The sequence below is a fragment of the Furipterus horrens genome, unplaced genomic scaffold, assembly GCF_987537825.1.
Source record: "Furipterus horrens unplaced genomic scaffold, mFurHor1.1.pri manual_scaffold_3, whole genome shotgun sequence".
In the NCBI taxonomy this organism is placed as follows: Eukaryota; Metazoa; Chordata; class Mammalia; order Chiroptera; family Furipteridae; genus Furipterus; species Furipterus horrens.
The window spans coordinates 36,739,165-36,797,842 of record NW_028327173.1 but is presented as its reverse complement, the minus strand read 5'-3'; the positions used below and the strand labels follow the sequence as shown (position 1 = coordinate 36,797,842).

The following is a 58,678-nucleotide window of genomic DNA, read 5'->3' as shown; positions in this document are numbered from 1 at the left end:
TTAAAATCCAATTCCCTTGGGATTTAGCCCAAACTAATTAATATGTCTTGTAAAGTCTTTAATGATTTAGTTGCTGTTACTTCTCCAACTTCATTACTATAGTCACAACTTCATTCTCTATTCCAACCACACAGTTCTGAACTCTCTCTCTCTCTGGAATATTTCTTCAGAAGACTCCCCTTTAGCCCCTAGACTGGATTAGGAGACCCTCCATGTACTTGCACAGTATTCTGTGCTTCCCTTACTTGACCTTTATCCCTCTATTTTAAAGGCTTGTGTGCTCCTTAATTGCCTCCTCTGCAAGCTCTATAGAGTCTTGTTCACTGCTGTAGTCCCAGCACATGACATACAGTAGCTGCTCAGTATATTAAGCAGGATTCAGGGACATCAGCCACACGGACAATGCTCTTTCACCTATACCATGTTGTCTCATACCCCCAAACCTGGGTCACTTTACAGCCTGCTTGGAGTCAGGTGCCCATTAAATTTTCTCAGCACTTTTGCTATTGCCCACATCTGCAGATACCCAGATTCACCAGTTACATTATAATTTTTATAATTCCATTCTTGAAAAATAACCTGTGGTCAATTGTGCGATGTCTCTATATACTTAATTCCAGTTACCACCTGTTGTGAGAATTCAAAGACCTAGCACTTGTAAATGAACTCAGCCTTTGGAGCTGACATTTAATAGGTGCTTAATACCTGGTGGTTCTCTTTCTTTATACAATTAATTCACTTGTTACCATCCATATTCAGTGCTTTATTTTTAAATAAAATGTCTTATGGTTTTATAATTTGCAGTTTGCAAAGTATTTTCCAATTTCCAAGACATTTTTATCCTTAAAACAGTTCAGTCAAATGTATGACATTATTATGCCCACTTTAAAGATAAGAAACCTGAGGTCCAAAAAGTTCATTCACTTCACCTCTGATCACAGTGAATCACTGTCACACAAAGGATTATCTTAATACATGTCTCCAGTGATTCCCCCCCCCCCCCCCGCTCTCCCGCCCCCCCCCCCCCCGCCCCCCCCCCCCGCCCCCCGCCATCACATCCACTCTACACTCTGTTGCCAGTGCTTTTTCAGGGAGAAAAGGAGTAATGGCAAGATGGGGAATGAGAAGCACAGACCACCGGTCTGAATGCAGAATGGTATACAGTTATAGTCACCAGGACCCAGGAATGATGCCATCTCAATACTGTTTCTAGAATCAATTCCATTTCACCACTGGCTGGAACTTAGATGAGCTAAAGCAGTCTTCTAATAATTAGGATTTTGATTGCCTTTGGCCTAATAAAGGGGGGATTTTTTTTCCCCACAGCCAGAAAGCCTTCACAGAGATCACTTTGGCCTGAAAAGACAACAGCCTCTTGGGTACTTCTCAACCCAACCCTGACTCATCTGGGGAGCTTTGCAAAATAACAACAAACACCGATGCCCAGATCCACTGTGAGAGGTTTTGATTTAATTGGTTTGGGGTGGGGCCCAGGCAGCAGTATTTTTTAGACACTCCGAAGTGATTCCATTGTGCAGCGACGGCTGAGAAATCACTGGGTAAGTAGCGCAAAGATGGCTGGGGAGTGGGAGGTCAAATATTCATCTTAACCTCTACTCCCGGCAACTACTCCAGAAACCAGTGAAGGAGAAAATAAAAGATAGAAACGTAAGGTAGAGAGAAAATGGGGGACTAATACGGACAAGTTGATTTCAGGGAAATGGTAGTCTCCACTGTGGATTCGGAAAAACATCTCCGTGAACGATTTTTTCGAATTTATCCTTTACTAGCAAAGTTAGGTCGCAGCCAACTTCTGACACGTCCACTATCAGGCGCTGAGTTCTTCTGTGAGGTCTGGTCATTTAACCCCATTTTACTGTTGAGACAACCTAGGTCCAGAGACAAGTGGGGTGCCCTTTAAATGGAGGTTGAGTCTGGAGGGACGTAGAACTCGGGGTGTTCAACCCGAAGTCTTAAAGCTAGGTCTGCAGACCGCTCTCCTTGGGTGAATTCCAGCCTCACCACCGGGTAAACCTCTGCCACCTTCCGGCCTCCGACTGAGGGGGCCTGGCTGCACTACCCCCGCCTCCGCGTGAAAGGATCCTAGTTTCCGCCGAAAGGGGCGGTGCAGCCTGACCTCCAGCTCCGGAAGGGGGCGCGAAAGAAGTCCCTTCGCCACGGGCGACCGCGTTGTCTTTACGTCACTTCCGCGCGCCATCAAACGTCACATTCAGGCGCGTACAGCGGCAATACGGATCGGCGTTGAAGTTCTGTTTCGGTGGCTTTTCGCGAGCCATGGAGAGTGACTTCTATCTGCGGTACTACGTGGGTCACAAGGGCAAGTTCGGCCACGAATTCCTGGAATTTGAGTTCCGACCCGATGGTGAGAGCGGTCTCCCGCCCCCCCGGGAGCGGGGACTAGGCCTGGGGACGGGCGCGGGGAGGCCGGGGGTCCGAATGTGCGGGGAATTAGAGGAGGAAGGAACAGTTCCGGAAGGAAGACTCCTGTGTCCGCCCCGCTGGTTCTTTTTGTCCGGGTGCAGGGTCTTCTGTTTAGTGACATTTTTGACCAGAAGGCTTCAACAAACATTCATTGAACACCCACTTTGTACCAAGCTCTGTTCCACAATCTGAGATTCAGGAGTTCTAGGGCTGGGAGATAAATCGTTTAAAAAGAAAAGAGATTCCGGGTAATGATGCGTTGTCAGAAAATAAAACGAAATGATGGAATACTTGCTGGTGTGCTGGTTTTAAATAGGGTAGCCATTGGAGAGCTCCCTGAAAGGGGGATATTTGAACTGAACCTTGGTTGGCAAGAAGGAGCCAGCCTTGTGAAGCTCAAGAGCATTCTAATCAGTGGAAGTAACAAGTGTCAGGGCCGTAGGGCTGGGCATATTTCAGGTGGCCAGTGTGGCTGAATAGTAGATAATGTGGGATAAGTAGGCAGTGGTCACAACATGTAGGTCCTTATAGGCCGTGCTAAAGAGTTTGGGTTTGATTCTAAGTGCTGCAGGAAGCAGTTGAAAATTTTGAAGCAGAGAAGAGATGTGATCTGTTCTTGAAAGAATATTATAATTATTGGGTACAGAGTGAGCAAAAGTGGAAACAGGGCTACTTATCAGGAGACAGTTAACAATTGTACAGACAAAGGGGATGTTGGTTGGGATTAGGGTGATAGTAAAAGTGGAGAGAAGGATTTAGGATACTGTTGGAGTCAGAACCAATATGACTTTGTCTGTTTCAAGATTTATGGAGGGGGCACAGTGGTGAAGGAAAGGGAATCAAAGATGACAGAAAACTCCCACTAAATGGGGGCACAAAGATGAATCTGAGAAGCTGCATTTGTGAAGGGAACAGATTTGTAAACAGTGACAAGACAGTATATTAGGTGCTGTGGTGGAAAGATAAAAGGGAATCTGGGAGTAGAAGGAAGGCACCTAATCTATGCTGAGGGTTTAGAGGCGGCTTCCTGCATAAAATGAGGGAAGGGGGAATGTGAGTGTTTAGTAACCGTAGCAGTTGTTTAGGAAGACGAGAATTACGAAGGCATTTTGGACAGCATTAACAGCAAAGAGGCTGAAAACCAAAAAGTACACGGGATGTTTCGGACAGAAACCAAGTAGTCTGATTGACTCCAGCAGTGTGAGAGAGGGATGTTACAAGAGTGAGCCTGGCAAGGCAGGCAGGGGGTCAGCTTAGCAGTTGGCCATGTTGAATTAGCATTTTATCAAGAAGGCAGTGGGAAGCTATTGTCAGTATCAGTGTTAAGAGTAACCTAATCAGATCCATCTGTTACTATATCACTGTGCCCACTATGTGGAAAATGAACTGAAAGGAAAGAGACTTGAGGCACAGAGTGCAGTGAGGCATCACTTAATTTGGCTCCTTTATCTTCTTTTACCCACCATATGCCCAGATTAGCCTGTTGAATGCACTTATATACAAAGGGCCTGTGTATACCAAATGTGCTAAATGTTAAAACCACTACTTTTTCATCACAGGAATAGATCAGAATGTTGCACAGTCACATGGTAATATATGTAAACAGCATTTTATAGTTTTCAAAAGGATTTCACAATTCACCTGAGCCTCAGGAGGCTCTGTGTGCAGGTATGTTAACAATTACTATCCTTTTTTCAGCTGAAGAGGTAGATTTTACAGTCACAAAAGAATCTTCCTGTGTTCTTTTATTATGCCTGAGCTACCTTTTGCAAGCACTGTAATGTAGCATCAGCTGTATTTTTGGCTGTGAGGCTATTTAATAGCCTAAAGTGAAGAACTAAAGAAAAATGTATTGTTAAAAACCAAAGGTGTAAATATTAAATATGTTAGACACTTGAGGGGAAAGTTAGGATACATTTTAAGCCACAGCTGATGACCTTAGTAGATTAATGATGGTTTATGCATATGTTTTTATTATATTGAATTTGTTTTTTGCCCCTCACAGGGAAATTGAGATATGCCAACAACAGCAATTATAAAAATGATGTCATGATCAGAAAAGAGGTAATGAGTCTTCTGAGAGCCTTTCATTCGCTACAGTTTAGCCTTTTGTCTTTTTGTTCTTTCTGGGAGTAGTATTGAAAGATAAAAGAGTAGGAAAGTATACACATGTCTTTAGAAAGCCTCCAAAGTTTTTCTCAAACTTTTAGTTTATATTTTCTTTCACAACACTGACTCAATTACAAGTAATCATTTGAAGTCTTGCAAGTCTTGATTTGAACCCTGAATCTGCTGCTTACTAACCATGTGACCTTGGGCAAATTCCTGGCTGAACTTGATAAATTCAGTTTCTACATTTGCAAAAACAAATTAATATAAGAGCAGCTAGCCCCGATTCAAAGTGGTTGGTATATTCCCTGGTACATAGGACTCAACAGGGCTCTTTAATTTGCATTTGAATGGGAAAACGGTTAACGTTAAATGCATGTTAGATGCCAGGCATGGCACTAGATATTTTATATACATGATGTTATTTAACCCTGATTTTAAGCCTGCATGATGAGTGGTATTAGATACCCCTTACAGATAAGACCATAAAGACCCAGATATTAATTATGGGACTTGTTCAAAGTCACCCCTGCTAATAGGTGATAGAGCAGGAATTCAAACCTGTGCCTGCCTCTGTCAAGTTAATGTGCTCCATTTTAGTGCAACTTCTACCACGTTATTAAATCTTCATCAGAATTACTCTTTTAATCTCTTGGTTACTTTAGAAAATATCTTAAGTCAATATATTTTCATACTATTGTATTTAATTAGCAGTCAGTTTTATGCTTACCCACACATCAGTATTCTCATATATATATATATATTTTTAAGTAAATGAATATGTAAAGTATATTTGAAAGACATGTCTCTGCTCTTCAGAATCATGTCATCTAGTTAATAACCAGGGTTACTCACATGTCTTTTGTTTTGGGTTTAGGTGTGAGTTGGGTGTGTATGTAGGCAAGGAGAGGGTCCATGTGAACAGGATGTGCCCAGAAATAGAAACAACTAATGGGGGAGTGAGGTGTAGTCATTGGGCACTTTCGACCCTCAGCATGAAGTTCTTACATTTGCACAGGTGTCCAAAATCAGTTTTCAGGAGCAGTCTTTTTTTATCTTTAATCTCTATCTGAGGCAGAACACTGCTTAGGAATACAATTTAAATGTCTTATTTTTTAACTTGCTTTTAGGCTTATGTACATAAAAGTGTGATGGAGGAACTGAAGAGAATAATTGATGACAGTGAAATTACCAAAGAGGATGATGCTTTGTGGCCTCCTCCTGACCGAGTGGGCCGGCAGGTGAGTGTTTTAGCAATTATCTACAGTGCAGAAGTCTTACAAATAGGGTAAGCTGACTGCTCTACATGACATGGAATCCTACACTTGCGGTGCACATGCTCTCATGCATTATGTAGCCCTACGCAAGGCAAGTTACTTCTCGGTCTAAGGAAGTAGTAATCCCAGAGGAAGGAACAGAGATAGCAGTAAGTGCTGCTGACCACCTAGAACCTGGCCTGAATTTCTTGTGACCCCTTCCCCTCCCCCTTTTCTCAGAGTTTTTGCTGTCTACCTTACTGATTGCATAACTACTACAGACGAAGCATTGTGAGGATACAAAAATAAATAGAATATAGTTACTTCAAGTCTGATGGAAGGAAAATCATGCAAACAACTAAGTATATGAGAGAAAATTTCTCTTAACCTCACTTGCTTCTTTCCTAGTCCAGATTCTAATTGATTTCCTTGTTTCTCTTGTCATGTACAACCCATTTTTTCCATCCTGAAGCCAGAGTAATCTCAAAATGTATATTCGTTTATGTACAGCAGGTCCTCAAATAACAAACATTGTTCAGTGTGGTTCCTTATAATGTTGATGAGATGCCATAGGAACTTCACTGTTGTTTCTATCAATTAGCCTGTGATAAAATTGGTTTTGTTATACCACATTGTTTTGTTTAAAGTCGCAGAACCTATCAATGTTAAGTAAAGACTTACTGTATTCCGCTGATTTTAAGCTCCAGGAGCATCTCACTGCATTTAAAATAAAACTCAAAACTCCCACCTTACATGCTGCCACTCTCACAATCTCGGGCTGTGTTCAAACCTCACTGGCCTTATTTCTGTCCTTCAGGCATACCTGTTGTTCTTAGTGTAGGACCTTTGTATTTGTTACGTGCTGCCTGGAGTATTGCACCTAAGGACTGCCTTTATTATTGAGGTCTTAATATGTCACTTCTTCAGAGATATAATGTCTGTCCATCAAATCTAAAACACCCATCTCCTCATTAAAAAATAAAAAGATCAAGATGGAAGCCTAGATTGACATGCTCCATCTCCCCCCACAACTAAGAAGGACTACAACTACTGCAAAACCAGAAATAACCAGCAGTTCCAGAAAATAAAGCTACATGGAAGTCCAATGTATGAAGTTATAAACAAGTGGTGCTCATTGGGATGGGTAGGAGAGGCAAAGCCGGGGAGGGAGGTCAAGCTCTGCTGGCAGCAGGAGCTGCGGCGAAGGGCGGCGGGACTGCAGTAAGCACAGACACCCATATTTAAGGGGAGGTGAGAATCACCAGGGGAGCACCCCCGGCTGCAGTCCTGACCCGTCAGCTTACAATTCCAAAGTTGGGGAAGGCAGACCCCTATTGCCTCGGACTGTGAGGCCCAGAGGGCGTGGGGACAGAGGAGGAGGCTCCTGGTCTCTCAGCAGAGAGTGAACAACAGGAATCCATCCTGGACCCCCGCCCCCACACAAAGCACCACAATGTGGTGAGAAGGGTTGCCCAGTGGTGATGAGTCCACGGGGCTCCACCCCTATAGCATAGGAGGTGTGACAGCCCCGCCCAAGAAAGGAAAGGTAAATAAACCTGTCAGGATGGCAGGGATAATGATAGAGATCCCAATCACACAGCTGACCAGAAAGCAAATATACAAATTAGCGGAAAAACAGATAGATAATTTTTCTGAGGCTCAGTTCAGAGCTATAGTTATAAGAGAGCTTACAGAAATAATAGCGGGACTTAATCAAGACGGGGAAGGAATGAAGGCTAGTCCTGCTGAAATGAATGAAAACACATATGAAGCTAGTGGTGAGGGAAGGAAAACCAGGGACCAAATCAACAAATTGGAACACAGGGAAGGAACAAACAGTCAACCAGTACAGAAAGAGGAAATGAAAAGTGAGGAAAATGAGGAGAGGCTCAGAAACCTCTGGGACAGCTATAAGTGGGCCAACATCCAAATCATAGGGTTGCCAGAAGGTGAAGAAGAAGAACTAGAAATTGAAAAATTATGTGAAAAAATAATGAAGCAGAACTTCCCTAACTTGGGGAAGGAAGTAGACTTACAGGTCCAGGAAGCACAGAGAGTTCCAAAAAAACTGGACCCAGGGAGAAGCACACCAAGTCACATTATAATCAAAATGTCAACAATTAAGGATAAAGAGAGAATCTTAAAAGCTGCAAGAGAGAAGAGAATTACGTACACAGGGGTCCCAATAAGACTGTCAGCTGATTTCTCATGCAGGCAAGAAGGGACTGGCAAGAAATATTCAAAGTAATGAAAAGCAAAAACCTACAGCCATGATTACTCTATCCAGCGAAGCTGTCACTCAGAATAGAAGTGCAGAGAAAGTGCTTCCAGGACAAAGTAAAACTGAAGGAGTTTATCAGATCCAAACCACTGTTATATGAAATGTTAAAGGGACTTGTTTAGAAGAAGGAGGATCAAAACTATGAACATTAAAGTGAAAACTATTACAACAACCAACAGCAGAAGCTAGGGAATCAGGCAAACTAGGCAACAAGAGTGGAAAAAAATTATAGGTATGGGGAACATATTGGGGGAATGTCAGCAGGAAGGGGGAAGTGGGGAGATGATGCAGGCATTAAGCATAGTAGGAAGGAGAACAGGAAGATGTTGAGAAGAACTATATGCACAACCAGTGGTCACGGACTAAGCGGGGGGGACAACTGGAGGGAGGGGGTCACTGGGTGGAGGGGAGAAGAGGGAAAAGAAATTGGGACAACTGTAGTAGCATAATCAATAAAATTTAAAAATTAAAAATATATGTTTGTCTTCATAGCATTTATCATTGTCCAAAATTGTCTCATGTTGCCCAGAAAGGTTAGATTCTTGGTATTAATAAAACATAGATTCATACATTTTACTCCACACTGTTTGCAATGAAAACTCATATACAAAACAATTATGTAATTTCTTCCAAATCCCAGCCAGTTGAGCCTATGGACACAACTTCCTCTTAAGAGTATGAGCTACTCAAGGTCTACACCAGTATTTATCTCTGTTTCTAGCAACTGGCACAGTTCATTGCTCAGGGTGAACTGTTCTTGCTTATGTGTAGTATAGTTTGTGTGATTTGGCAGATGATGGACCCTCCTCCTATGTGATTAATGAAAATTAGATTCGCTGGACTTAGTTGTTTTTTTTAATGTTTCTAGGAGCTTGAAATTGTCATTGGAGATGAACACATTTCTTTCACAACATCAAAAATTGGTTCCCTTATTGATGTCAATCAATCCAAGTAAGTGTACATGACCCTTATATCCAGATGTGTCTGTTTCACAGATTGATCTGAAACTCTTAACCAAATTGGGACCATTATGGTAAGATCTGGTACGTACACAAAGCAGAAGGGGTCAGCTTTGTCCCTCTCTTTGGAGAGAGACTCAGTTATTTTCAGGGGCTTGCTTCTGTTGCTTTTGGTGTTTTATCCAATTATTACTAATAAGAGCTTCTCAATGACACAACAGAGTAATGCCATAGAAAGAGCCAAAGTGAGTTACATCTGTCCAGAAGAGAAAAATGAAATATGGCAATACAAGTGCTTGATACATACTGCAGAGTCACTGAATCTAAACACCGTCCTCAGTGTTAGTCTTAAGACTAGCACATCTCTGTCTGACTTGGGTGAAACTTGAAATTATTTGTAATACAAATTTAAAAATTCATGTTATCAGTAGGGCAAATTATATAGAGTTCAAACTATTATAAAGATGCTCAAGGAACTTAGTGAAGACATGAATCTGTATGCTGCAGAGTCCTGAGAATTTGACAACCACTTTTGCTCTTATGTTTCGAGGATATGAGATTAGATATGGCTTATTTTTAGTACATGGTAGGAATAATTGTCTTCCTTTGGACAATTTCTTTGTTCTTAGCCGGTTATGCCATAGTAATCTTCAGCCTCTTGGTACTGACTAGTACTACTTCTTTAAAAGTTTTTCGAGTACCCCTGCCGCCCCTTTCTCTCCCGTGCTCTCTCCTGCTTTTTCCCTCTTTCACATCCTCTGTGCACACACTAGGAAAGGCCATGTGCACACATGGTAAGTTGGTAGCTGTCTACAAGCCAGGAAGAGGGCCCTCACCAGAACCCAGCCATTCTGGCACCCCGATCTCTTAACTTCAGGCTCCAGAATTGTGAGAAAATAAATTTATGTTGTTTAAGCCAGCCAGTCTTTGGTATTTTGTTCTGGCAGCCTGGGCAGAGTAGAAGTACAAAAAAATATATCAACAATATTTTAATGATTTTTTTCACTTAATATAAGAATTTCCCCATTTTAAAAAACCTTAACATTTTAAATAACCTCATAATATTCCATTTTAATATATAGCATATAGCCTTGTCCTTTTGGACATTTCATTGTTTTCAGAGTTTTAATTCTGTAAATACCTTTATGAGTAATATCTTGGTACATAATCTGAGTTATTAAATGGTATTATATTACCAGTTTTTCTCAGCTTTTTAAATTTTTTTTTTTCCTTTGCATTTTAGGGATCCAGAAGGCTTACGAGTATTTTATTATCTTGTCCAGGACCTGAAGTGTTTGGTCTTCAGTCTTATTGGATTACACTTCAAGATTAAACCAATCTAGATTGAATATTGGTGTGGACACAAGGAGGGTGGGAGTAGCTGTTTTTAAGTACCATTATCAGGAAATTTTTGTGTATATTAGACCAATATTTTTTTTAATGAACTATAAATGATTGTCTTTAATAAATCTATAACAAAAAGCAATTTTGTTTTATAAAGATCTGAATGTGTGAACTCTTCTCAATTACTTTTTAAAACTATCATCCTATGTGAAGTACTGCCCCAAAATCTAATTGAATCAACTCTGTAGATAAAACTATTCACAGGAAATAAAACAGAGAAACATGTTAAAAAGTACAGTGGAAGTCCAATCAGCAACATCCAGAGAAAACTCCAGAGCAAGGGACCTGGTTTCTTCAATAAACATATTGCAAATATAAAATATAGATGGAGCAGGAACCTATAGTTTAAAGGACATTTAAGACATGAATTATAATGTTCGGATCCCACTTGGATCGTTATTCAAAAATTTCAAATTGACATCATTATGGAAATCTGAACGCTGGATATTTTATATTAATGAAATAATTAAGTTTTTTAGGTGTAAAATGGTATTAAGGCTGGTTTTTTCCCTTCCAGCTTTATTGAGATATAGTTAAGGTTGGGTTTCTTAAATCACCTATAGATATATTTATAGCTATTTCAATATGGGAGAAAATAATATATTAAAAGGGATAAAATGCCTAGTGTCAGTGAAGTTGTTACGGCTACATAAGCGAGATTGAACACTCTGGAGCAGTGGATTAAAGCAAGCAAAGTTTTATTAAGCCGGCTGTCGGGCGGAGACCCTGTCTCAATAGTGCACCGACAAGGACTGGGGTTTCGGGTCAGGGTTTATATAGGATTTGGCTTTCTTTCTTTAGTGAGATGCAGCTCATTGGGGAGGGGGTGTGGCAGGACAGGGCTGCAAGAGTGTTAAACAGAAACAAAGTTCTCAAGGCCATAGGTTCCGCAGGGCTAAAAGTTCGCAGGGCCATAAAGTTATCTCCGGCAGCATAACTCTTCAGCCAGGGAGTGATTCTCTGTGAAGCAACTTATCTTCAAAGGGCTGGTTATTCTGTAAAATATAACTTTTCACAACAGTTACAAACAAGACACAAGCAAATGGAAGGTGATAGAGGCTGTGGTGCTTTTAGCTTGTAAATCACCAATTGCTACTCCTCCCCACATTCCTCTCTCTAAGGCTTTTTAGCAAGTCCCTGTTACATCTTACAAAGAATATCTGAAGCCCCTACATATTTACATATTTAGCAAACCTCTGCAACTTTCTACAAGGAATAGCTGATGCCTCTACAAAGTTTTCCAATACATTTTAAAATCAGAATACCAACAGCCAGAAAGAACTAAGACCTGGTGGGTACAGATAGTGTGGGAATTTGTTAAGCAAGTAGATCTGCAGAAAATTTTTCTTGCTAAATTCTTTAATGGGGCAAGTTGCTGGTTGAAGAGATTGTGGGCATTGAAAGAACCGGGCCTGAGGTCACCGGCCAACTTCCGACAAGATCCCAGGTGTTCTGACTCCTAGACCAGTGCTCTCACCACTCCCAACACACTTAACACCCTACTCTGCCTTCTTCAAAGATACCAGGGCAGCGGGTTAGGTGCAGACCTGGGACCTGAGATGTCAGGGTTCCTGACACCACAGAAGAGTACTTAGGGCAATGAGGCAAGTTGGCAGTAGATAGCAAAAATAGTCATTACAAATTTTAAAGAAATGACAGTATGCTCAGAAGGCTGTAAGTCTTAAATGGACAGTTCCTTGCAATGTTCGCAGCGCCTGTAAGGTCTCAAGTGTGCTTTGGACAATAGGGCAGGTAAAAAGGTTTGGTAGATGTATAAGGATGCCAAGACGGGAGCCCAGAGAAGAGCCAGGTGAAGGGGAGTGTCCAGTCTGGGGGACCACAATAAGGACGAGTGCACCGGGCAACCCTCTGAAAGAGGTCCCGAGGGGGAAAGAGGAGGGGGCAGTTTCGAGAAGAAAAAGACCCCATCCCCCAAATATGTAAAGCTGGCCCTGAACAGGGGAAACTGACGTGATCTAAGAAGCCTCAGAGGGCAGTTGGGTAGGGGAAGGCGCAGCAGTTAAGGGACAGGATGACTGAAGTTCGCTGAGGTACCCCTAGACCAGCTTAGAGCTGGCACGACACCTGAGTTCAGTAGACACCTTGAATTACTCGTTACTGCAGGCTGGCTAACTGTGAACCAGGTTACCTCCGTTTTCTCCACCTGCCACAAAGGGTAACAAAACCCTTCGTGCGCCGGAAGGACCTACGCGCGGAGACCCGCCCCTCTGCCCCTCCAGACGCAAGCCGGAGGCCCGCAGGAGGGGGTGCCGGCCGTTTACGACAGGCCGCAAAGTAGCAACCGCAGCCAGAGCCGGACTGAGCTGGGCCACTATGGGGGTGAGACGGAGGTGAACCGCTGCCGCGGCGGTGGCGGGGCGGTGGGGGGGCTCTGGGATGCGTGCGCTCACGCCTGGAGAGACTGAGGGGAGGAGGCCCGCGCTGAAAGGATCAGAAAGGCAGCGCTCCTGCCGGGCTGGGGGTGGTAAGCGGGGAGCTACGCAAGCGCGTTTAATGCAGTCGCTCTTACCCTCCCTCTTTCAGAAAATCGCACTGCAATTCAAAGCCACGCTGGAAAACGTCACTAACCTCCGGCCTGTGGGGGAGGACTTCCGGTGGTACCTAAAGGTGCGACTACAGGGGCGGGGCACCGAGAGGCCTTGGGCACTTCGAGGTTCCGAGAAGGGACGCCAGGGGCTGGACTGAGGAACCGGATCAGTGTTGAACAGAAGCTTTCTCGCCAGCAAGATTAGAAGTGTCTAACCATTAAATTTTTTTTTCTAGGTAGAATTTTATGTTTGCTTTTTAAAGTGTATTGGTTCCTTAATTGGCAGTGCCTTGGAATTCCTTTTGTAATTTTCTTCTCCATTAAATATTTTGTGGTATGTAAACAGATGTTAAACGAAAGGTTTCTCTAAGGTATATTGTGGTTATTTAGTAAGGAGACTAATTCACCTGTTTCATTTGTTGATTGGTTGTATGGTGAAATCGTTTAATTTAGTGCATGGCTCCACACTCGCCTCCCCACCCCATACTGGTAAATTGGGTGACATGGTCTACAGAGGCCCCCCTCCTACCCAAGCAGATCGAGGCCTTTCATGCTCCCAAATCCCAGAGCTTTTGCTGTTTCCTCCTAGTCTAAATCCCAGCAAAAGTCCTTCCTCTTTCAGGAAGCCTCTGCCCACCTTGAATTCCATATATTTTGAAGCCCAAGTGCCGGGGCTTACTTGGAGAATTGATGTCTTTTAGTTTCAAAAAGTATAGAGTCTAGGGAAGGACAAAGAAATTAAGTAACAGCAGAGTGATAAATACAGGGACCTACAGGGAGGGCCTACAAGAACACAGAGGAAGCTCCTAACCTAGCAGAGTGGGTGGGGGGGCTCCTTGAGACCATTTCTGTGCCACATGAGTCTTGAATTCCCAGCTAGACTGGGCACCTTTGTTTTTTTTTTTTTCCCTTCACTTTTTATTTTATTTTTAAGTATATTTTATTATGTTGTTACATTAAGTCCCAATTTTTTCCCCTTTGCTCCCCTCTGCCTAGTACCCCCCCTTCCCTCCAGCAATTCTGCTCCCCTTAGTTCATGTCCATGGGTCATGCATATAAGTTCTTTGGCTTCACCTTTTCCTATATTACTTTTAATGTCCCCCTATTTTTTACCAACCATTTATGTTTCTTAATCTCTGCACCATTTCCCCATTTCTCCCCCTTCCCCTTCCCATGATCCCCATACCTATGGTTCTGTTCCTATTCTGGTTTGCTTAGTTGTATTTTGGTTTTTTTTTTTTTTTTTTTTTTTGATTCAGTTGTTGATAGTTGTGAGTTTGTTGTCATTTTAGTGTTCATACTTTTGACCTTCTTTTTCTTAAATAAGTCCCTTTAACATTTCATATAATAATGGCTTGGTAATGATGAACTCTTTTAGCTTTGCTATGTCTGGGAAGCACTTTATCTGCCTTTCCATTCTAAATGATAGCTTTGCTGGATAGAGTAATCTTGGTTGTAGGTCCTTGCTTTCCATCGCATTGAATACTTCTTGCCAGTCCCTTCTTGCCTGCAAAGTTTCTTTTGAGAAATCAGCTGATAGTCTTATAGGCACCCCTTTGTAGGTAACTTTCTTGCTTTTCTCTTGCTGCTTTTAAGATTCTTTATCTTGAACCTTTGGCATTTAAATTATGATGTGTCTTGGTGTGGTCCTCTTTGGGTCTAGCTTGTTTGGGACTCTCTGTGCTTCCTGGATTTGTATGTCTATTTCCTTCATCAAATTTGGGGAGTTTTCCTTCATTATTTTTTCACATAGGCTTTCAGTTTCTTGCTCTTTCTCTTCTCCTGCGGGCATCCCTATGATTCAGATGTTGGCACGTTTAAAGTTGTCCCAGAGGTTCCTAAGCCTCTCCTTATTTTTTTCAATTCTTGTTTCCTCATTCTGTACTGGTTGTTTATTTCTTCCTTATGTTCCAAATCATTCATTTGAACCCCAGTTTCCTTCCTTTCACCATTGGTTTTGTGTGGATTTTCCTTTGTTTCATTTAGCATAGCCTTCACTTTTTCCCTTATGTGTTAGCCATACTCAAGCATATCTGTCAGGCCTGTGAGCATCTTTATCACCAGTATTTTGAATTGTGTGTCTGTTAGGTTGGCTATCTGCTCGTTGCTTAGTTCTGCCACTGGAACCTTGATCCATTCCCTCTTTCAGGCCATACTTCTCTGTCTCTTCATCTTGACAGGCTCCTGTGTTTGTTTGCCTCTGTGTCTTAAGTAGAGCTGTTGCTCCTGTTACAGTGTAAGGGGTGGAGCCTTAGGTATTCATCAGTACAGGCGACCTGTTTCACCACATTGTGGCGCTGTATGTGGGGGAGGGGTCTGAGAGGGAGCAATGCCACTTGCTCAGCACTTCTTCCTTTTCCAGGTACTTCTCCCACTTCTGTATGGGACTGGTGCCTCTAGGTGTTGCCCTGGCAGTCGTTCCCAGAATGGGTGGGTCTGAGGATGTTCTGGGACCCTGGGGGCCCTTTAAACAAGTGGAGTCAGCTGAGAGACTGGCAGTTTCTTCCTTCGCCCCAATCCCCACTGGTTTGCACAGTCAGAAGCAGTGAGGCTTTATTTCCCTGGCACTGGAACCGTGAGCTGTGCTGTCTGGTCTCGTGCCGGGAGCGCTCCCAAGTGTCCCTCCCTACTTCTTAAAACGTGCGACTGTGCTTTCCACTGGCCTGCCGCTGCTACTGACACCACACCGTGTCCTCTCTGCCCCGGCTCAGCCCCTCCTACCTGTCTGGATGAGTATGTATTTCTTCTTTATATCTTTGTTGGACTTCCATGCAGCTCGATTTTCTGGAACTTTTGATTGTCTCTAGTTTTGAGGTAGTTGTATTCCTTCTTAGTTGTGGAGGGAGATGCAATGTGTCTGTCTAGGCCTCCATCTTGGCCATAGACTGGGCACTTCTTAGAAGAGGTTGGGGACCCTACAGAAGAATCACTTGGCCTGTTCCTTGCCCAGAGGTAAGTCTAGTTGTGTCCTTTAGTGGAGATGGTTGTAAGGATGAGGTGTGATTGCTGACAGGAAAGTAGGTTATGAGCCTGTCTTCCCTCAGTGTCTTTCGAACTGAACTAACTACTAATACTTTTTTCCCTACCAAGATGAAATGTGGCAGCTGTGGTGAGATTTCAGAGAAGTGGCAATACATTCGGCTGATGGTAACTGATCCCCCCACCCCACCCCACCCCCAGCTATACCCACACACAAACACACATACATCTCTAAGCAGGGATTTGGGGAATCTATGACCTTAATCTCTCTGGTCTTTGGACCTTGGTTTCTGTGGTGGGGGTTGGGGGGGGCAGGCATTAATGTGATCACCAGTGGGAACAACAGGCTTCTTTGGGATGTGAGGCGGAGTTCAAAATCAAGGGGAAGCCCTTTCTTTGCTCTCAAGCCACCACAGGATCCTTGTCCTAGCAAGTCACTCACTCTCTTTGGGTCTTGGTCTCTTCAGTTGGATAAGTGGTGGGACTGGATCTCTTCAGGACCCTACATCTCACTGATATGTGACTGGAGGTTCTGTTTACTCCTTGCTAGGACAGTGTGGCACTGAAGGGAGGCCGTGGCAGCGCCTCCATGGTCCAGAAGTGCAAGCTGTGTGCGAGGGAAAACTCCATTGGTAGGTCAGGCCATGAATACTGAGTTCTGCCAGGCTAGCCCCTAGCTTCCTGATACCAGACCAAAAGCAGGCTTATGTTACCTGAGGTACCCAAGCTTCTGCAGCAGACTTTCCCAGAGCCACACCTGGGGACCAGGGGTAGGGCCAAGGTGTGGACTCAAGTCAACTTTGTCCTGTATTTTTTGTTTCAGAGATTTTGAGCAGCACCATCAAATCTTATAATGTAAGTTACCTGCTGCAGCGGCAGGCATGGTGGGAGTAAATCCAAGCTGGGAGCTAGGAGGCCTGGGTTCTAGAGTTGTAAGTGCTGGGCTGTGAGATGCAGGAGCTCAGGGAACCTTTGACCCAGTCTGGCCACTCAGTTTCCATCATTGGGAGCACTTGCCTTATCTACATCTTAAGAGGGTCTAGTGAGCCTTCTCTGAAACCATGGGTGGGACAGTCCTTTGAATGGTCCCATATTGTCCATGTTATTAGGTAGCTATACCTTACTGAATAGCAGATTAGTCCAAAGGTGAGGGAGGGTGTGTGTACTTGAGTTTGTGTTTTTAAAGAAGGGCATTTAACATGTATTTATCCATTCCTTATTTGTCTAATTTATGCAAAATTCTCAGTTTTGTCCTTAAGTTAGAGAAAGCAAATGAGGACTTGCCCTCAAGTAAATCATGATCTACTGGAAGATAGACTAGCAAATAAAAACAAACCAGGGCCAACAGAGAAGTGCCAGGCACATGGTTGGTGTGCAGGATATGATTTTACAGTGAAGGATGGTGAAGGTGTAGGTTTGGAGTGTGGGGCCTCTGAGCCCATGGGTCAGGTAGGCATGAATTTCCTGGCTCTGCCACCCCACTCATAGGTGTCCCCTCTACAAGCAAATCTCATTCAAAGGCTTTAAGCCAGCCCCCTACCTTCACAGCATGGCAGATGGTTAGCAAAAGGCTGCAGCCAAGTGTATTGGGGCCTTTTGGATGATCTAGAGATTTTGTAGCTTAACATCTTGTTCATATTTGGGATGCTAGTAATTTTATCTCCCATTTACTGAGAATAGTGTGAGTACTCTGCTGGGCATTTGACACATATTTCAAGTTCTCACAATAAACCCATAGTGGTTTCCTCAGCTCTGTTTGGTAATCTCAGGCCCAGAGGGGAAGAAAGGCAAAGTTCTGCCTCACATCTAGGGAGGCTGACCCCAGAGTCCATACTCTGTTCTGTAGCGTCCATGTCCACGATCTCATGGGGAGCAGGTGGCTAAGGCAGGCTTCTTCCAGAAGGGGATGAGTTGGTCTCAAGTCCCATTCTGGGCTCACAGGAACAGTAAGGACCTGCTTGGCAGGAAGGGTAGGGGCAACGGAGTTATCCCGAGGGCCCAGTTGAGCCTACCTCCTCAACATACTTCCTTTCCAGGCTGAAGACAATGAGAAGTTTAAGACAATCGTGGAATTTGAGTGCAGGGGCCTTGAACCAGTTGATTTCCAGCCCCAGGTATGTGTGGCTTCCTCGGGAGCCTGTGTCTTTGGAGAGAGCATCTAAGAAGTGACAGAACTTTGCTTCCTACAGAGACCATGAACTAGGAATTCCCCTTTCTAATAATAGTAATTGCTTAAGTGCCTGCTATATATGGGGCACCATGCCAGTCATTTATGTTATTTAACCTTCACAGTGACCCTATGAAGTTATTCATACTTCAAAGACTTTGCAACTTGCCCAGGGTGATACAGTAAGCAATGGAGCTGTAATTTGAACCCAGGTCTATCTAACCCCTGGGCCAGTGCTCATCCCACCTTATTGGTGCAGCATTTTCAGCTCATAGCAAATCTGTGAGATAGGCAGAGAGCTGGTATTGTCGTCCCCGTTTCATAAATAAGAAAACTAAGGTCTGGAGAAGGAAGTGACAAGCCCAGATGGCAAATGCTTAGCAAAAGACTTAAGCTATGTGTACTGGGACCCCTTGGATGATGTAGAGGCTTTTTAGCTTAGATTCTTTCAATCAGGTGAAGTGGAAGGGTTTACCCACATCTCCTGCCATCTGTTCCAGTGCTCTAATTGGAGGATCCATTCTAGTCCTGGGCAGCTGCCACACCCTGGGAGCTTAGTAGTTATTCCAGAACAGTTGCCAACACTGCATCTCTGTCCTCCCTTCCCAAAGGTGTTGTGAGAAATTCCTTGGCCAGGCTCACATACCAGACCAGTGCCTCCTTTCCCTCAGACTAACTGCTGCCTTCCTATCCTTGCAGGCTGGGTTTGCTGCTGAGGGTGTGGAATCGGGGACAATTTTCAGTGACATTAATCTGCAGGAGAAGGTATGGAACTTGGGGGCCTTGCGGGGTATTGTAGGGCACTTGGTGGAAATTGCCTTTTTTGATGAACGAGGCTCATCAATGGAAAGCTGACGGCACATCTCTACATTTTATTGATGATTTTGGTGTTTACGGTGGTCCCAAGTGTGACATTGAAGTTCTATCAAGTGTTCCACATGCAAGAACGCTGGGATGTGCTTGCTGGAGAAAATAGATATTAGATAAGCTTTGTTTAGGCATAAGTTATAACAAACACTTGCTGTGAGTTCAATTTGATGAGTTGACAATATATTAAAAATGTGTTTTTAAATAGAATCATACATAAAACAAGATTATGTATTGACTGGTTGAAGAACATGCTGTGATCAAATGCTCCTGGGAACCTAATCCTGTATTTTTCCTGGGAGCATTTGCTCATTATTCACTAATTCAGTGTTTGTGGTGACTTTGTAAAATATAACTGCCATAAATAATAAGAATCAACTGTATTACTGGGTGTGGTACTGCCTCACAGACAAGGAAACCTTGTGTTTGGGCTTTAAAAGGACAAAAACTTCATTCATTTTGCATAGCACATAATAACAGTAACTGGAATTTATTGAGCCCTTACATGTGCCTGGCACTATGCTAAGTACTTTTACATGTGTTACCCCTTTTGATTCTTTCAACATTCAATATGAAGTCTTTGGTTGTCCCTTTTTTAAAAAATAGAGAACAGCATTGAAGCTCAGAATGGGTAAGCGATTTGCCCCAAATCACAAAGCTAGAAGAGCTAGAATTCAGGCCTGAGCAGTGTGGCTCTGCTCTAGGTCATACATATTCATGAATATCTGAGTCGAAACCTGAACTGGGCCTTTTGAGACCCAGTTCTCTGTCCACACTTTCCTGGGCTGCCTTGTGAGGCTAATGCTGCTGTTTTTTCCTCTATAGGACTGGACTGACTATGATGAAAAGGCTCAGGAGTCTGTGGGAATTTACGAGGTCACCCACCAGTTTGTGAAGTGCTGACCCCTCTTCCTGCACACCTGCCTAAGAACTGAGAAGGGACAGTGTGCCCCAAGCAGCAGAACCCACTGAGGCTGGTACCCTCACCCCTTGTCTCCTGGCAGCTGCCGAGGCCCTCACAGTCTGCACGCTGGGCCCCATCACAGCTTCCCAAGCCCCCCAATAAAGCCCCTATTTGTGCTGTACTTATGCATGAAGGTAAGAGTCGGGGAGCAGCCACTCTCTCCACAAATAAGAATTCATATTGGAGGTCTTTTACTGCTTCCTGACACCTTCCACAGTGTAGACTCTTATATGTGATCCAGTTTGCAAAATATGCAGGAGTCCACAGCTTCTAAGGGCTCTCCAACTCATGGCAAACGGGCAGGTCAACCCAGAGAACTAAAGGTGTCAAGGCCAGTGGTACAAAGTGCAGCTGAGCCTGTGGAATGATGCCATGAGCCCAACAGTCCTGAACCAAAACACTGCATTGATTAGCCTGGCCCTTAAGTAAATGCAGGCATCTCTGTAAGCTGGTGTCACTTTATGTTCCAGGGCCAGAAGGGACTGCAGAGGTCAGTAATCCAGTCCTGGCATGAAACTGCTCTATAAAATTCTAGCCAGGTAGTCATTAGATCTTTGTTCACTTGCTGTGATTGGTCCATCTCCTCCCAAGGTGGAGGTCAGTATGAAAGTTCTTATGCTAAGTCAGCCTCTATGCTCCTGGTAGCTCCTGGTCCTGATTTGTCTTGTTTGTGGTTACACTTCTGTGTGCTACCCCTAGACAGCCCTGTGGAGGTATGGAGACAACAGTCATGGGCCTGGTTCCCGAGGTGTGAAGACCTCCTACACAGTAGACAGAGTTGTTTAAAGCACAGTAAGGCCATGAGGGCACGCTCCTGCCTCCCCACTAGTGAATTCACCATTTGGAAAACCTGTTATAAAAGACCTTATTTTTCCAGTAGCCTGAAATTCTTTGGAAGCAAAATTAATATTTTCATTCTCTGAATGGCCCAGGGTGCTTGTGGGGCACTAGGAAGGGGATCCTCCAATTTCAGGTAAAGGTGGCCATGTCTTAAGAGGGATGAAGAGGTGTGAAGAGGTGCTTACCTTGTCCCCTCTCCAGTCTGGCAGCTACCTCTTGTTTCCTCTAGGTCTTGTGTTCCTGATTCCCTGTGGGCCTGCTCTTTTCTGTACTTGACAACGGCACTCATTCAGCCCTTCCTCAGCCAGCAGGCCTTCCAACCCCCTACCCACTTGGTCCAGTTCACTGCCTAACCTGTAAGCAAATAGATGGAAGCAACTGGCTGGGTTTCTATACCAGCTGGTGTGTGTTAAGCTCATAAAGACAAACACTAAAAGGATCTCAAGGTTTTGTTTATATTTTAAATTACCTTCAAAATATCATTAATTTTAAAAAGAAAAAATAAAGTGGATTATGTCAATAGATGCAGAAAAAGTATTCAGTAAAATACAGTACCCATTCAAAAAGCACACCATAGAAACCCTTTGCAAACTAGAAATAAAAAGGAACTACCCTCACCTCATACAGGGTATCTACACAAAACCTAGAGCAGATGAGGAGTCTTAAGTACTCCATTTGAGAGTTCTGCTATGCATTGTGCTTGAGAGTCCCACCCAGTGTGGTAAGACAATAAAAAGATGAAAAGATTGAAAAGGAAAAAACAACTCACTTTTCACAAATTAATATTTTTCTACTTAAAAAACCCAAAGCATGAACAAGTTCTGGATTTAAGATCAATATAAAGAAATCAAATGTATTTCAGTGCACTGGAAACATGTAAAATATAATTCAAAAAACTACCATTTAAAATGGCAACAAAATTTCTAATTGGAGTGGCTCCGTGGGTTGGGTGTTGTCCTGAAAAAGCAAGAGGTTGCCAGTTCCATTTCCAGTCAAGGTGCACACCTGGGTTGTGGGCCAGATCCCTGGATGGGGCATGCCAGGGCAGCCCATCAATGTTCCTCTCCCTCTCTCCTTTCCCCTCTCTAAAAATAAATAAAATCCTAAAAAAAAAGAAAATAGCAACAAAAAATGCCTCAAAAAGTAGGAATTAAATATATCAAAGAGGTTGATGTCCTCAAAAGAAAATTATTAAACTTTATTGAAAGGCATTAAAGAAAGCCTAAATAAATGGACACCTACACTATTAGTAATGGGCAGGAAGACTTGATATTATAAAGATAATTTTCAACAAATGTATTTATAAATTCCTGTCAGAAATTTTTTTTTTTTAAACAAAACTTGATTCTGAAATCTATGCTACAACACAGATGGGAGATTTCCTCTACCAGATATGATGTATTCATAAAGCAATTGCAATTCAGTCAGCAGGGTTTTGGCATTTGGATACAAATAGACCAATGGAACAGTATAGACAAACAGATCCATGTACATAGGAAAACTGGTCAATGACAGGTGGTGTTGCAGATCAATGGGGAAATTAACTCATCCAAAAAGTGCTGGGGCAACTGTTTTAACTTTATGCAGTAGAATAAAATTGGGCCCAACTTCACGTTCAAAAGTATTCCAAGGTCAGCTATCTTGACTGCTTTGGTATAGCAGTGTGTTTGTTAGAAGAGCCATGGGCTTAGTGTCTGACTTACTATAAACCCCTGGGCAAGTACTTTTCCTCTCAGGACCCCATTTTCTCCACATAAAATGAGCGCAATTTAGCTCTGACATTGTTCCTCAATGAGATTAGTCAAAATGGTGGTGGCATGTCTTCTGAGCCCTGCCCCTCATCACCAGGAAATTTAGTTCCCTGCCCCGCCACTTGAGGACAGCAATCTCCTGTCTGGTAGTAAAGTTATAGCTACTGGAAGTGGGGACAGTGCAAGATGAGAGTGGGTGAACATGCTTTACCTATATTGCTACAGCCAAACTTCATTACATCCCCATATTACAGGAATTACCCTCATTTTACAGAACTCACAGACTAGAGAGGCAGAATAACTTGTCTGTGGTCATAAAGTGGGGACATGGTGGAACAAGGCCACCAGAAATTCAGGTACTCCTGATCATGGTTCATGAGTGAGAGCAACATTATGTTTCTGTGTGTACTGGTAGTCATCTCACATCTCTGATCAAACCACAGAATACAGAGGACCTGGTACCTGCTGGGTGTTCATTAAATAATTACTGAGTCAGCTCAGAAGACGTGCAGGCACGTTTACACAAACTGTAAGGAGGATTAAATGAGATAGTGCGTTGGAAATTCCTGGCAATTGGCTCATGCTACAATTCATATCCCAGCTGTCAGGTAATGCTGGGCAAGCCATTGGGAATGCAGATAAAATTAAACAAAAACACCTTTCCTTTTCAAAAAAATAACAGAACGCCCTTCCTTGCATGTTACAGCAGTGTTCTAACAGTAAATTGTTAAAATTTTTTGTTCACGTCACTCAATGGAGAAGTTTTGAGTGCAAAATATACAGAGTGATTGCTTCTACATTAGCCCCTAATTAGCACATAAGATTCAACTGGTTAAAAGAAATACACACCAATTAAAATCTTGATTTGACTGGAAGAACAGTAAGATAGAAATCCCTAAGTCCATGGGAATAACTTGCTACTGCAGGAATATCAGAATCAAGCATCAGCAATTCACTTAGAAAAATAAAGGGGGTTTTTAAAGAGAGGATGTTCCAGGAGAAAGGCAAGTTTATAGGGAGGATGAAACAGTGTTTCCCACCATCACCAGAAGAGCCAGGAGCCAATGGGAACTTACCTCACTTTATTGGATTTACTGCTGGGAAGTTCTTTACAGAGATTGGAAAGTTAGGTTAAAAAAAAATTCAAAGGAACCATCTCCGAACAACAAATAAATTATATTTGTGCTTCAACAATAAATAGACCTGAGTCATTTTTCCAAATCCTACTTCCTGATCAAATGCCCTTAAAATTGAATCTCACATTATTTTTAATCGTGATCAAATTCCACTTGGAAATTACACATTAAGCTTTAAAACCACGTGTCTTTAAAACTCAGGCTTTACAGCACTAGCTGCGCAGGCACCTCATGACTAGTTCCATTAGTCACAAAATAGCACCTATTGGCTACACAGGCCTTAATTTTCATGTTGATGAAGTGATGGAGGCTTTTCACCCGCCCAGAAGCTAAGTTTTGATGGGTTTACCTTCCATGGCATCAAACATGTCTTCTAAGGCCTTGTGCACACATTGGAGAAACTCCCGGGCATTGCGGTCTGGGTAGGAGGAGACATTGCAGCCTATCCAGTTATCATGGACAGCATACCCAACACCAAAGCCATCAGGGACCACGGGGGCAAAGCCACCAATGTTCACTGCTGGGCTGCTCAGCGTGCTTGTGGACAGGATGTTGTGGTTTATCTGCCCATACGCAGGATCCAGATACAGCTCGGGCAGGGCAATCCCTTTGGCTGCTGCCAGGTACCGCAGAGCAAATAAGTGTCGGTCAAAGCCCTGGCCTGTCAGAGACAAAACAAAAAACCAGAGTCTCAGTATCACTGGACCAAAAGGAACCTTAGTAAAGCCTCCACCCATGTAGGAGTCCCCTTCACAACATCCTTGAGAGTGGAAGAAGGGTCTGTCTACCTCTGCATACACACCTCCAGTTCACTAACCTCTGAAACAGTTCATTCTAGAATATTTCCTTAAGAAAAAGCTGTCAACAGCTGAGTTAAAAATGAGCCTAAAATGATTTTAAAAATCTGAAACTAAATGAAGTTAGTCAAACAGTCAAGAAAAGTACATGAAGAGAGCTCCAGAGTCAAAACCTAAGATAAAACCCGAGCCCTGGCTGCTGTGGCTCAGTGGATTGAGCGTCGGCCTGCAAGCCAAGTGTTGCTGGTTTGATTCCCAGTCAGGGCACATGACTAGGTTGCACGTCAGGTCCCCAGTTGGGGGCACAAGTGAGAGGCAACCACACAGTGATGTTTCTCTCTCTCTCTTTCTCCTTTCCCCTTCTCTAAAAAATAAACAAACAAACAAAAAAGATAAAACCCAAAGTTCAAGTCAAGTATAAAAGATAAGTCAGTGGGACAAATTGGAAAGGGTTCTGATTTCATCTTTACTGCTAATTTTCTATGTAACCCTGTGCTGGTGGCCTCCGCTGCTGACATAAAATGGGGAGGGAGACCGGAATGTCTTGGAGGTCTCTTTTAGTTCCAGGACATTTGGCTACATGAAAGGATTGGACTATGTGATCCTCCAGGTCCTTTCCAGGTCTCAGATTTTGGCACAAAGAGGCAAAGAAGGATGACACTTAGATTTGGGATAAGCTTCTGAGATGACCTATTTACAGGGAGTCAACACACTACATCTGAAATGAAGTAAGAGGGGCTGCAGGATTAGAAATCCTAAATTGTCAAAACTGAGTCTAATAGCCAACAAATAATAGAAAGAGAACCATGTGTCACAGCTGGAAGTGACCTTCAATGAGGACAGTTAGATGCATTTCCTCATCCCTGCTAAGAAAGAGAGAACATTTTGATCCCTAGCGTCTCCCCTGGCTGTTCAGACTCTTAGGGTAGAAAAAAAAATCATCTGGGAGCTGGCAGATGTCTTAAACCTAGTACAGCAGTGGAAACCAGACGTGGGGTAGACCATTACTGAGGCCTACCCCAGTGCTGAGGGCAACAAGAGCCCTGGGCAGGCTCCCCACCCCGTCTCACCCATGGCCGCTTCTTTGGTCAGCTGGCCGTGGTATTTGGAGCACTCAGTCATCATCTGCTGAAGCTCTCCAATGCTGTGCTTGGAGGGCTCCCTGACAAAGGCCTCAGAGCACCGCTTTGTGAAGATGGAGGCGGGGCGGATGGTCTCAGTGCGACCGTGCTTGAATGCTGCAGTGCTGCAGGACTCATAGGTGGCCACTGTCTTGCCGTACTGCCGCAGAAAGGCCATCTGAAAGGCCAGCTGGGCCACTGAGTCAGGGCTTAGCTTCTGCTTCTTCAAGAATTCTTTGCCTCCTCTCTGAAACTGGATGCAGTCAATGGTGAGGGTTTTCATGGTGGAATCAAACTTTTCCTTAGCAGCACTGATGCCAGCCTTTAAGGCATCGTTCAGCTTGAAGTTGAGTTTCTGCACAGCAATAGAAGAGTCCGTGCTGGCCGGCTGGCTCTGTGGAGTGATGGCAGGGGCCTGAATGCTGTCTTTAAACACTTCGTTTAAAAACCTGAGCACTGCTACACCATCACCCCAAGCATGCTCAAAGTGGACAGCGGCAGTGCCATCCTTGGCTATAATGAGGTTAAAGGATTTATCAAACCAGCGGTTTGTGCCATCGCCGTGCAGCATGTTGTGGGACAAGTGGACAAGGTCCTTAATGGGGAAGTCATCTAGGCAGAGACAGAACACAGCAGAGTCCACTTTCCTCAGGGTCTCCTCGTTGCCACCACTCACCAGCTTCTGCCTGAGCTCTGCCCAGACATCTCGGTTCTCACTGGTCAGATATGCCAGTGGAAACTCAGGGGCAGGACTATTGTCTGAGAGAATGTACTTCAGATGAGCCTGGATTTCAGAGGCACTCACGATGTTCCCATCTTGATCCAGGACATCAAAGACATAGAAATTTCCTTTTCTTAGGACCAGGAGGTGTCTGGCCTTGTCATCAGTGACAAGTTCATCCCGACTGGGTCTGGGTAAACGAGTTGAATTGAAAAGCCGAAAATACTGGGACATATCCAGTGGATATGCATTGACCAAGTAGGCACCATACCAAGACAGAGAGGAAGGCACAAAGCGTATGAGACTCTTGAAGGTATCTGTGTCACTTTTGGCAGGGTTCAAGTGAAACACTTCTGGCTCCAGAAGGCCAGCCCGGAGTGTCTTCATAAATCGGACGGCAGAAACAGTCATGTTGGTCGCTCGGGTGAGCTGGTCATTATACTCAGGCTTTGGGTCAGGGTTGAACGCCACAAATGGATTAAAATTCAGGACAATGGAGTCTCGAGCAGCTAAGTACATATCAAACCAGGGGCCTAAAATATAACAACATAAAACATAAAAAGAACAACATAAAAAGTTAGTGCAGTCCCTAAAATAAAATTTAGGGAAAAAAAAGTATATGCAAGAGATGACAACCTCCAGTGGGAAGAATTTCCTGATTATTTTTTTGCTCTGCAATAATTCATGTTATATAAACAGGATCATATACTATGTGGTATTTTACATCTGGCTTCTATCACATAATAATGTTTTTGAGTTTCATCCATGTTGTAGTATGTATCAGTTCTTCATTTCTTTTCATTGCTGAATAATGTTCCACTATATAAATATAGCACATTTTGTTTATCCATTCATCAGTTGATGGATATTTGGGTTGTTAGATTTTTTGGTTATTACAAATGATGCTGGTACGTACAAATTCTGTGCGGATATATGTTCCCAATTCTTTTGGGGATATATTAATAGCTAGGAGTGGAACTGATAGGTCATGTAGTAGGTCTATGTTTAACTTTCTGAGGAACTGCTAGGGTATCTTCCAAAGTGGCTGCACCATTACCACCAGCAGTGAATGAGGGTTCCAGTTTCTCCACATTCTTGGCAACATTTGTTATTGTTTGTCTTTTTGACTGGAGCCAATCTGGTAGGTAACCATCACTGTGGTTTTGATTTGCATTTCTCTAATGTTTGTTAATTGCATTTTCTTCCTCATTCTGTTTTCTTTCGTGACTCTTAAAAGAATAAAATACAATAACCCCTCACTTGCATTCATTCTAGAAGAGAACAGTTAATTCCCATCCCATCTCCTTAGTTTTCCCTTGCTTTGTCTCCCTTCGGGGACAACATCCACACTTGACCATCTCCCAGATATGGGGGAAAAGTCTTCACCATTATCCTGTGCACCATGTACATTCGTGCACTACCTCTTTTAGGAAATGCTCAAAAAGCAATTAGAAATAATTATGAGTGTGTGTGTGGACCACTCTAACTAGCTCTCTGCATTCCGGTGGATGTTTTGCTTGTAAAAATACCAGAAACAGTACAGTATTCCCTCACTTATCGCGGGTATTACATTCTAGATGCCCCCGTGAAGTAGGAACCTTATATTTATTCTACACTCTTAAACCTACATGACTTTAACAACATACATATACAGTACCGCAAAATCTCACGTTATAGCGAAAAATCCACGATAATTAAATATAATATTTTTAAAAATCCCGTCATATAGTGAGGCCGCAATAAGTGAACCACGATATAGAGACGGACTACTGCATTTTATCAGAAAATGTGTCTTTAAGGGAAGTCCCTGCCAACATTAGAAAACATGAATGAACTCTACTATTAAACACCATTTTCCATTGGAGTAAATAATTTTCACATGGAAAGTACTAGGGAAAGGATTAATAAAAACAAATTTGCCCTGGCTGGTGTGGCTCAATGGATTGAGCACCAGCCTGTGAACTGCAAGGTCGCCAGTTTGATTCCCAGTCAGGGCACATGCCTGGGTTGAAGTGCACGGCTGAGGACATCCAAGAAGTAACTGAGCAATGTTTCTCTTACACATTGATGTTTCTCTCACTCTCTGCCCCCTTCTTCCCTCCTAAAAATAAATAAATAAAATTTAAAAAAAAATACAAATCTATTATTCATTTGCCAGTCCATTTATTCCATTTCATTCCTTGAGAATCAGTGCTAAGAATCAGGCCCTGGTCCACAGTGTATAGAGAAGAACAGGACATGGACTTTGATTTGGAAGAACGATGGTGCAGAAGACAAACAAAATTAAAACATAATGCAATGCACTAAAATGGTTGGAGAAAAGACATACTAAGGGGGGGGGGCGCAAAATATATTTGATGGAAAAGACATGAATTCATGCCTCTGATCCCTTCAGTAAAATAATTTTAAAGAGACATAAACCAATAAGGAAAGAGAATGAAAGAAGAGAAAAGAGCAAATATTAGAAGTTGAAAAGCATTTAGGCAAGTTGGTAATGACTAAAGCAGACTCAAGAAAGCCAACCCTAAGCCGAGAGTGGAGAAAGCCAAGAAATAATATGATTTACAAAGCAGAAATTGGCAGCCTAAACACATCTGGTTGAAAAGTTATTTAATTAGACCCTCACTCCTACCTCCCAGATACTTTCCCCGCTCCAGTAGAAGACTTAAGTTTTACTCTCTGGAGAAAGTAAAATTGTAGGACTTAAATCTCAGATGAGATCTCAAGCCTTATCCCACTTCTACAGCACTGGTGACCAGGAAAATAACTTTTGGCAGTTTTCTGGAAAAGCCTTCCCTGGGAGCCTAAGCCATAGACACTAACATTAGGGACACCCAAGGAACTGGCTGAGCCAGATCACTTTACGGTGAAGCTGTGACTGACAACCCCTCATCCACAAAGCTTCCAACTGCTTTTTAATATCTTATTCATATCCAAGACAACAGAAAAGGATTATAAGGTGTCTGGAAAAAGAGGGCAAACAGGAAAAAGCAACTACAGACTACAAAAAAAGATGAAAACGTAAAAAAGAAAAAGATTCCCAGATAAACTATTCAAGATATAGAAAGCTAAACATAAAAAAGTATAAAATAACCACTAACTTCAGGGGAAAAAAAAAAACAAAAAGTTCATATGGGAAAGAAAAACACAATCCCAATGTGCTACACAACTTGGCTGACAATAGCATTTACATGATCATGATAGTGTAAATGCTAAATACTAAGCCAACCAAAGTTACAAATAATTATACTGTGGAAATGAGGGGATAGGAAATGGGCATGTACACTCATAAATGAGGTGGGTATATAAGGACTGCTAAATTCTAATCTTCCACAGTGAGATGTCAATACATAATGCCTAAAACAAAAGAAGTTAAAATGAAGTAATATGGGTACATAATTTAGAGAATGAAGTTACATATCAAAGGAATCAGATAGCAGCTGAAAGTAAGAAGTGGGAAATTAGGGGAGAGTCAGGAAACTGCTGTTTTTCCTAACAAGCCTGAGAGAACTACTTGATTTTTTTTTTTAAGATTTTTTAAATTTATTTTTAGAGAGAGGAAAAGGGAGGGAGACAGAAATGGAAAGAAACATCAATGTGTGGTTGCCTCTTGCACACCCCGAACCGGGGACCTGACCTGCAAACCAGGCATGTGCCCTGACTGGGAATTGAACCACCGACCGACCTTTCAGTTCTCAGGCTGACGCTCAATCCACTGAGCCAGGGCTATTTGATTCTTTAAACTATGTGTGTATATAACTATGTGTATGTATAACCTTAGAAAAAATATAAACTAAATTAAACGAAGTGTTGTGGAAACAGAGGTGGAAGCAACCAACTCTGAATAGAGAGGGAGAAAGACATAAAGGTTTCATACAAAAAATCATCCTACCTGGGTTTTTTTCTTTTGTTTTTTTTTTGTTTTCATTAATCATATAATTGGCATAAAACATTATACTAGTTGCAGGTGTACAATATGATTCCATATTGTATTTACTGTGATACTGTGAAATGATCACAATAAGTCTAGTTAACATCCGTTAGCATACAGTTACAAAACTTATTTTTCTTATGATGAGGATTTTTAAGATCTACACTCTTAGCAACTTTACAATCCAGTTATTATTAACTATAGTGACCATGTTGTACCTTACATCCCATGACTTACTTATTTTATAACTGGGAGTTTGTACCTTTTGACACCCTTCACCCATTTCACCCACCCTCACAACCCCCAACTCAGGCAGTCACCCTACCTAAGTCTTAAAGGAAGAATTTTCTAAGTAAAAAAATGGCAGTGGAAGCAACATAGCTAAAGACACAGAAGAATTAGTGGGTTGAGGGAACAAGATGTTCAGTTTTGTTGCAGCATGAAGTGTGTCAGAGAGAATGGGAAGAGAAAAGGCTGGAGAGGGTAGTTAGGCCAGACCATGAAGGATCTAGAATGATATACATAGGGACTTAATCCTACATCCTTTTCAGACAGAGCCAGTGATTAAGTTCTGTCTTGTCCCTACCTACAGCGGAAGCAAGCCATTGTCTACCTGAGGAAGAGAGAATGACACATTACTTCAGTGCTGTCCCACCCAAGATATTTTTGAGACCAAAACAGGAGAGAGCCGCCCTGCTTTCAATTACGGAAGGCTCTGGGAAAAATTATGCCCACAGCCCGGCCTACCTACCTGAAATGTAGCTCGTATGTTTATTCTGCTTGTCCTGAGCAACCAGCTGCTCATGCAGTTCTTTTCCAATCCCATTTTCAAAACTCTTGCAAAATGCTTCTGTTTTCCTGAAATGTTCAGGAAAAGATAGAATCAAATAATGGCAGAAAATATATGATTTTTAGATTCATGGCCAAAAAATCATACACGGAGCTTTGAGTCCCTAATAGTATATCCCAAGAACCTAGGACTGAGATCAGTCAGATAATACTCTGATCAGAAGAACAAGAGTAAATCCAAAATGAAAAATCCAGAATATCTTTTTTTTAATCCTCATCTGAGGACATGCTTATTGATTTTAGAGAAGGAATCAGAGGCAGAGAGGGAGGAAAAGAAGGAGGGAGGGAGGGGGAGAGAGAAGGCGGGGGTGGATATCAGCCACCTCTCATTTGGAGGAAGGCACTCCAACCAGCTGAGCTACACAGGCCAAGGCTAGCATACCTTTTTTAAATGATTGGGAAAATCAATCAACATCTCATAAAACTATCTGTAATCTAGGAGGCAGGCAGGTTGGCATAGAGAAAAGGATATAAGCTTTGGGGTCCAAGACAGCTAACTTTGAATTCTAGCTCTGTCACTTTCAAACTGCGGTAACTTAGAAAAGTTACTTGACTGAGTTTCAGTTTCTCCATGTGTAAAAGAGATTATATACTGCCTTATAAGATGAAAAAAATATAAAGCTAAGGATTTAGGGTAGTTTGAAACATAATATTTAATAACTGATAGCTGTTAAACTATCAAGAGAAGCTTCAAGTGACTAATAAGGAATACTTAAAAGTAGAGGACTAGATTATGAGCAGTTCATCTATGTTTTTCCATCACTGTCCAGTGAAGGATTCTGTGGTTTTAATGACAATGCCAGTTATGTGCACGAAAAATTCCCATCACAGAAAAAAAGAGTACTACATTAGCATGTAAGAGCTTAATGCAATCCACTTTTTGACAATACACAGTATTATTTTCCAATTCCATGCTGTATTAGTTTCCTAGGACTACCATAACGAAGTACCACAAACTGGATATATTAAAACAACAGGAATTTATTCTCTCGTAGTTCTGGAGGCTAGAAGTACAAAATCAAGGTATTGACAGTATCATATTCTCTCTGAAGACCCTAGAGGAGAATCTGTTCATGCCTTTCTCTTAGCTTCTGTTATTTACCAGATATCCTTGGCATTCCTTGGTTTACTGACATACCCCAATCTCTGCCTCCATCATCACATGGCTGTCTCTATTTCTCCTCTTCTTATAAGGACACCAGTCACGTTGGATTAAGGACCCGCCCTATTCTGGTATGATCTCATCTTAACTAATTACACCTGTAACAACCTTACTTCTAAATAAGGTTATGTACTGGGGTTCTGAAAAGAGCATGAACTTTGGGAGCACACTATCCAACCCAGTACACATGCTCACCAAGCACACTTCTGGTCTGCCATGTGCTCTCCTCAATGGATCTCCTACCAGTAGCACATAACTTCTGCAAATGACCAGTGCCAGCAAGCCTCCCAGGTTACGTACGCCTGCCAAGACACAGTACAAGTCTGGCATTCTGGCTTATAAGCCATCACTGGTTGAGTCTGGTTAGAGACTTGGTCAGCCCTTCATGAGTAAAAAATCTATTTCCTGAATTTACAAATATAGAGTAGGTCCCAGGATCCTGGAGACCCAAACTGCAGGTACTTCCTGAAGCTCATTATCATTACTTGTCAGCTTCTCTTGAACCACCCAACTATGGTCATTCAGGGTTCTCAGTATTTACCTGAACTGCCCATCATCCAAGAGAGGCTTCTGTGCACTGAGGTATCTCCTGATGGTGTCTTCAAGTTTGGGAATAGGCAGCCTGAGGAGAAAGTAAGGTAGATGTAAGGGTGACAATATGTGAAACAGGTCAATAGCTTCACAACCTAAACTAATAAACTATTTGCTGGATAATTTCCTTCCAAAAAAAAAAAAAATCAACAAGGGGAAGCCACAGACAAATAAGAATTGATGAGTTTACTAATATAAATATCAACGGTAACTATATTTTTAAGTAAATTAATTTTTAATGTATTAATGGTGAATTTCATAAGCTAAATTAGTATATACAAGGTCTATCCAGAAAAAAGTCCAGCCATTGCAAATTTAACGAGAATGGGTTGCGTGACATCAACGTAACCTGGCAGCCAAGAAGAGTGGACTGGAATGCGCATGCATGAACAATGATGACTTCACTATAGTAGTTTAGTTACTTGATCTGAGTTTCAGTTTCTTTACCACTGAGACATCATTGAGTGAGCATGTGTACTATGAGGCCATCACATCAAAATGACTGAATGAGCAGAGCAACAAATCTACATCAAATTTTGTATTAAGCTGAACATTCCTCTGCAGAAACTATTCAGGAGATTCAGAAGGCTTTCGGGGGCAATGTAATGAATGCATCGCAAATAAAAGTGTGGCACAAACACTTCAAAGATGGTCGAGAATCTGCTGTGATTCACATTGTTGAAGGCCTGTAACAAGCAGAACACCTGAGAATGTTGAATGTGTATGGACTGCAATCAATAAAGATCAGTGACTGACAGTCCAAGAACTAGGAGCTAATCTGGGGACTTCAAAAACTGTGTCTGACACAGGATCTTGCCATGAAACATATCGTGGCAAAATTCGTTCCACAGTTGCTACTACCAGAGCAGAAGGAACAGCCTGGTGCAGTTGCTAATGACATCATTCAAACCTCTAATGAACCAGATTTCCTCAAGAAGGTCATAACCAGAAATGAATTGTGGGTCTACGTCTATGATCTGGAAATGAAGGCCTAGTCATTCCAATGGAAGTCACCTGGTTCTCCACACCCAAAGAAGGCGTGGCAGTCACAGCAAGGTCAAGACTACGTTAACTGTATTTTTTTATTGGGAAGGTGTATGGCGTCCCAGGCCAAACAATTAATAAGGAGTACTACCTCAATCTACTTCATCAGTTGAGAGACACAATATGAAAAAAATGGCCACAGTTGTGGGCAACTGGTGATTGGCAGCTTCATCATGACAACACGCCCATTCGTGCATCACGTCTTGTGAAGTTTTTTAATAAAACATCAAATGACGCAGGTGCCTCAGCCTCCCTACAGACCAGATTTGATGCCCTGTGAGTTCTGGCTTTTCCCAAAACTAAAATCACCTTTGAAAGGGAAGAGATTTCAGACCATCTATGCAATTCAGGAAAATACAACGGGGCAGATGAGGGCGATTCCAACAAAGGATTTTGCAGTGTTTTGTACAGTAGAAGAGATGCTGGGAGAACTGTGTGAGGTCCCGAGGTGCCTACTTTGAAGGGGACTGAGGCGTCATTGTCCTATGTACAATGTTTCTTGTATCTTCTTCAATAAATGTCTCTATTTTTCATATTACATGGCTGGATAGTTTCTGGACAGACCTCGTATACTAATAGATTCAAAATGCAGAAGCAGAAGTTACCCAAAGTCTTCCTGTTTCCTGGTCACAACTATAATACCTGTACTAGACCTGTATTGGCTCTGATTTGAATTCCACCCTTATTTGAACAACTGCATTTTTCTACCCCAAGGGGGAAAAAAAAAAAGAGTTCTATTTTTAAATTTTCTTGTGCATTGTACAACGATTCATACAAAAGTGAAACACAGGTCTGTCCAAAGGCCAGCCAAATATGGAGTTGACCATCAAGCCATGCCCAGCCACCAGGAGTCCTATGAGGAAGAACCAGATCTTCCTATGTGCTTATTTATTCACCATTCTCTGCCAGCTATGGTGATGAAGCTACTGGCCCACATTGAAATTAAAACACATGGACAGTATGATAAGCTGTACTTTCTTTTTCATGTCAATAATTTTATTGAGGCTCTCTTGCTTGGTTCAGGGCTCTCTCTCTCCCTTTGGAGCTTGATGCAAGCTCTCTCTCTCTCTAAGCTTTTGGCATTTGGACACTCTGGGTCTCTGGCCTTTGCAGCCTGCACAGACAGGAGCGCTCGTGAGACCGGGCAGATGCCAGGCCCACCAGGGGTTTAGGCCCTGCATGGTTGGAAACCCACTCCTGGAGGCAGGGTCCCACGCTGGGATGTGTGCCTCTCTGGGCTCCAGCCTCTGGGACACTATGATCCAGTGCAGCATGGCACATGATTTCCTGAACTGCTACATGGAGACTGAGAGCAATGCACACCATGTCCTGAAAGAGACAGCTGCTGCAAGAAGATGGTGACTCTGAAACCCACGAGTGCACATTCCAGAGAGGATGGAGATCCGTTTGCATGGCAGGTTTAAGGACGGATAAGGAAATGGTCTTGTGCATGGGTTAGGCCTGCAGTCTTTTGGAGAGCAAGAGAAGTTTTGGGTCTTGTGGGAAAGAAGGGCCCTGAGCAGAAGTGCTCTCAGCCCCTCCAAAACTGGAACCCTGTTCATAAAAACCTGTTTCCTTAATAATAATAATAATTTTATTGAAAGATATATCCCTTAGTACCAAAACTTAACCAGAATTTGTTGTTACCTCTGCCAACTCAAATTAACACTGATACTTTAAAATTATCTAAATGTAGCAGCCATTTAGGAAAAGTGGAAAGTTATCCATAAAATGCAGTTTAAAATCTTACTATAGGATATACTATGGTTCTTCAGTGTATTTTCAATGCATTTTTATCCAAAAAATGATATAAAAAGTAAATCTGAATTATTTACAGCCATTATGAACTGAGACTGGACTAAGTAACCATTCACTGCACTTTACCACTGTAGATCCCCTTATGTTCATAGACGTACACAGTAAATCCCAAATACTACTTCAACTACTTCATAATTACAAAGTTGCCCACTTACTTTTTCCCAAGACTTTGTTTTAACACAGTAGGAACATCAATGGAAATTTACCTTCTTTTAAAACAAAATTCTAAATTAGAGGTAATGGCAGTTTTGTAAAAACAGTGCTTATTAAAAAGCTTCTGGAATGTTAACGCTACCCTGAACTTACGTTAGTGTGGTAAAGCCAGTTTTCAGAGTGATGATTTATATTTTAGTTATTGATAAAACAGAAACTGAATTTTCTCAATGGAATCACATTGAGATAGTATAGATTCTGTATAAAAATTTTTATCATTGGATAGAAAAACCACCTGCTTCCTATAAAAAAAAAAATTAAAAATAACATGACTATACCAAACTTACCACATCTGTATTTTTGCCTTATATAAAATGCCCTCAATGTAAATGCCAAAGAGCAATACAGTCCACATCATCATATTGTCTAATATTTGAAAGACAATGCCTGCGATTAATAAGTTACAGGTTCACAACAGGAGGAAAAAAACAAACAAAAAAAAAAAACAGGAACAGAACTGTGAGCTTTTCACAGAGCTAAATTTAATCAATTTAGAAGTCTGTCCTTAAGGCAGACATTGCCCCCCTCCCTTTTTTTTTTGGTGGGGAATGAGAGTCATTAAAGGTCCTTTCTTGTAAGAAATAATGTTAATGACTATTTTTCCCCATAATTTTAATGATCTGTGAAGTCTAAAAGTGTAAGAACTACTACTGATATAGTAGGAAGAGAACGAGATTTAGAATCAGACCTAGGCTGAGTCCCAGTTCTGCCACGTAATTTCTAGTTATATGGTTATAGGTAGAAAATTACTGATGTTCCTCAGACTCCATTTCTAATCTATGAAGTGGAGAGAAGAACTGCATCACAGAGAGATCTGAAATCCTAGCTGTTAAATCCCAACTCCACTTAGCACAAGTTTCTCTCTAACACACCTACTATATGGAGAGGTTACGTTCACAGCCTTTGTAATCTGATGGATTTGGGTTTGCAGCCTGGATTCTGCCACTTACTATCCATGTGATCCTGGGCAAATTTCTCACCTCTCTGGTCCCCCTTTCTCCATTCGTTAAACAATAACTCACTGAGCTATTTTGAGAATTAAATGAAATTATATATATATTAAATTAGGATGACATCTGACATACAGTAAACATCAAAAACACTGAATGTGTATTTAGACATCCAAGTATCTATAAATAGCTCATTCTATCTCCTTTCCATTTCCCTCCTAGTTTCCTGCTTCCCTATTTCAACACCTTCCACCTTAGGCACAAAGTCTATCTGCTACTATTTCCTTCCATCTGCTCAGCAACACCCGCTTTGGCCCCATGTAACTCTTCCTATACCTTTAGAGCCCATTCTGTTCTGAAAGTTATATTCTATAACTTCTCCAGTACTTTGCCTACCTCCTCACCTCTCTTAAAATCTGACTACAGTCAGCCCTCTGACTGTGGGTTCCACATCTATATATTCAACCAACCGCAGAACAAAAATATTTTGGGGGAAAAAAGTCACACTGCTGACATGTACTATGTAGTTAGGCCTATGATGATTGTATCTGTAACTAAACATATGCACTTTTTTTCTTGTTATTATTCCCTAAACGATAATAGTATAAGAACTATTAACATATCACGTACATTGTATTAGGTATTGTAACTAATGTAGAAATGATTTTGATTTAAAGTGTGGGAGGATGTGTATAGGTTATATGCAAATACTATGCCATTTTATATAAAGGGCTTGTGTATCTGTGGATTTTGGTATTCGTGAGGGGTCCTGGAACCAATCCCCTGCGGATACCGGGAGACGAACTGTATTCTGAAAATAATACTGGCTTTCAAATTTCTCTTCAAAGAAAGGCACTCCCCAACTTCTAGCAAGGACTAGCACCCTCCTTATCCCTGCCACCTGCCATCAACATTAAACAAGTTTCTTTTCTCTCCAAGTCAATTGTACCACCTTCTCTGCATCCTCATTCCCTCCAAGGGATGGTAGGTTAGTAAACTAGCTCTCTGGTGGGTAGGAGGTGAAGCCCTTATTTGCAGCATTTATCAATTTCTGTAAATCTCCCACCAGGCCAATTTTAAACTACAAACATGATATCACTGAAGGTGGAGCTAAGAAGAAATGCAGAGTTGGCTCTCATGATTATGGTAACGAGAGAGGGGAGTTCAGCACTCATTAATCTTCCTCTGAAACCTCTTCTCTGACCTCTACTGGCACACAGGCCAGCACAAAACAGGTACTTAATAAATGTCTGTCAAATGAATTAGTTGAGTGCTCCTTCTTTTAACCCACTACCCATCCCAGGACCCTGCATTCTTCTCTGTCGCATGTAGTGGAATTTATATATTTATATCTCTTTTCCCCATCAGACTGCAATCTGATATCCTTGAAGGATACCGTTAGAAATTCTCTCCTCTCACCCTGTTGGTTTTGACACCATTTTCTGAGTCACTTTTATGTCCTCTTGCCCTAAAAGTGCATACTTTCTCAAGACTGGGTCCTCTACCCTAGTCTGACTAATCACTTTATATCAGCAATTTTCAATCAGTTTGCCACAGGAATTTTTAAAATATGCAATACCTGACTGTTTAGTCAGGGATACTATTTAGTCAGGGGCACTGACCTCTTTTCCCTTAGACTGTCAAATTTAAAAAATTATAACAGCCAACATAATAGCCATCTGGTGTGAGTGAATAAAAATTATACCTATTTTTTTAATCAGATCAGCAAAAAATATAATTTTTAGTGTGCTACAGAACATTAGTCATTAGTTTACATGGTCCCTCTGCTTTATGTAACTTGTGTTCCAGATATAATGGGCAGGTTCTCTAGAATTCAAAGGTGAGGTCAGAGTTAACAAGGTGTGGAGGATAATGAGTAAAAACAGTAATGTTCTGGGCCCCAAAGGAATGCCCTTCAGATGGATTGTCTTGACATCTAGGATGGCTTTATCCCAATGATAACTATATTGTGTAAAAATACAAAAGGCTTTTTAGCTGTGCTCTAGCAGGAAGAGTTTTTATCTATTTAGTGTGTCAGACTTTGTACTAGGTGTTTTATATCAGTGTATTTAATTCTTGCAATCCTGAGACAAAAATAATATTATCAATCCCAATTTTCAGGTTAAATGGCTTGCTCATAGTCATGCAGGTAGTTAGAAGTGAAGCTGGATTAAAAATCAAATCTGTGTGATTCCTGTCTCATGATCTTAACCGCAAAATGCTGCTTTCCCCTTATACCTTATATCTGAATTATCTGTTTACCTGTCAGATCTTCCCCACTACATGGTAAGTTCCTCACCATGACTGATTGGTCTCCAAATCCATATCAATATTTATCAAATTAATAATCTGAATGATTAGGTCAGGCTGATCTACCCTTTGTCTTCTCAGAACTTCCAGTTTTATATTCTGAAATTAACTTTTCAGTATATATAAACACAGCCCTTTAAAAAAAGCCTACCTGGATTATACACCTAAAAATGGTTAAAATGGTAAATTTTATATGGTTTATTTTAAACTAAAAAAAAAAAAATCTAAAAAAAAAGCAAATGATAAAGGTTCCTAGAAAAAAGTGAGTCCTAGGCCACTTGGTCAATAGGCAGCAGTGATGTTACAGGACTAAGAAGAGGGAGGGGGATCCAGCTGGACCACCTAATACAAAGGGACCACCCATGCCAACTAATTAGGATAGTTCCCCATTTTAGGCACATTGCCTTACTCTTTCCCACAATACCCCAATGAAGTGTGTGTTCCATTCCTACCTTATAGATAAGAGCTGTGGCTCAAAGACAGTGACTGAATTGCCTTAAGTTACAGAGTATAAGATCCAGACTCTGAAACCAGTTCTACCAGACTTCAAAGCCAGGGCTTTTCATCCCGTGTAACATTAAATGAGTGTCAAAAGTAACACATTTTACCAGTCTAGAATCTCAGAGATAAAAGGAATTTCATTTCATCTAAACCCCACTTTATAGCTGAGGTAACGGAGGCCTGGAGAAGATCCTTGTTTAAGGCTACACATTGGTGACAGCTTCAAATTCCTACAGATTTTCGTACTGTGGGTTGGGGAAAATGATCTTGAATATTCATTCTTCCCAGCTTTCCAGTTCTAAAATGCAAGAAAATCCCTCTGATGTTAAACCTGGGTGAAGTCTAGATGAGTCGGAGAGTCCAGGGCCATTTGCAGCTAGGCTTGGCAAATACAGACAGGTTTTGTCATTCCTCACCTTTCCCCCACATACAGGCTGTCACACACAGGCTGTGAAGGAGGAGACACGCCCCAGGTTTATCCCACAGGCCAAAAGACTCTTTCCTCCTCTACCCCTACCTCTTGCCAAATTTAAATGATGAGACTGGGGCTACATAATCTCATTTTAATTTGTTTTAGATGTCTGCACCCTGTAATTTCACAAGAATCACCTTAGGTGATTTTCTGGGGGGCAGGAGCTAGTGATGACAATGGGTTCAGGGGTTCCTGGATGTGAAGAAAACAGCAACATAGTAGTTGGGGGTGATGCCTGTTATATAATCTTTGTTCTATTCATGGGGTGGGGAGCACTGGCCTCCAGCCCCTGGACTGGGAGATTCCTGATGGCAGTTTGGAGAGAAAGAGCAAAGAACCTTTGAGACAAATTTAGAATATGGCACCAGGAACTAACTGGTGAGTAGAGAAGGTAAAGTCTGATTTTAGAGGGTGCAGGAATTTGGGGAAATTTCTATTATTGGAGGAGATTTGGCAGCTCAGATGAAGGCTGGGAGTTTTAAGGCTGAGAAAATGGGAAACTGAATTAAAGAAAATACCGGGTGAAGGAAAGGGTAAAGCAAAGAGAAAGATTTATTGGGACTGTTTTCATAGGGGAAGTAGATTCTAGGCGGCATTTTAGAAAGCAGGGTAGCCTAGGGTGAGAAGGGAGAGAATTTGGGTGGGTTTCGGATCTAATCTGAAGAAGTTTGGGAGGGGTATCTCTGGGGGGTGTGCCTAGAATTCTGTGCAGCTGGGCTTAAGTTGCAGGGGGTTATGTGGGTTAGGGAGAGTATTTTAGGGGGCATGCTGAGGGAGGTTTGATAGTGGTGCAAGGTTTTCGGGTGAAGGCTGTACCTAGAATGCTGAGGACTTGGGGGACAGTAAGATAAATACTTGAGTGCTTGGGGGACTGATGGAGTGCTAAAAGAGCAGAGTATTGTTGGCATGAGGAGTGGGCTGAGGGTTCTGAGTAACAGTGATGAAGAAGACCGGGTGTTGGGAGAAGTTGAGGGAGTATAACTATTATGTTTCACGAATCGGCCTGTCCATATTCTGGGCAGGAATGTGGGGCAGTCACGAAAGTACTTCGGGGAACATCCCTGTGGAGGGATTCGAGTGGTGTTAGAGATATGTAGGTTGGCTATTTTGCAGGGAAAAATGCGAGGAACTCCTAGGGTACCTGGTTGGAAGCTGGGTTATTGGCGAGAGAGTCTGAGAAGGGTTCAGGTGGGAGAACGTGAGCGAGCTATGGGGCGTTCTAGAATAGAACTTGCACCTTCTTAAGTTCCCGTGTCAAGCGATTTGGAAAGTCACAGGATTTCCATATTGGGGTATGTGGCAGCGTCCCAGGTGGGGGCCTGGGGGCAGAAACAGGTTCAGTAGAAGAGTCGTGAGTGACTGGAGTGAGAGTGGGCCGATTCTGGGCGGGCAGTGGGCGGCGGGGACCCGCAGGCCGGGCTCACCTGGGCAGGCTGTCCTGGTAGTGCATAGTGGGCACGATGCTGCGCTGCAGGTACTGGCCCGGCCCGGAGTCGGCGCTCAGGGGCCGACGGGGGGCTCCCGCGCCGACGGCAGGGCCCCGGGGCCAGGCGCGCAGCAGCAGCAGGCGGGCCACCATCGTCCGGGGAGGCTGCGGCGGCGGAGCGCGGGGGATGGGGAGTTTTGTTGCACAGAGAGAAGCCCCGCCACTTCAGCGCCCAGAAACGCCGCGTCAGAGACTCCGGCCCAGTTCGCGTCGGGCCGCAGAGCCACTTCCGCCCCCCGGCCCCGCCCACGGAAGGCTCCGCCCACAGCCGGGGCCGGCTCCCGGCGCTCAACACCCTAAGGGTCCAGCCCACTGCCATGCGGGCGGGCAGCCACCTTCGAGTTTTGGGTTCTGCTCTCCGGGCGGCGGAAGACAAAGCTCCGAAACCACTCCCTTCTCCTTTATTGGAGGAAGATAGGAACTAGAACTGAAAAAAAAAAGAAAAGCAGGAAAAAGCTTTTGGAATCTGATAAATTTGATCCAGGCTCTGTCCCTGGGACATCGTGGACAAAATTTTAAACCTCTATTTCCTCATCTAAGAAATAGAGATCATGATAGTTCAGAGTACTTCCCACGATCCTAGATATGAAATGAGTTAATGTGGTATGTACAGTGCCTGGCTGTATTGACTCCGTCTTTCCCTTGGACCCTTCAGCTGCGAAGAGAGGGGGGGTCTGCTGCATGGGCAACAGCAGACCCTCCATATCACCCCGCCCAGGCTCTGTAGCTTCAGCTTCACTGGAGAGGACACTCCAGCGTCATCGCAAGATGTCGATTCAACACGGGAGGAGACAGATACCGTGTCACTCCCGAGTCGGACTGCACAACCATTCTCGGCGGTGCAGATAGACTCTTAAGAAGCTACACCATCATCTCTCGAGACGGACGGCTGCCGACGACAGTGCCTGGCGCTGTAGGCAATAAATGGGTGGCGGTTGTTGTTAGCAACCGGTTACCTTTACCCTGCAGGTGTCTGACATGATGAACGCCTCACAGCTGCCCTGCGAGCTCACCTGAGCCGCTATTAAAGCAATTTGTGTGCAGAAACCAGAAACCATGGAATCCAGCTACCTCTTCTGTGCAGAAAAACCCTTTAGAGCACGATTCCCTTGACTGAACACTTCTCAGCTTAAACATTTCCTAAGGTGGGAAGTTCTGCCTCTGGCTGTAGGGAGTCTTCCATGCTCAGTGGACCCCGGAAGCTGCTTGTCAGCACCACACTTCACCTCCAAGTTTCCTTCCAACTCTGACTTAAAGATTATACAATTTGAACAAAGATGCATCATCCTTCATCCATCACAAAACAAACAACCCCACCACACACTAATCTGTTGACTGCAGCTGAAGGATTAAATAAACTGTTCCCATTTTACAGAAGAGGAAAGGAAGGTATCAAAAGACAAAATCATGCTGTCTGGCTTGAGGTACAGAATCCCATTCTGGAAACAGCCTTCTCTTAGTTCAAGCTCTCTATCATGGCCCTGTGGATTTGAGGTACCAAGTACATTTAGTCTGACCCAAAATTGGCTAAGCAGTGCCAGAAGCTGAAGCACACTGGAAAAAGCACTGAACTGGGAGAGTCACAGCTCTGTCCTTAACTAATTGGGTAACCCCTGATTCTACAGGAAGATCACTAGCCAGCTCTGACATTCATTCCGTAGTGACTACAAACCCTTAAGACCTCAAAAATACTGAATATCTAATCTTCCCTTGAGAGGAAAACAGCTGACCCAAGTCTGTAGCCTCAATGTCAATTGCCTGAAGTGCATAAGGCCAAAGAGAGACTATCAAATATTTTCTGAATAAAAGATTACTTCACCAAATCCAGGCAATTTCAAAGCCTTGAAACCTGAGGCAAACATCAGGAGCTGTGTAGAACTAAGGAGATCAGAAGACCTGGAAGTGGCCCCGGAGAAGAGCAGTGGCACAATTCGAGAAATAAAGGGCCAAGGAATAGTGCCCACCCAATATAACAGCTAAAAGAGGGGGCTCAGCCTTGGCTGGTGTGGCTCAGTGGATTGAGTGCCAGCCTGAGAACAAAAGGGTTGCAAGTTCAATTCCCAGTCAGGGCACATGCCTGGGTTGCAGGCTAGATCCCCAGTTGAGGGTGTACGAAAGGCAACCACACATTGATGTTTTTCTCCCTCTCTTTCTCCCTCTCTCTAAAAATAAATTTTTTTAATATTTTTAAAAAATAAATTAATTAAATTAAATTCAAAAGGGGCTCAAAAGCCTGGTGCATTGCTGATAAGAACAAATCTAACCCCTCAGGCTGGTGTTCAAGGTCTTCTAATTCTGACCACCACCTGCTTCTCCACTTCCTATCATGTCACCCCCCGCCCCAGTAACCTATGCCACAGTAACACTTGAACTACTTGAAGTTTCCAGAACCTGTCTTTATTCCATGCCACTTTTTAGCTCTGCCTCTGTATGGAATGTTTTTTTCAAGCATCTCTGCCTAGTTACACTCTGACATTCTGTTTTGTTTTGTTTTGTTTTTTATTTTTTTATTGATTGATTAATTGTAGAGAGACAGAGAGGAAGGGACAGAGAGAGAAAGAGAGAGGGAAATGTCGATTTGTTGTTCCCCTTTTTTGTGCATTCATTGTTGCTTCCTGTATGTGCCCTGACCAGGGATTGAATGTGCAGTCTTGGTGTATCCGAATGATGCATGCTCTGACATTCTTCAAACCCCATTTCAAACTCGCAGCCTCAACAAAGTCTTCCTTAATGCTTATCCTTTCTCCTTCCCACAAGAAAGAATTCCTCTCTCTGTGATTCCATGGCACTTTTCACATCACTGTTATAAATATAACTGTGTTATGATTTATTTAATTATCAGTTCATCTCTCACAATAAACTTTGAGGCCCTCCAAGACAGGAATCTTGTTTTCATTTATGTACCCAGGTGTCTAGCACAGGGCCCATCGCAGGTAGGTGTTTTCGTTCTTTTTCCTTGGGATGGCCCTGGTGCCTATATCACGTTGAGGATAACCATTGCTGGAAGACCAGAAACAGCATATTTTGCTGTGAAAGTATCAAGAATGTTCCTCTTCAGAGAAAAATTCTGAAGAATACATTGTCTGCCTTGAAGTAATCCCAGAGTTCTGCTCTGTTTCTAATTAACTCTGAAAAAGAAGAACATAGTGGTCAGATTAAAGTAATATCCTTATTCAAAACCAAAGTTATTAAAAACAATAAACCTTAAATAGATAGCAGAAGAGTTCCATTTCAATGAGAAAGAGATCCAGTGGTTAAGAATGAACAAAGGCAATAAATGTGACCACCTAAATCTTCAGAGAAATGAAAGGAACTAATACCGAGAGTTGGCCTGTAAGTTTCAAGTTGTCTGTTTCTACTAGATCTTACCTGGACCAAATATAACTTGAAATAAGGAAACATATGGGCCAGGCCTTAAAAAGTGCTGACTGATTTAATGCGATTTGTTGTAATGAACTCCAAACTTTTAAAGAGAAACTGAGTATGTGAGAAAATATTTAAATAAAATGCAGTGAAACCAAAGTGTAAAAAATGTTCTCTCCCTGCCCCATTGTGATGGTTGATTTCATGTGTCATCTTGACTGGGCTAAGGGATGTTCAGACAGCTGATAAAACATTTTTCTGGACGTGTTTGTGAAGGTGTTCCTGGAAGAGCTTAGCATTTGAATCAGTGGACTGAACAAAGAAGATTGTTCTCATTAGTACAAGTGAGCATCATCCAATCCATGAAGGTCTGAAAAGAACAAAAAATGGGGAGGAAGTGAGTTAGCTTTCTGCTTGAGCTGGGACATCCATCTTCTCCTGCCCAAGGACATCAGCATTCCTGGTTCACAGACCTTTGAATTTGGACCGGAGCTTTCTGAGTCTCCAGCTTTGTCCTTGTTTATTTAGGTAACCCCTGGTTGAACAGGAAGACCACTAGCCAGCTGTGACTCTCATTCAGTGGTGACTACAAATCCTTAAGACCTGAACATGAAGCTCAAGGCTTTCCTGGGCATCCAGCCTACAGATAGACTTCTCAGACTCTACAATCTTATGAGCCAGTTCCTCATAATAAATTTCTATCTATCTACCATCTGTCTATCTCCTATTGGTTCTGTTTTTCTAGAGAACCTTGACTAATACATAAAAACACTTTTACAACTCACTTATGAATACACTAGATGTTTGATTGAATCAGTCGATGAGGAGTTCACAGTAGGTTAAAATATATCTTTTTCTTTTAACTTAGAGCTAACCTGAATTCACTTTTTGAAACATTACTCAAAACTATTGGAGGAAAAGAACTGGTGGTCAGAGCATAGAGAGCTTACTGCATAAAAGTCTACAGATGTAGAAGGTGTACCTTTCAAGGGGTCCAAATGACGAAGTTCATGCATCTCAACCATGGGTCTGGTCATCTGAGCTGCCATGCCTCTGGATCCCTGGTTACAATGATGCAGTGGAGAACGGGGCTGTAAAGGAAGAGGGGAGGTACAGACTTCACCCACAGCTCAGAATACCTCCTGTGGGAGGCACTGGCCCCTCTCCCTGTAGCAGTAGATTCTTGACTTCTGCTGTACTCCACTGTGTCCTCACCTCTTCCAGGTGATCAAGGTTAACCTCAACTTCAGCACCCTCCAACTGTCACCGTTTTCACTGGTGGACTTCCATGGTGGGGACAGGCCTTTCCACCCACAGCGTCAAGTCAACACTGGGCAGACAGAGGGAGGGTAACTCTCAAGACACAAAAATGATGGCCTGGTCCAGCATCCAAGGTGTGATCGTCGGCAGCCGTCCGTCTCGAGAGACGATGGTGTAGCTTCTTAAGAGTCTATCTGCACTGCCGAGAATGGCTGTGCAGTCCGACTCGGGAGTGACACGGTATCTGTCTCCTCCCGTGTTGAATCGACATCTTGCGATGACGCTGGAGTGTCCTCTCCAGTGAAGCTGAAGCTACAGAGCCTGGGCGGGGTGATATGGAGGGTCTGCTGTTGCCCATGCAGCAGACCCCCCCCCTCTCTTCGCAGCTGAGGGATCCAAGGGAAAGACGGAGTCAATACAGCTTGGGTTCAGGTGCGCCGCAGGAGTTGCCGGTGTTGACTACAACGTCAAACCGCCTTAGGGACTCCGGCTCCGGATTTTCTGTCGGGGTTTACTCCCTTAGCCTTTCCCCTGAAGAGGTATGCCTCAAGGCAGCGGAGGTTTTTTGGAGTCAGAGTTTTCCTTCTCTGATGTGCCCAAGGTGTGATAGATTATTATAAAAGACCATTTTCCAATGGAAACATTTGTTTCCTCAATGGGTCCTCAGGCTCCAGTTCTCTTTGTGCCTCTTTGCCAATGTCAGTGGGCAAAGAACAAAGGAATATGTGTGTGAGTGTGTGTGTGTGTGTGTGTGTGTGTGTATACACACACACACACACACACACACATACATGCGCATGCGCTCTGGGTTAGTAAAAACCTCACGGAATTCAACCGCACAGAAACCTCAGTCAGACTTTTTAAAGATTATACAAGAAAAGAACAAATCATGTCAAAAGGAAATGATGTCAAAAATTTGGTAGTATGATATTTTAAAAATCACACACAACTTCCAACTCTGTAGTGAGATCAGTGCTTCTGAATGGTGACCCAGTGGCAATGCAAAGATCCCCATTAAAGATCATGAACATTATCATCTTTGGTCTGTAGAGCAAAATATGTTATCATATTTTTGAGGAATTGCTAGATGGGGTGTAAACAAGGCCCCTCTGTGATACCTAATCTCATGTTGCCAGAATTTCTATCTACCTCACATAGCTTCTTTGATCAACCGAAGTTGGCTTTAGAGGTTCCCTGACAATTTGAAATAGTGTAATATTAAATTATAATAAATCCTGACTTTATGTGTATAACTTTAAAATAATGCAACTCTCCCTTATTTAAAAAAAAAATCTGGACACAGAATTTCAAAGCTCGTTATTCAATGGTGGACGATGTTTACATTCTTGCCACACGGTGGCGCCACTGTAGGCGATAAACGGAAATCCGTGCCGAGTTTTGTTCGTGTTGTCTGAACCAGGCTCTGGCGATTTATACAAACCAGAATTTCTTTGAATATTGTGGTGACTTTTGTTTACTTTTTGTGTTTTAAAATCTCTTTAAATATGTCATAATAATGTTACCCAAACATTCCATTAGCGGTGTTGCTACTGAGAGTGCTGAAAAACACTGCTGAAATAAAACCCCATGATATGTTCTGTTGTTTAGCAGAGAGCACACCATAAAGTATTAGGGAGAATATAAAAAGTAAAAGTATGCTACAAAGGCTGTAGATTGATGTCTTCCTAGAATGCATTTCTCTAAGAAATATTCCTAGGGGAAAACGAGCACTGAATGATGGGTGCTTAAATCCCTGTCCCAAATGGAAAACATGTGTTTATCTTGCGTAATCAGCCACATGCTGGGAGATTCCTAAACACCAGACTGAGGCTTAGCTGCTGTTTTGTTTAGCAGTTAGGTCCACAGACTATGGATGGAGACAATCTGGATTTAAACTCCCCTGCCCCCACCACTTCCCAGAAGTGTGATCTTGGGAAAGTCATTAACTCTGTCTTAGTTCCTCATGTGTAAAATAGGCACATAACAGCACCCAGCTTATAGGTTACTGTGTGAGAGCTAAATGGAGACTATCTAGCAGGGGACAAAGTAAGTGCTCAGTAAATGTCAGCCATGCTCTTCTCAGCATTGCCATCATCCCAGCTCAGGGCTGTGCCGAGGCCCCAGGAGACGAGTTCCAGTCACTGAGAGAATTCTTTTCCCTTCATCTCTCTTCATATCTGACATATAACTGACTGGGCTCATCCTGGAAAATCACTATGTTATTCCATTCTTTGTCGATCTTGTTTTGAAATCTATGGGAAAACTTCAGGGTTTTCCTGAAATTGTAGGAAAGCCTATTATAAAGTCCTGTGGATCAAGACTGAGAAGATGTTGGCAGAGTCTTTAGAGACCTGTCCCTCCCCTTTGCCATGTCCACCCCTCCTTCTCTGAACTTGTCGGACCACCTCCTCACATAGCTGGAGCCATCACAAGGACCTGCAGCCCAAGACACAGCACCCTGCGAGCCAGACCCAGAGATCCCCCCACCCGCTCCATTTCATCTCAGAGAGCTGGGCTCCAGTAGAGACTTTCTTACTCCTCCTCCTCTGGAGGATCCCTGTCATCTTTGGGAAACAGGATATTTTAGGGCTGACTAAAGGATAATAAGAGCTAGAAGGGATTATAGGGACACTTCTCTTCTTGGAGTGGCCTTTGGGTGGTAAGATTTGGGGCTGGGGGGTGAGGTTGCTTCTTATTGGGAGACTCTGGGATCACTAAAGCAGCTGGGCAGACCCAGAAGTGGAAGAGCAGAGGTCATCCTTACAGCGTCATCTCTGCCAGGGCTCAGACCTTTTTCTCTGCTCCCCATCAACCTCCTGTTCTGAAAGGTTTTAGTTACCAAACTGCATTTTTAAAACAATCGATTAATTCCCTTCTCCATTAAATACACACACACACACACACACACACACACACACACAGTTGAGTGTATAAACAAAGGAGGGGCCTCAGGGAAGAATGTTGGGGTGAAAGGCAGGATGGGAAATACAAGCCTCCCTGTGGTCTAGCATATCGATGTACTTGGCTTGGATAATGCTCTGGAAAGGGCCCTGGAGACCTGGACAGTTGTCCTTAACACAGTCACTAGTTTGCTGTGTGACCCTGGGCAAGTCACTTCTTTCAGCCTCAGTATGAGGGGGACTGACAGCATGATCTCTGTGATCCCAGACGCCAATATTACATCCCCTCTTCCTTGCTCAGGCCCCTGAGAGATACACAGTCTTTGTCTTTTCTGGTACACCTTGCATGGCATTCAGCACAAAGTAGATCCATATGTGTTCCATGAGTAAATAACAAAAAGAGCTGCCATTTCTGGAGAATCTACCACGCGCTAGTAGCTAGTGCTGTTCCAGGGACCTTTGTGAATGTTATTATGCATGCATATAATTCCGACAACACCTTGCGGTAGGATTTAGAACAAAAAACAAAAACTCCTGATGCAGGAAATTGAGTTGATCATACGTCTTGGTTAATAGCCCATTATTGTCATCGGTCCATGCAATGCTTTTCTTCTGGCTTTATTTTTCCCCTCATCACTAATCTTCACTCCTCTTCTTCTCCTCTCATAGGCATCCATTCTAATGCATTTGATATAGGTCTGTGAATACGCATGTATCCGTGTAGAATATGTTCTCTTGTTTTGTGTGGGCTTATGTTTTCTAGTTATGTGCATGGTGTTGTGTGATGCAGGGGTTCTGCCTCTTCTGTTTTTACCCAACACTGTTTTGAAGACTCATCTGTATTGCTGAATATACATCTAGTCCTTTGCCTCTGCCTGCTGTCAGAAATCCACAGCTACATGCACCACCATGTACTTGTCCACTCCTCTGGTGGCAGAAGCCTTCAGTACCTCTGCTGTCTGCTGCCACACACACCACCATGGTGACTATCCTCCTACATGCCCCTCACACACCTGTAAGAGAACTTCTCTGGGACATGATCCCAGAGTAAAATTGTTGGGTCACAGGGCACATGCAAATTAGAGATTATAGCCCCAGTTTTAGAGCTGAAAAAATACTGCTTAGTTTACACACATGGAAACTGGGGATCTAGAATTTATTTCCAGAACTTTTGCTTCCCGATCCTGGGCTAGTTCCAAGGTGACTCTATAAATACCTCCGTCTGGTCCAATCAGCTCAAGTACTTTTCCTGTTCTGTGGATCTCAATATAATGAACTCAGATAAACCGACTGGGTTGTCTAGACATCCTGGCATTGCTATTTGAAGGGCGTACTCACGCCGTACATCAGCCTGAGGCTGTGGTTTGAGGAACTCTTGCTTCTTTGAATTACTGACAATCTCTGCGTGTTACAGCATAAAGCAGTTAAAAGCATGTCCCACATGTATCGTCTTACTTCTCTTAACAGCCCTGTGAGGTAGGAGCACTCGTCATTTCCATTTCACACCGAAGGAAACTGAGGTCCAGCATCATTTAACTGTAAAGCGGCAGGGCTGAGACCCAAAGCCAGCCTCTGAGTCCAAGTCTACTGTACTTTCCACCACCCTGGAGCTAGTAGCCACGGAAAACAAGCCTGGCACCCACAACTGGGCACTTGGGTGAGGCCACAAAAGCTCAGAGCTTTGAACCAACTGTTTGAAAATCCTGTCTGCAGATGTTTGGCGTTCAGCAGGACCAGCTCCAGCCAGGGGAGACCCCAGTTGGCACACAGAGAAACAGAGACATGGCACCAGGCAGAGCTTCTCGCTCAGGTGATTGCAGAGCTTCAGAGCTCCACACTGTGTCAGCTGGTGGCTACAAGGTGTTGCGACCTGTCCTGATAAGGAGACAACCTGGCTTCCCTCTTCTGGGCCTCTCCCAGAGACTAGGAAACACCAGTGATGGCAAAAGAGAAACAAACACCCTCTGCTTTGGAAGCCTTCCCTGACAAATATTTCTAGTTTATTTTATTTTATTCCATTCCATTCAGCTTGCAGTGTCAAGCACTTTGAAACACATAGTTCCTCTAGACAAACATGTACTATCTACTTTGAGCCAGGCAGGGTGCTGAGGCTGTAAGTGGTTAAGTTCACGAACGACGAGATGCTGAGCGACGTACTTGACCCCTCTGAGTCAGTGGCGATGCCATAGCACCTGCTGCACAGGTGGTTGCAGGGCAAGCACACGCTCAGCACAGAGTAAACACTTGATGAGTGGTGGTGGTGGTCTTACTCGATGTGATAAATGAGCAAAGTAGTAAGTATGAAATGTTAGGGAGCCCTGGAGAGCCTCAGTAGAGCTATAGTAGCTCACTGAGTAGAGCGATGATGCTTACCTGGGGGGAGGTGATACTGAGCTGCGAGATAAGTCCTGTGGGGAAGAGGCACAAAGCAGCCAAGGGAAGGACATGTGTGAAATCATGGTGTTCCCACCTTCAGCGAAGTGCTTTTACCATCAGCTTCTTTTCTCCCCTCTGCAGCCTGTACAGACCTCTTGGGGCACTGTCAACCCATGGTCGCACTTATCCTGCTTCCAGGTCTGCCTTTCCCATAGACCCTGAGTTCCTGAACGCCTAGAACTACGTGGTCAGCCCTTAGCACAGGAAGTACACAAGATCAGTCCTCACTAGAGGTTGCTGGGTGAATGAAAAACACAGAGGCATAAAGAAGCATGAACTCCACGAGTCGTGGCAAAGAGCTCTGCACAGCTGGCGCATGGAGCAGACACTGGGAAGGGCGGGATCAAAGCTGGGAGTTCACAACAGTTGGGCTGCCGGCGGCCCTGTGTAGTGGGCTGGGGATTTCTCTGGATCTCTCAGACTAGGGTGGTAGCAGTAAGGGAGATGATACAGGAAACAGATCAGTCATTAGATGGATTAATGGGGTTAGTGGAAGAAGTCAGGGATGGCATTCTGATGTGTCCTGAACTGGCTTCCTGGTAATGTGCCACATCTGCCAAGAAGTGACAAATATTCATTCAAACAGGGCTCCAACATTCTACTGTGGTTGATTGGCTCCCATCTGGACTCCTTGGCATGGAAGGTAATTGTATATTCAGGGTTCTCCAAAGAAACAGAACCAACAGATGTATTGTGCACGTGTGTGCATGTGTGTGTAGAGAGAGAGAGTGGGGGAGAGAGAAGGAATTGGCTCATGTGGTTATAGAGGTACAAACCCAAAATCGGCAGGGTAGGCCAGCAGGTTGGAGACCGAGGCGAGAACTGCAGTTTAAGTCCAAAGGCGGTCTGCTGGTGAAATTCCTTCTTGCCCAGAGGAGGTCAGTCTTTGCTCTATTAAGGTCTTCAACTTATTAGATGAAGCCAACTCACACTATGGAGGGTAATCTGCTTTAACTCTAAATTCCCTGATTTAAGTGTTAATCTTATTCAAAACACCCTCACAGAAACATTATAATAACTTTCAACCAAATATCTGGATATCATGGCTTGGCCTTGATCCATTTACATTAATTATCACAGTACTATAAGAATTCATTGGCCCTGGCTGGTTTAGCTCAGTGGATTGAGCGTCGGCCTGCGAGCTAAGTGTCGCTGGTTCGATCTTCCAGTCAGGGTACATCAGAGAAGGAAAACTCTGACTCCAAAAAACCTCCGCTGCCTTGCGGCATACCTCTTCAGGGGAAAGGCTAAGGGAGTAAACCCTGACAGAAAATCCGGAGCCGGAGTCCCTAAGGCGGTTTGACGTTGTAGTCAACACCGGCAACTCCTGCGGCGCACCTGAAGCCAAGCTGTATTGACTCCGTCTTTCCCTTGGACCCTTCAGCTGCGAAGAGAGGGGGGGTCTGCTGCATGGGCAACAGCAGACCCTCCATATCACCCTGCCCAGGCTCTGTAGCTTCAGCGTCATCACAAGATGTCGATTCAACACGGGAGGAGACAGATACGATGTCACTCCCGAGTCGGACTGCACAGCCATTCTCGGCGGTGCAGATAGACTCTTGAGAAGCTACACCATCGTCTCTCGAGACGGACGGCTGCCGACGACGATAAGAATTCAGCCACATTCCTCTCTCCTCTCTCTCTCTCTCTATCTCTCTCTCCCCTCTCTTAATTATTTTCACACCCCAACAGGGTCACTTAGGTGAAAATTTCAGAGGGTAATCTCCAGTCCTGTTCTGTCCACATAAACCATGCCTTCCAATGTATTGTCCTCCTCTTATACTGGTAGCCAGGATGTATGTGTAAGAGAGAAATTTCCATTGTCTTATCTTTAAGTTCACTGATCCTTCCTTCTACCTGCTCAAATCTTCCTTTGGATCCCTCTTGTGAATTTTTCATTTCAGTTATTGTACTTTTCAGCTCCAGAATTTTAAAAATTTTTAAGTTTTCTCTTTCTTTACTGATATTTCTATTTCACACATAATTGTCTTGACTTTCTCTACATCTTTCTTTAGTTCTCTGACCATCTCTAATACAGCTGTTCTACAGTCTTTGTCTAGTATAAGTGCCAGTAGGTCTTTTTCAGGGACAATTTCTGTTGATTTATTTTTCCCTTTGAATGAGACATACTTTCCTGTTTCTTTGTATGCCTTCTGATTTGTTTTTTCTGAACACTGGACATTTGAATCTAATAATATGGTAACTCTAGAAATCAGATTCTCTCCCTTCCTCAGGATTTACTGTTTTTTTGCTTTTTTTTTTTTTTTTTACTTTTGTTGTTTTCTGTCTTTGTGCTGAGGATCATCCTGAGATATAAATTAAGGGTCTTCCCAGGTCTTTTCTAAGCCTTTCCCTGGGTACATGTAGTCACACTCTAATTTTCTCTGTATATGTAGGGTTTTTTTTTTTTTTTCACACTAATGGATCTTTTTTATCATACTGCAACATAATTTGAAACAAGATTATTTTCCTTGCCAACACTGTGGGGCAACAGTTTGTTTAGCTTCTTCAGTGATTTGACCTCCTTCCTCTTAAGACAGTGTTGACAAAGATTCTAAAACAAGAACCTTTGAAACAGTTTTTAAAAACTATTCCAACATATTAATATCTTGAAACACTTTTCACATATACTCTACTGTAGACTATAGGTAGACAAACTTTTTCTGTAAAGAGCCAGATAGTAAATACTTTAGGCTTTGCAGGCTGTGTAGTCTCTGTAACAACTACTCAACGCTGTCATTTGTTTGCACAAAAGTAGCCATAATAATAAATAAATAAAGGAGTATGGTTGTATTCCAATAAGACTTTATTTATGGACACTGAACTTCATATAACTTTTCATGTGTCTTGAAATATTCTTTCTTTAGGAACCATTTAAAATTGTAAACACAATTTTAGCTCACAGGCCATTTAAAGCAGGCAGTGGGCTGGATCTGGCTCTCCTTTATACAGGCTTTCACATGTTATATAAAATGTATAAAAATTACAGGTTCCAAGTCTAGAGACTTTGGAGAATTTTCTTTTGTAGATCTCTTATTTTAAAACTTACCAGACAACTCTTCCACTTTTTTAGATAAATATACTCACGTGAGAGTGAAAAAATATTTCAGAGTACAAATCCTTACTTAAGAAGAAAAAGAAAAGAAAGAAGCTGTAAAGCAAATATTTCACCTTAAAGCATATAATTAGGAAATACAAAATTTTTATTCTGTGCAATATAAAACAATATGCATAGATCTGGTACACAATGTCTTAGTTTTTACTGTAGGAAAAAAGACAGTAAGGAAAAGGTTTATAAATCTCAGCATCTCATGTATAAAAACTTGCTATTGAAACCAGCAATCCCTTGCATGTACAAATCATCAACTCTATTATATGAATTATCCCTAGGAATTGACATTTACCTCCATGAGTTTTGGGTGCTCTTTTTAAAATGCAGAGTTACGTCATAGAATACTATGGTCCTGCAATCTGAGACACTTTTGACTAGGATAACCCTACCCCCATAATATAGGGAAACAAGAATATTCTTTCTTTCCAAGTCATCAAGTATAAAAACACTTCACAGTCTGATTTACCTTTACCAAATGACTACTGCTACATTTCATGGATTATTTTAATCCTCAGCAGTTCCTAAACACAAAATAAATTCCAGATGAACTTTAATCTGGTTGCATTTTCTAAAACAAGATACTGTGACAAACTGTACTGAACTAGCAGATGTCCATGGGCTAAAGAAAGAGAAATTAAGTATAGAATGTTTACCAACTTCATTCTCTCCGATTTACAACAGCTTCATGTGTTGAATCCTAGCTGTGTCCTAGTGTTTATCCATCACAAACATAACTCAGTCTCCTGTTTTAATATTCCTCGGGGCTGCATTTGGTGACAGCAAAGATCATTTTGTCCACCTTCATGCATTTGTTCTTCACAAGATTTCATTTCATTATAATGACAAATTTTATTATCTCCAGCAAGCTGAATATATACTTGCTTCTGAGAACTAGAGAGATGTGTCCAGTTTTCATCTACAGTCTGAAGCGTTAACTGTGATGTGCCATTCTTAGCTTCCTGGAAGCTTTCAGATACGAAATGTTTGAGTGAGTCTTTTTGTTTTTTCAAGCATTGTTAACTCTCTCTTTTTATATTAGAGCTTTCCTTTTTGAATGTTTTTGCATGATTTCTTTTTCCAAAGATACCACCTGACTTGCAGTCAGCTGTTCCTGAATTCTGTTTATCTTGTCTTCGTATGCCTGTCAGTCTGTCTTGTAAGCATCTTCACGTATTTTTTTCTCTGAATCAGGAAGTTCCCGCTATAACTCAGTGATTTTTAAAATTAGTTCTGAAGTTTTTTGCATCTGAGTTCTGAGCTTTAAATACAAGTAACTGTTCTTTAGAAAATCAAATATATGAAGTGATAGGCTTCTTTGGATAACTACTGACAGTGGACAAAAATTATCTTGATATGTGTGCAAAACTGAAGGGAGAGCTTGGTCGACTCCCACAGCCTGCGCAGACACCCACTGCAGACTTTCCCGGAGTGCTCAGAGCACCCCACACGCCTCAGAGAAGCTCCTTTGTACCTGCTCACAAGGCAGTGACTGGGCCCCAATCTAGTAGAGCCCCACAGCACAATAGACCAACCCAAACAATGTCAACTTGAACCTGAATGTGACCCTCCCAAGTTCTCTATCATACCCACCACTCATGAGGCTATGCATTTGCCTTCTAATGTCCTAAACCTTTAATGTCTGTCTCCCAAGAGGTGGGGGTGGTGGGGGCAGTGAAAGAAAAATAAAGAGGGGTGTGCGGGACAGGAAAGGGCACCAATATTTTAAATCCACTGGATGTCACTTCACCTGGGTAGGGGCTTGAAACAATGGGGTGAGAAACAACAAAAATTGCGACCCACCTCTTTGTCTGCACGTCTATGATCAGAGGAAGCAATGAATCAGTGATCAGAGCAGATCCCAGATATTTGGAGGGCAGAATCCTTTTTGCCCACTCTAGGTCCTGCAAGCTGTGTGCAAGCTGCTCTAGGAATACATGCACAGGTGCCTGCCATGTGGCTGGAAATGATGGATGGGCAGCTGTTATTGTGATAAGAGCTGAAATAGACTAAAATTAACTGCAATTTATCATCCAGTCCTTCTCTATTGCAAGCCTTGAACAGAATCCAGAGTTCCAAAATAAAGTTGACCCTTGTGCCGTTAAAAATCCACATATAATTTTTGACTTCCCCAAAAAACATGACTATGATCATCCTAATTATCTGCAGGGACTTGGCTTCAAGACTCCCCACACCCAGCCCTCTGCCACAGGTACCAAAGTCCACAGAGCCTCAAGTCCCTTATATAAAATGGCATAGAACAACGTATGCAGTTGGTCCTCCGCATTTGATCGTGGTTGGTTGAACCCACAAATGCAAAACTGGAGGATGCAGAGGGCTGACTGTATATTTATCGAAAAAAATTCACATATAAGTAGACCCTGCAGTTCAAACTTGTGTGGTTCAAGCGTCAACTGTAGTTGTATTACATAGATTCTGCCAGTGTATTTGTTGCCTAATTGGGGAAGCAGATTCCTGGTGCTTCCTACCACACCATCTTCCCAGAACTCCTCTTGTGTCTAGTTTTAAAGGCTTGTTTTGTTCACTAGATGGACTGAGTGGAGAGGGCATTCCAGATGGTGGAATAGCATGTGCAGGGACGCACACAGAAAGGGGATGAGTGTGCTGAGGAAATGACGAGAATTTCAGTATGGATGCGGCAAGGGGAGGAGGGCGAGGGCGAGTAAAGAGAGATGGAGACAAGAATAGTTTTTGGCTTTTGCGACAAATAAATTCTCGTGGCAGAATTCTTGTTGAAGTGCAAATTCAAAATTTTCACAGACTATGCAGCAATCAACCAAAAGCCCTACATTTGAATTGTTAAGTAAATTTCATTTGTTCAGCTTGTCTAAACACAGCTATAAGAAAACTTAAACAGAGTTTGAAAAGGATGTTTTGTATTTTTTAAAAATAAAAGGTCAGAATCAGAAAAGTATTTTTTTCTTTTTTTCCTTTTTTATCTTTTTTCTTTTTTTGCTGTTTTCAGGAAAATTGTCTTCTCCATGCTTTGGGAACAGTACCTGCCACCTTGCATAGTTAATGGAAGAGGAGGGTTCTGTGGTCCCAGCATCTCGTGGGCATTACAGCCTCTGAGGAGTCTCCTCTGAGGCTTCTTCCTGCAGGCCCACTTTCCTCCTCATCTCTGCTGCCTCCAGCCCTTCTCTCTGGCAACCACCCAAAAGCCTGCAGCCTGTTTATCCATAATCTAAACAACCAAGAGACTCAAGGAACCTCATGGTGGGGGGCAGTATGAGAATAGTTTACATTCAATTTAATGAGTGATGAATAACAGAAAAACAAGCTCCTGTTGGGCACATAGTTCAGCAATAGCCCACGGGGTGGATGTGCCCCACAGCCAGCACCCCCAACTTCTGCCCATTTTTTGTGGCACCCGAGACTTTTCACAATAATATTTGTGAAATTATAACACACTATCTGCATCTGTAAAAAGCACTGAAGTCTATTAAGTGAGGGGCATATTTGAGGGCATTTAGACTCTCTCCAAAGAATTCAGAATAACCAAGAATTCACTGGAATCTTTCTAAAAGCAAGTCTTCTGGACTTACTCCCCTGAACTTACTCTAAGAACTTGGAGCTACAGCAATACACTTCACCTTAACCTAGAGGGCTATTCATTCACTTCACAATAATTTATTTAGCATCTACTATGTGCAAGGCCCTGCACTGCTTGCTGTGGTTCAGTTTCATAGGCAATGGTCAGAACCAAGGAGCAGGAGCCTAGGAGCACTTAACTGAACAGAATGGAGAGACTTCACTGTATAAATAAACACAGACCACCCAAATGAGAACAAACAGGGGCTATTGATTCAGAGCCTGCTGTAGCAAAAGAGTCAGCCTTTATCACTTGCACTTGGCAGAGACTCAAAGGCAGGCAGGGGAGCAGGAAGACCTTATAGTAATAAAAATAAATAATTAAATTT

At 42.7% G+C, this 58,678-nt stretch overlaps 3 protein-coding genes and 1 pseudogene across 6 annotated transcripts; 2 read left to right on the top strand and 2 right to left on the bottom strand.

Annotated features, from left to right (window-relative positions):
• The first annotated feature begins 2,203 nt into the window (after positions 1 to 2,203).
• On the top strand, positions 2,204 to 10,533 carry MAGOH (mago homolog, exon junction complex subunit). The gene is made up of 5 exons (XM_090269493.1): positions 2,204 to 2,383; positions 4,448 to 4,506; positions 5,682 to 5,792; positions 8,957 to 9,039; positions 10,291 to 10,533. The coding sequence occupies exons 1-5, from the start codon at positions 2,296 to 2,298 to the stop codon at positions 10,388 to 10,390; spliced, it is 441 nt and encodes a 146-aa protein (XP_090125619.1). The 5' UTR covers positions 2,204 to 2,295; the 3' UTR covers positions 10,391 to 10,533.
• Positions 10,534 to 12,705: 2,172 nt separating this feature from the next.
• Positions 12,706 to 20,097, top strand: CZIB (CXXC motif containing zinc binding protein). 3 transcript variants are annotated; one of them, XM_090269490.1, is made up of 8 exons: positions 12,706 to 12,791; positions 12,996 to 13,079; positions 16,090 to 16,146; positions 16,529 to 16,610; positions 16,802 to 16,833; positions 18,015 to 18,092; positions 18,845 to 18,910; positions 19,838 to 20,097. In XM_090269490.1, exons 1-8 carry the CDS (start codon positions 12,786 to 12,788, stop codon positions 19,913 to 19,915), a joined length of 483 nt encoding a protein of 160 aa, XP_090125616.1. In that variant the 5' UTR covers positions 12,706 to 12,785; the 3' UTR covers positions 19,916 to 20,097. The 3 variants fall into 3 exon arrangements, with proteins under 3 accessions (XP_090125616.1, XP_090125617.1, XP_090125618.1); XM_090269491.1 differs by lacking the exons at positions 12,706 to 12,791; positions 12,996 to 13,079 and adding an exon at positions 15,622 to 15,732; XM_090269492.1 differs by lacking the exons at positions 12,706 to 12,791; positions 12,996 to 13,079 and adding an exon at positions 15,753 to 15,951.
• Positions 20,098 to 23,629: 3,532 nt separating this feature from the next.
• Positions 23,630 to 41,899, bottom strand: CPT2 (carnitine palmitoyltransferase 2). 2 transcript variants are annotated; one of them, XM_090269488.1, is made up of 5 exons: positions 41,608 to 41,899; positions 32,826 to 32,906; positions 31,025 to 31,131; positions 25,571 to 26,875; positions 23,630 to 24,364 (listed from the first exon to the last, which is right to left on the bottom strand). In XM_090269488.1, the coding sequence occupies exons 1-5, from the start codon at positions 41,760 to 41,762 to the stop codon at positions 24,033 to 24,035; spliced, it is 1,980 nt and encodes a 659-aa protein (XP_090125614.1). In that variant the 5' UTR covers positions 41,763 to 41,899; the 3' UTR covers positions 23,630 to 24,032. The 2 variants fall into 2 exon arrangements, with proteins under 2 accessions (XP_090125614.1, XP_090125615.1); XM_090269489.1 differs by lacking the exons at positions 31,025 to 31,131; positions 41,608 to 41,899 and having other exon boundaries at positions 32,826 to 32,900.
• A 13,563-nt stretch (positions 41,900 to 55,462) lies between these two features.
• LOC150014920 (transcription factor A, mitochondrial pseudogene) lies at positions 55,463 to 56,337 on the bottom strand (annotated as a pseudogene).
• Between the last annotated feature and the right edge of the window lie 2,341 nt (positions 56,338 to 58,678).

Bases quoted from the DNA above. Each gene is read 5' to 3' on its own strand.
- CPT2 (XM_090269488.1), bottom strand. From the start codon at position 41,762: ATGGTGGCCCGCCTGCTGCTGCTGCGCGCCTGGCCCCGGGGCCCTGCC. The intron at 31,132-32,825 runs GTAAATACTGAG...TGAACATTTCAG, and splicing joins TTGGATGATGGGCAGTTCAG to GAAAACAGAAGCATTTTGCA. The intron at 24,365-25,570 runs GTGAGACGGGGT...TGTCTCTGACAG, and splicing joins GACCAAAGAAGCGGCCATGG to GCCAGGGCTTTGACCGACAC.
- MAGOH (XM_090269493.1), top strand. From the start codon at position 2,296: ATGGAGAGTGACTTCTATCTGCGGTACTACGTGGGTCACAAGGGCAAG. The intron at 2,384-4,447 runs GTGAGAGCGGTC...TGCCCCTCACAG, and splicing joins ATTTGAGTTCCGACCCGATG to GGAAATTGAGATATGCCAAC. The intron at 5,793-8,956 runs GTGAGTGTTTTA...TAATGTTTCTAG, and splicing joins CTGACCGAGTGGGCCGGCAG to GAGCTTGAAATTGTCATTGG.
- CZIB (XM_090269490.1), top strand. The intron at 16,147-16,528 runs GTAACTGATCCC...ACTCCTTGCTAG, and splicing joins GGCAATACATTCGGCTGATG to GACAGTGTGGCACTGAAGGG. The intron at 18,911-19,837 runs GTATGGAACTTG...TTTCCTCTATAG, and splicing joins ACATTAATCTGCAGGAGAAG to GACTGGACTGACTATGATGA.